This window comes from Azolla caroliniana, unplaced genomic scaffold, assembly GCF_043228905.1.
Source record: "Azolla caroliniana isolate FFs.n. ecotype wild unplaced genomic scaffold, voAzoCaro1.0.p SCAF_21, whole genome shotgun sequence".
In the NCBI taxonomy this organism is placed as follows: domain Eukaryota; kingdom Viridiplantae; phylum Streptophyta; class Polypodiopsida; order Salviniales; family Salviniaceae; genus Azolla; species Azolla caroliniana.
In genome coordinates, this window is record NW_028230456.1 from 176,179 (window position 1) to 247,940 (window position 71,762).

The 71,762-nt window shown below is 38.4% G+C and overlaps 5 protein-coding genes, 1 non-coding gene and 1 pseudogene across 19 annotated transcripts; 4 read left to right on the forward strand and 3 right to left on the reverse strand.

The window, feature by feature from the left end:
- Window positions 1-17,794: 17,794 nt before the first annotated feature.
- On the forward strand, window positions 17,795-22,064 carry LOC147850118 (uncharacterized). The gene has a single exon (XM_087336194.1). It carries the CDS (start codon window positions 17,866-17,868, stop codon window positions 21,784-21,786), a length of 3,921 nt encoding a protein of 1,306 aa, XP_087192320.1. The 5' UTR covers window positions 17,795-17,865; the 3' UTR covers window positions 21,787-22,064.
- Window positions 22,065-27,815: 5,751 nt separating this feature from the next.
- On the forward strand, window positions 27,816-34,136 carry LOC147850119 (uncharacterized). 3 transcript variants are annotated; one of them, XM_087336354.1, is made up of 6 exons: window positions 27,816-28,183; window positions 30,212-30,315; window positions 30,832-31,005; window positions 31,103-33,318; window positions 33,431-33,693; window positions 33,969-34,136. In XM_087336354.1, the coding sequence occupies exons 1-6, from the start codon at window positions 27,831-27,833 to the stop codon at window positions 34,009-34,011; spliced, it is 3,153 nt and encodes a 1,050-aa protein (XP_087192480.1). In that variant the 5' UTR covers window positions 27,816-27,830; the 3' UTR covers window positions 34,012-34,136. The 3 variants fall into 3 exon arrangements, with proteins under 3 accessions (XP_087192480.1, XP_087192481.1, XP_087192482.1); XM_087336355.1 differs by having other exon boundaries at window positions 30,832-30,966; XM_087336356.1 differs by having other exon boundaries at window positions 27,928-28,183; window positions 30,229-30,315.
- A 1,274-nt stretch (window positions 34,137-35,410) lies between these two features.
- Window positions 35,411-36,307, forward strand: LOC147850120 (uncharacterized). The gene is made up of 2 exons (XM_087336577.1): window positions 35,411-35,964; window positions 36,040-36,307. The coding sequence occupies exons 1-2, from the start codon at window positions 35,659-35,661 to the stop codon at window positions 36,295-36,297; spliced, it is 564 nt and encodes a 187-aa protein (XP_087192703.1). The 5' UTR covers window positions 35,411-35,658; the 3' UTR covers window positions 36,298-36,307.
- A 120-nt stretch (window positions 36,308-36,427) lies between these two features.
- LOC147850121 (uncharacterized) lies at window positions 36,428-40,083 on the forward strand (annotated as a pseudogene).
- A 1,414-nt stretch (window positions 40,084-41,497) lies between these two features.
- On the reverse strand, window positions 41,498-50,743 carry LOC147850122 (uncharacterized). Of its 3 annotated transcripts, none has more exons than XM_087336653.1 (7): window positions 50,249-50,743; window positions 49,135-49,199; window positions 48,986-49,050; window positions 48,822-48,911; window positions 48,603-48,736; window positions 41,996-42,098; window positions 41,498-41,831 (listed from the first exon to the last, which is right to left on the reverse strand). In XM_087336653.1, the coding sequence occupies exons 1-7, from the start codon at window positions 50,741-50,743 to the stop codon at window positions 41,653-41,655; spliced, it is 1,131 nt and encodes a 376-aa protein (XP_087192779.1). In that variant the 3' UTR covers window positions 41,498-41,652. The 3 variants fall into 3 exon arrangements, with proteins under 3 accessions (XP_087192779.1, XP_087192781.1, XP_087192780.1); XM_087336655.1 differs by having other exon boundaries at window positions 49,567-50,392; XM_087336654.1 differs by lacking the exon at window positions 48,986-49,050 and having other exon boundaries at window positions 48,822-48,925.
- Window positions 50,744-54,067: 3,324 nt separating this feature from the next.
- LOC147850123 (DUF21 domain-containing protein At2g14520-like) lies at window positions 54,068-63,120 on the reverse strand. 10 transcript variants are annotated; one of them, XR_015531656.1, is made up of 16 exons: window positions 62,722-63,120; window positions 62,020-62,216; window positions 61,542-61,618; window positions 61,378-61,461; window positions 61,177-61,290; window positions 60,872-60,958; window positions 59,689-59,828; window positions 59,524-59,611; window positions 58,802-58,878; window positions 58,534-58,709; window positions 57,985-58,253; window positions 56,926-56,972; window positions 56,752-56,836; window positions 56,577-56,663; window positions 54,528-54,570; window positions 54,276-54,428 (listed from the first exon to the last, which is right to left on the reverse strand). XR_015531656.1 is itself a non-coding variant. In XM_087336199.1 (15 exons), exons 2-15 carry the CDS (start codon window positions 62,189-62,191, stop codon window positions 54,296-54,298), a joined length of 1,767 nt encoding a protein of 588 aa, XP_087192325.1. In that variant the 5' UTR covers window positions 62,192-62,216; window positions 62,722-63,120; the 3' UTR covers window positions 54,068-54,295. The 10 variants fall into 10 exon arrangements, 5 of the variants coding, with proteins under 5 accessions (XP_087192325.1, XP_087192324.1, XP_087192328.1 ...); XR_015531655.1 differs by having other exon boundaries at window positions 54,528-54,573; XM_087336199.1 differs by having other exon boundaries at window positions 54,068-54,428; window positions 56,577-56,836.
- Window positions 63,121-65,823: 2,703 nt separating this feature from the next.
- Window positions 65,824-65,895, reverse strand: TRNAT-CGU (transfer RNA threonine (anticodon CGU)). Its single transcript has one exon. It is a non-coding gene; the product is annotated as a tRNA-Thr (tRNA).
- Between the last annotated feature and the right edge of the window lie 5,867 nt (window positions 65,896-71,762).

Sequence of the window (71,762 nt, forward strand, 5' to 3'; positions counted from 1 at the left end):
TATTTGGCAATTCCATATCATAGATTGCTTCCTTATCTTCAATTCGATTGTTTGAAGGAAAATTCCAACCTCACACAAGCTAGCTATGAAAAATTTCATTTACTCGCGCGCTCTTGTGTACGTCGTCCTCAAGTGTGGCACAACCATTCTGTTGTCTTCATATCCCTCGCCCTGAGTTTCAAAATAATGGTTTCTCAATGCCATATCATAGATTGCTTCGTAAGCTTCCATTCGCATGTTTGAACACAAAAACTCCGATATCACAAGAGCCACCTATGAACATTTTCATTTACTCACGCGCTCTTATCTACGCCCTCCTCAAGTGTACCACAACTTTGCCTTTTTCTTCATGTCTCTTGACATGAGTTTCAAAATCGTGACTTTTCAATGCCATATCATAGACTGCTTCATTAGCTTCGATTTACATGTTTGAACAGAAAAATCTAATATCACACGACCCAGGTATGAACATTTTCATTTACTCGCGTGCTCTTGTCTACACCCTCCTCAAGTGTGGCACAACTTTGCCTTTTTCTTCATGTCTCTCTCGATGAGTTTCAAAACCATGATTTTTCAATGCCATATCATAGAATGCTTCGTTACCTATGATTCGCATGTTTGAACACAACATTCCGATATCACATGAGCCAGGTATGAACATTTTCATTTACTCACGTGCTCGTGTCTACGCCCTCCTCAAGTGTGGCACAACTTTGCTTTTTTCTTCATGTCTCTCGCCCTGAGATTTAACATTATGTTTTTTCAATTTCGCATCATAGACTTCTTCGTTATCTTGAATCTGCATTTTTGAACACAAAAATCCGATATCATACGAGACAACTATGAACATTTTCATTTACTCATGCGCTCTTGTCTACGCCCTGCTATAGTGTGGCACGACTTTACTTTTTTCTTCACCTAAATTTTAAAATCGTGGTTTTTCAATTCCATCTCATAAACATCTTCCTTAGGTTCGATTCGATTGTTTGAACACAAAAATCCAATATCACACGAGCCAGTTATGAACATTCTCATTTACTCGCACGGTCTTCTCTACGCCCTCCTCAAGTGTGGCATAACTTTGCTTTTTTCTTCATGTCTCTCGCCCTAAGTTTCAAAATCATGATTTTTCAATGCCATATCATAGTCAGCTTCATTAGCTTCGATTCGCATGTTTGAACACAAAAATCTGATATCACAAGGGCCAGCTATGAACATTTTCATTTACTCACGTGCTCTTGTCTATGCCCTCCTCAAGTGTGGCACAAGTTTTCTTTTTTCTTCATGTCTCTCACCCTGAGATTCAAAATCATGATTTTTCACTTTTGTATCATAGACTATTTCATTATCTTCAATCTACATGTTTGAATACAAACATCTGATATCACAGGAGCCAACTATGAACATTTTTATTTACTCACGCTCTCTTGCCTACGCCCTCCTCAAGTGTGGCACAACTTTTCTTTTTTCTTCACCTGAATTTTAAAATAGTCGTTTTTCAATTCCATATCATAGACTGCTTCCTTAGCTTCGATTCGATTGTTTGAACACAAAAATCCAATATCACACGAGCCAAGTATGAACATTCTCATTTACTCACGCGCTCTTGTCTACGCCCCGCTCAAGTGTGGCACAACTATGCTTTATTCTTCATGTCTCGCCGTAAGTTTCAAAATCATGATTTTTCAATGCCATTCGTTCGCTTCGATTCACGTGTTTGAACACAAAAATGTAATAGCATAGATCACCAAGGAATACAATGACACATACATTTGAGAATGATAAGTACTGAACCAACAAAAAAGGGATTTGAGGGCACAACACTGAACCATTTGGACATGTAGTCGATATTGCAAAATAGTGATTCTTCAATTCCATATCATAGACTACTTCGTTAGCTTCCATTCGCATGTTTGAACACAAAAATCCGATATCACAAGAGCTAGCTATGAACATTTTCATTTACTCACGCATTCTGGTCTACGCCCTCCTTAAGTGTGGCACAACTTTCCTTTTTTCTTCACCTGAATTTTAAAATCATGTTTTTTTCAAATCCATATTATAGACTGCTTCTTTAGCTTCGATTCTCATGTTTGAACACAAAATTCTGATATCACACAAGCCAGCTATGAACATTTTCATTTACTCACGCGCTCTTGTTTACGCCCTCCTTAAGTGTGGCACAACTTTGCTTTTTTCTTCATGTCTCTCGCCCTGAGTTTCAAAATCGTGATTTTTGAATGTCATATCATAGACTTCTTCGTTAGCTTCGATTTGCATGTTTGAACACAAAAATCCGATATCACATGAGCCAGGTATGAACATTTTCTTTTAGTCACGTGCTCTTGTCTACACCCTCCTCAAGTGTGGCACAACTTTGCTTTTTTCTTCATGTCTCTCGCCCTGAGATTTAAAATCATGATTTTCCAATTCTATATCATAGACTGCTTTGTTGTCTTCGATTCGCATGTTTGAACACAAAAATCTGATGTCACACGAGCCAGGTATGAACATTTTCATTTACTCACGCGCTCGTGTCTACGCCCTCCTCAAGTGTGGCACAACTTTGCTTTTTTCTTCACTTGAATTTCAAAATCGTGGTTTTTCAATTTTATATCATAGATTGCTTCCTTAGCTTCAAATCGATTGTTTGAACACAAAAATCCAACATCATACGAGCCAGCTATGAACATTTTCATTTACTCACACGCTCTTGTCTACGCCCTTCTCAAGTGTGCCACAACTTTGCTTTTTTCTTCATGTCTCTCACCTTGAGTTTCAAAATGATGATTTTTCAATGCTATATCATAGTCAGCTTCGTTAGCTTCGATTCGCATGTTTGAACACAAAAATATGATATCACAAGTGCCAGCTATGGACATTTTCATTTACTCACGCGCTCTTGTCTACGCCCTCCTCAAGTCTTGGACAACTTTGCTATTTTCTTCATGTCTCTTGCTCTGAGTTGAACAATCTTGATTTTTCAATACCATATCATAAACTGCTTTATTCTCAAAATGATATGTGTGCAATCATAACAAATGGTACTTAGCACATAACAAATTATATGTGTGCAAGCATGGTGTAATGTTAGCATCCATAACCTCAAGCTTGAATCCAAGGCCACAGAATACACACCTTCAGTAACGAGATACATCATACACTATATGAACACTGATGATATTTTATACCATAGAAGGTCAAAAAGGAAAATTATAAAGCATTACTGTGATATAGTAATACTTGTAATTGTACTTTCCATGCAAGCGGGGTGCTCAACTACCTCTGGACACAGAGTATCTAAACCTTTCTCTTTTAGACCATTCATCAAACATGTTAGGTTCTCAAAATGTAGCTTTAAGGCTAATAAATTATCATCAATTTCAGAACGAGAAGCCCTCCATGTCTCTAGATCTTTCTTCTGTGTTCCCAGTTGAGTACCCATATTTGTGAGCTCCTTCTTCAACTCCTCTTTCAACACATCGCTTTCAGAATTTTGGATTGTTGATGCAATCCATTCATATGTATTTGATATAGATGTGAATTGTTTTTCTACCGCCATCTCACCAAATGAAACTTCTTCCAAATCGGCATGCAGTGCTTGCATTCTTGTTTGCATGGAAGCTATACAACACGACAATCACTCTTCATGCTTTTCTGTCAATGTGGTTCTTTGTTTTGCAATATGTTGAGTCAACACAGATGTCCTAGATGGGATTTCAATAGGAGAGGTACCCTCAGACTTCATGGTAGTGTTGGTACTTGAGGACCCTCTATAATATGATGATCGATGATGAGAAAAATCTTCCCAATCAACTTCAATGCCACCATGGAGTTCACATGCAAATGCACATGCAAAAATAGTTCCTACCTCATTGTTTAGGATGTGTTTCGTATCATAAACTTGTTCATATCGTGACTTTAGTTCAGTGAGATAATCCTTCTTCAATTGAGTAAGGTGGAAACCTCTCCTTGTCTCGGGTTGTGATGAGCCCCAAGTTTTCATCATCCACATGTCTAGGTCTTCATAAGGGTCAGGTCATGCATGAAGGAAATAACCCCATCCTAATTTTGTACCTCGAAGGATGTTTGTGTAAATCTTCTTGCCTCGAGTTGTTGAAAACTTCGACCTCCCTCTGGTGGGGGTCATCCTACTTTCTTTGATGGGGGTCCTTTTTCTTTCCTTGCATGGTGTGTTGACATTTTCTTCTTCGTGGGCGTCTTCCTTGTCATGTGAGTCTTGTCTCTCTTCTTCGCCTCACATGCACAACAATAATAAATAACAATAAATCACAATAACATTTAACGCCAGGACAACCAGACAACGCACCCTCTTTCCATATGTCAACATGTACAAAATTCAAGGAAATGCCGAACATGAAACATAATGTTAACTCCCAATACAGTACATATACATGCATCATAATAGTACTAAATCAGGTAGGAAAACAAGAACAATAAGGATGACAAGAACAACAAAAAGGACAACCACAGATAGACAAGAACAATATCATTTAACAAGAACCCGCTTTCAATATGTCAACATGTACAAAATTCAAGCGAATGCAGAACATGACATATGCATGTACAAGACTCTCAAATTCAAGCATGTGCATGTACAAGGTTCTCAAATGATCAAGGGAGAACAACACAAACAACAAGAACAACAAAAAGGACAACCATAGATAGACAAGGACAAGGACAAGGACAAGATTATTTAACAAAACCCACAAGAACATTGCATTTTACCATCATAGAACCCTCTTTCAATATGTCAACGTGTACAAAATTCAAGCACCTACAAAAAATGGCATATATGCATGTACAAGACTCTCAAATTCAAGCATATGCATGTACAAGGTTCTCAAATGGTCAAGGGAGAACAACACAAACAACAACAACAAAACCCTAAACGACAATAACACATAGAATCAAACATGTAGCAGAACATGCACCAGATGTCGTTATGGTTGTAGATGTCATTGCAGAAGTTTTTACAGAGGAGACACATTTGAAGCACGGGAAGGAAAGAGTAACAAAGAGAGGAGGTACGAACCTAGGGAATCACCGAGTAGAAGGGGGAAGGAGAGAGGGGAGAGTCTAACTGACTAACTTTCAGTTCGAGGTTAACCTTTGAACCGAGAGAGAGAGAGAGAGAGAGAGAGAGAGAGAGAGAGACTAACTTACTATCTTCATGATTGACTGACTACCCGAGATCTTGTACAGTTAAGATCTCTGTACAATATTACCTAGGATTGTGAACCGACAACCTTAATTGCAATTGGCTACAAGAGGAATGTTTGGACATAGACATAATAGTGGAAGGATGTGTAATGTTTTTTCATATTTGAAATCCATTTTCATTGAATATGACTTTTAATTTTAACACAAGTGATGATCAACTTTTTAAACCCAAATATTGGATTATTTTTACATTTTTTGTTTTTCCCTCATAGAATTAGTACTAAAATTTTGGCCAAAAGTTGGTACACCATAGCGTGCTCTGGCCCTGGGGGGAGGAGGTTTTGTGCATTACCACTAGAGCTTGTCGAGGCCAAGTCTAGTGATAGTGTCCTAGTTGGTATAGGGGGGTTTTTTGTGGGTGGGGAAAGGGTATGTGTGGGGTGTTCACTATTTAAGCACACTTCGTATCTAGATACTCAATATGACGTGGGACGTTATTATTTACCATTTGACAAGAAAGAGAGGGGAGAGAAGGAGCTTCCCTGTTTATAGTGGCCATTGGAGGATCGGAGGCGCAGGCGCCGGTATTGGTGGTCGTTGTTGGTGGATCGGCTTGCGCATTGGTGTTGATGGTAGTTGCGGGTGGATTGGCGGGTGTGTTGGTTTTGGGTGTGTGTCGTTGAGTGGGTCGTGTTTTTTATCCTCCCTTTGGGATGCTTGTCGCCATTTATTTGTATGCTCGAACATAGAGAAAAGTAAGAAAGAAAAAGACTTGAAAAGGAATGGGATATAGGGGTGTGAGTAGGGGTGAAGTGTATGTTTTGTTGGGGCCAAGATATATAGTATGGAGGGGTAAAGATATAGAGTTTGTAAAAGTGAGATTACTAGCGGGAGGGTGATGAGCGGCAAACACTATACCTAAACACTAAACACTAAACACTAAACAATAAACACAAAACACAAACCCAAACCCTAAACCCTATATACAATTGAAGAATTACCATGGGATTCCCCCATAATTCACATAAAAATAATAAGCATTTGGTCAAAAGCAAGCCATTTTAAATGTCATATCATTTTTAATTACTGCTATAAGCACTTTATAATTGGTTTTCACACTCATAGTAGATTTTTGTCATAACAAGGTCGGCATATCTTAATAGGATTCCCCCATAAGCATTTGGTCAAAAGCAAGCCATTTTAAATGTCATATCATTTTTAATTACTCCTATAAGCACTTTATAAATGGTTTTCACACTCATAGTAGATTTTTGTCATATAACGAGGTTAGCATATCTTAACCTAACTAGGAATTAGATTCATATTATGGTGCTTGCACAAGACACCATTCGCATCATTATGTCCCTACATGTTTTATTAACTTTCATGTTGATTATGGTTTCTTTTCCTTATGTGGATATCTACAACACACCCGTTTGAATGAACTAGTTTTGGTAGATGTAAATTTTAGTTGTTCACTGAATCGGAAGAATCTAGTGCTTTGAAGTTTTTCATAAGCCTCTTAAGTATATTGCTAGAAAATATTTGAGATATTACGCCAATATGATCTAACATGCAATACAAAAGTGTGACATAAGGGTATTCTAGCAATATGTTTTAACTCATGTTTTGCACATATTATTATGCATGCAATGGCAGAGAGGACACAAGATTGATTCGATTTGACAATTATGTGTTTTTTTTAATACAAAAAGTCCAATTATGTGGAGCTTTATCTACACATGATATAGATCCTTTACGTGTAGACACCAAGCAACGAGATCATTGACGATATGGTCATTGTCTAGTAGAGGGGCGAGTTTGTAGTTGAAAGACGGATGTAGCACAATGGCTGGGTATTTTTAGAACATGTTCATGAGCTTTGAAGTCATTCTTGTATTGGGTCTCGCCGATGAATTTTGAATCACGAGAATTATTATCATCAATGTTCCTTACTATGCTTATGCTGTGAGGATCAACCATTGTCGATTTCTTAAAATTTTGATCATATGTGGTCTTGTTGTCCAACACAGCTCCTTTGGCAATGTCGAGATGGGTTGAAGAATGAGCCCCAAGCCCAATGCGCCTACACATGGGCAATCGCCGAAAGTGAAAGTGATGTGTCGTGTCACTACAGAAAGACGAGTCATTGAAGTTGCCCAAAGTGACAATGGGGGGACTTTGAATTCGAGCAAACATTCGAGGTAACTCCTTGGAATTGTTCCAGAATCTCACCTTGTACATGGTCCGATGGTCAAGAACGGAATTTGGGGCTCCGTCGCCCATAAAAGTAGTAGACGGAGAAGGGGCAGTTGGCGGGAGGCTGCGTGTGGAGGAGGACCCCCGAGTCGTGAAGTCAAGCTGCTGCTTGTAGAACGTGGCTGCTGCTGCTGCTGCTGCATCCGTCCCACGTGGCTCCACGTATTGCACCTTCTCATACGGATAATGACGCTGGTACGCCTGCTTGTACACAGATCGCAGATTGCTGGGGTAACGGGAGCCCAATGCCTGCAACGGATGGGCCCAATATGCACGCATATGTTTTAGAGGTTTGGAAGGTATGTGAAAGCGAAGGCAAAAGAATTCACTGATTCAAATCAATCAATCATCATCATCATCATAAAAAGAAATCTGTAACTTATTTTCTTACGTCATTGTCTGCATGCCCGCTCGCCATTTTCCTCACTCACGCGCGTGATTCTACACAGATTAAACCACACCAAACTAATCTCTTAATTAATTGGTTCAATTAGAACATCTTGTTTTGTTTTGTTTTGTTTCCCCTCATGGTTAATAATCATCGTTCGCGTGGGATTAATTACATACAACTAATCTTGTTTGAATCATGAGCGCATTAATCTAATTGAGCCTGCCTTCTCTCCCCCCCCCCCCCAATCCCCAATGGACGCAGCCTTTCATGGGTTTCGTTCATTTAATTTGGTTTCACACTTGGGCCTTGAAGACATGCCGTATGTATGTATGTATGTATGTATGTATGTATGTATGTATGTATGCAGCCGTGTTTGGTTATATGTATCGCACATACGAATATGCATACCCATCATTACATGAACAAAGAAGATTGTATTTACGTAAATGACAAATAACCATCCTTATAAGATGGTTACTTTTACACATACATCCCATGCACTAGATTCAAAGACACATGCTTAAAAGTTCAATATATACATTATATAAGCCTATGTTGCCAAGCTCCATAACAGACAGAAATTTATACCAGTGAAAGAATATGATCTAGTACTATAGATGTGCCCAGCCCCATTACAAGGATCAAACTTGGAATCGGGATGATACCATGTTCAAACATCACTATGATGGATTGATTGTTGGATTCACATCAAAACTACCACATTAATCAACTTCCAGATCTAGTTCCAAAATGGGGGGGGGGGGGGGGGGGGGGGTTGAAGATTGACTAGATGACATCCAGAAATTTAAGCGAGACTATCAAGGTTCATCAGACACTACCACATTTGTTTTGGAGATCTCTAAGTTCCCAAACCATTATTATTGATTCAAATAATAATAACCGTCTACATTGTATCTCTTATTTCTGTAAATGTTATGTCAAAATATGATGGATTTCGAAATACCTTTTATCCAATTGACTTGATTAACTATTTAAGTGAGACATCATATTTCCGAGGAACCCAATTGTTTCGAGAAAACTATGGGATGCCCTTAAAGACATTCTTTATTTCTCCAAATTCACCATAACTCTCTGTTATTTCCAAAAATACCTCACCAATCAATAGTCAAAATATGTATATGTTAGAAAATTATGAATCCATTAAATAGGTGTCCGGGTTTGGGGAACCTTCTCCATCACAAGTTGCCAAGTGATACTACTACCTCCATGACAACTGAATGTCATCTCTAAAGCTTTTTGTGATTCCCATGACATTGAGATTGGACATTATTAACAACCACTTCCATTGCATACATAATCAGAACATACACTAGAAAATTGTGATTCCATTAAAATGGGTGTTCAGGTTTGGGCAACCTTGTCCATCACTAGTTGTCCCCATGGTACAACCTTCACAACAACTTAAGTAGGTCATCAAAAAAGGTTCTAATGATTCCAATAGTCAAGGATAGAACATGTGATGTCATGATAACCAAGGATATCATAGCCTCTTTTGTGTTTTCCTCCTTGCAAATAACACTATGGCACCAATGTGGCAAGAGTGTGCTACCAAATAACACAAACAAACATTATAACATCTAGTTGTCCAAGTTAATGTTCAACACAATTATGGGTTGTGCATGACAGATGACAATCAATTAGGACCATTGTAGATTGGCCCTTGTAAGGATGTTGTTAATTGATCACTCTGATAATTGAAATCTAGTCATCTCTTAGAAAGAATATTTTTCATATATAGATTAATAGTCCTATTGTCAATGGTCATTGTTACTTTCCTTATCTCTCTCTACAAAAATATTTGAGTATAGCCCTAGGCCTCATCATTTTCAACCTATTGCTAGATAACGTAATTTTAGTTTTGAACAATAAGTTCTAATAATTGTATGATGTATCATACTAAAGCTAAGTGTTACTTTGATTGTAGACCTGTCTTTTCAATTAGTGCTCAATAATGTAGGTATTGGACTTGCAACATACATTGATACTAGAATACCAAATCAAAAAACATTTAGGCACAAAGTTTTTTCTAGCAAGGTGAACTCTTTTGATTCATTATTAGTTATGAGTTTATAAGTGTATGTTTCAATTCTTTCCCAGGTTCCAACTTGCTGTTTTGCATGCATTTCTAAATTCATTTTATCTCCTCCCTCTCCAGCATAAGCCTATATACACTTTATTTTACCTCAAAAGATAGGTGAAAGCCTATAAATAATGGATCTAAGATAGGGACATAACAAAGGCCTTGTATTTTGACAAATTGAATGCATTAAATAAAAAAAACTACCCCCACATATAATAAATACTCCAAACAAACAACGCCTCAAAACACATGTTCCTCGAGCACTAATAAACACATCCATTGCACTTTAAAATTGTTTTCCACCAATCAATGGTTTTTGCATAATCCATATGGCCTCACAATGTACATCCATCCATGATTCAATCGGTATGATGCCATATATTTTACTCGTTGAAATGGGCAAGCAAGTGTTGCCAATCTTGAAAGCATCGTCTTGTTGATGTAAAGGTGACACATAACATTATCTAGGAGTTTCTTAATATATTGGCACATAGAATATTATGCAATGCCCAAGCCATACATTCTCTAGATTCCGATAAAGGAAATACATCTCTTAACTTAAACAATGGATATACCGTATGCAATAGGGAGTTGGCTTCTCGTGAACGAGATATCAATAGTAATTCTGGAAATATAACACTCATATGTATGTTTTCCAATTGCATAGAGTTCCCTTATTGAATCTTCGTGCCTTGCAAATTGAGGTTCTCCATCATTTCTTCTGGCTAATTATTAAACTAGCACTCAAGGGCAATCCATAATAGGTCCTCTTGAATGAGCAAAGCTACACCCAAGTGAGATTCCAAAAGTCATTTCTAGTGTCCACAGAAATCAATGGAATCTACATCCAACCACTTCATGCCATGGCCCATAAGGTTCATTAGCAAGGTTCCATAAGTTAATTCTATTGTCCATGGAGATAAATCGAATCTACTTCCAGCACCTCATTCCATTCCTTAAGGGCATGATTAACCAAAATAGAATTTTGAAATTGGTTCAGTGGGAGAGGACCCAATATGCTTGAGAACTGTGAACCCTCTTTTTGGTCATATTTAAATTGATTGACCCTACTTTTGACATTCTATAAGTAATATGGTGTGCGTGCAACCAATCTATATTCAACAACAAATCTACAATCGGAAGTTCACTTCTAGACTAAATTGATCTCTTCGTAAAATTGCATGCCTAGAGCTTCTTTTTATCTTGTTTGTTGAGGCTACATGCATCCATTGAATACAAGTATCAAATAGACGGGGCACAAGCTAATACAATTTTTGCTTCCATCCAACATGAATATAAAGCATCTCATTAATATCTATTTGTATGCAAAAAGAAAACACCCATCTTATTATGATCACGTGGAGCATAATAGATATGGATTTTTGCATTTATTGTTTATCAAAAGATAAAATGAATATAATGGAAATATGTCACTGGTGCAAAAACAATATTTTCTAGGAAATACTAGTTAAATATATTCATTTGTTGTAAACTAAATATTGATTGGTCAAATGGGACTACCAATGCATGAACCATATGTTTATGTGGATTGTTCATTAATTCAAATAATCTCGACATTGTAGGTGTGTTGACATTGTAGGTGTGCATGTATTTATGTGAAGGTTATAAAAGAAGGCATCACATTTAAAAGTCATATGATACACCATTTAGTGATATCATCATTAAAAGTTTTGCTCAATCTAGTACATGGCATGGGGTTCGACTGAGATGTATTGACAAACTCCGTCAGTTCTTGAAGTGAAGTTTTCTTTAAATCAAGTAAAGCGTACACTTTGGAGGTTGTAACTTATTGTTAAGAACCTTACTATTCATTGTATTGTGTAGAATTTTATGAAACTAAAGTATTCCAATAAAAAAGCAAAGTGACAAACGTGCAATTAATGACACTATGGATGTAGAACTATCAACACTTACAATATACATCATGCGACCCAAGAGAATCACATGGCTCAAGTGTAGAAAAATGTTATGCATAAACAGGTTGAGTTCCATTAAATTTACTTTCTTCACATGCTTTGAGATTAAAGGATCTACAACTCTCCATGAAGACCATCTTTTTTAGTGTGGACGCTTAATCTAAGCATGCTTGCCATGATTTCTTGTAGGTCTTTTAGATTTCATAAAATCCCTTTCTTGCATCAACCAATGCGTGGTTTGGAAAGCTAGATGGACCCATGTATTATTGTCTTAAGCTAACTCAATAGGGCTACAAGTTGTCAGATAATGGTTGCCGCAATTTTACGCATTTGATAGAGAGAGTCGAACCCTTGTCCACCATAGCATGTATTACAAACGACTCTTTGATTTCATATTCCAGGTGAGTAACTACAAATGCATATATTTGTAGCTTGGTTAGAGTTGATCCACAATCTTTCAATTTTGATTGGGATGCCTCAACACAGAATAATTGTTTGATTATATAAGTCGAAAATAGAATGTTGTATCTTAAATAATGGCCATTTGAACTAGGACAATAAACTTACCCACTCTCACCAGTTCATTCTCATATTAAATAGTTGATCAAATTTTGCATATAGAACTCTTCATGTTAAGCAATCAACATTTGAATCGTAATAGCAATAACATATTAAAGCTTCTGAGTCCATTTTCATATCATGTGATTCATCCAAATTATAATAACACTTGCTTATTGGCACTAATCATAATGGAATTCCGCGTAAAGTACATTGTTAATCCCTCTAATCATGAAAAATGCGTCATTACAAAGTACAACATTAAGCATATTGTATGTAAATATGGAATATTTTAATTCACATCAAGTAAGTAATTTACTTATTAATTACCAATCATTAGATGTACAAGTTCCCTAATTCCACCATAGTGATGGATTAATTTTATGTGACTCATATGTTACATATACATATTACAATATCGCGAGGGTACATTATGTTTGGGCAAGATTTAGAAGTAACCAAAATACCCGTAAGTGTTATTGTTTCAGAAGTAACCCAAATAATACAATTGTAATCTTTGAGGTTCAAAGCTTGTTGTCTTGTCCATTCCCGTTGTCGTAAAGATTGTGGTTGTGTGTCGCAACCGTCGGGGTTCTGTGACTCGGGGATGATCGTGTGGATGGTGTGATGATAAGAAGCCGAGAAGGCAAGATAGATGCAAATTTGTCGCGAAAATAATTTTATTTGTAAAACCCACTTACAAGATTTATTTGCCGAAAGGTACTTGGCAAGACTCAAACTCACAAATTCTATTTGAGAAGAAGCATTTAAGATAGACCACTTCAACCTCTTTGTTCTTTCTATTAATATAATTCTCTCTCTATTTATATATACTAACTTTATCTTACAAAATTTGTTTACAAAAAAACTTTGTTTTCAAAGGACTTGAAGTCATAACCTTTTGTTGGCAAATAAGTATTTGACATGCACCACTTCAACTTCTTCCTTGTCTTATATTTCTCTTCTTTTCTTTAACTTTTGTCTTGAATTATGCAGGCCACCATCTTCTTTGGTGAGCTCCTCATCCCACACCCACACGAGCTTCTTCACTCGCTTCTTCTTCTTCGTCGTCTCCTCCTCATACAGGCGGTTTATTTTATATTTTTATTTTTATCTATTTATTTTATTTATAAATACTACAAATTCGATTTTGTAGTTGTACATTTGAGACATTATAAAAATGGCCCTTATTTAATTTCGACTCCCCCTTTTAACATAGTTACATTTGCGTCCCAAGTTGCATTAATCCTTCTTAAGCTTGTATCTTGGGCTTCTGAACTCCGATTCACAAACCGGAAATTCCTACATGCTCCTCGTCATAAGATCTAGATGGGAAATGTACTTCTATAGATTTTTGACATCGTGAAGCATCAACTTCACGACATTGTGTTATGAACTCTGAAGTCTTCTTTGCTTGCTCGCTCTTCTGGACGATCGACAAGATTAGATTGTCAGTTAAAGGCAAGGTGGTGCTATTGGTGTCCTCAAGAGTCATGTTTTGGACAACTCTTCAATCCTAGACCAAAAGCTCATTCATTCTTTGTTCCTCTCACCAAAATGGAGGCCCATGAGGGGGATGCCAATAGTATCCACAATATGAGGGGATGCACACTTGCTAATGACAATAGTATCCACAATATGAGGGGATGCCTCCAATGTTCCACTTGTTAATGACGAGGATGGAGCACTTTGAAGGGATGCCTCAAACCTCCATCAATTTCAAGTCTCTTCCTCCCTCCCCCCCCCTAACACGCATTAGAGGAATGATATGAATCACACCATCTACTAATATGCTAATATTGTATGCGTAGCCTCTAACAATGCTTACATTCATTACAAATGGAAATTATACCTGTTAACATATACAACTTTTCATTAATCTTTGTGGTATCTAGGTGAACATGGATTGCCAATTATGGCTGCCTTTGTTTTCTTGTTCTCTTTCTGCTTGTTGTGTTGGGTTTACATGTAATGAATGGGCTCTCTTGGTTGAGATGAATATAGTGTGTCAATGGGATCTAGATGCTTCTCGGAGCAACTCGTATCCCCTTCATTCTTATTCCATGGATTCATTGATTCATGCATTGCAAGTTGTTGATCTACATGTTGCTTCCACACTTGGTTACGATGTCTCTAAGAGAAATGAGTTTACGATAGTCCCTATTGATGAGAAAAGAGAGAACAAGTGGTTTATCCAACACCTCTGTGTTCATGCACTCAACATCATCTTCACAAGTATGGAGAAAGTGGTTGTCCTTCTTGCTTTGTACGCCATGGAGACGATAAGGTATGGTTATGTGCATCTCGTCACTGTCCTATGGTGGGTTTATGTCAATGCAATACCATTGCAACTTTTCTTGTCATCCTCGTTCCATTTGGATGTGAGTGCCTCTACAAAGCATGAACCTAAGTCCATCATCAATGTAGCACCAATGGTAGCTAATGTAATGTGTCTGCATGCAATCTATCAAAACCATTATTGATTGTCGGGCATGACACCTAGAGAGGGAGGGAGACATACTGTTTTTTTTCTTTTTCCAAAAACATATCCTCCATTGGTATTAATGAAGTCAATATACAAAACAGTCCACTATTACAATCAATATTGCAACATATTTAAGTAAAAACTTCTTGAACAGTCATGTAGTCTCAGCAATCCAGCCACCTTTTTTGTCGATGAATTCCAATGGTTGGTGTCGATGAATTGTTGCCACCGAAATCATAAGACCACTAAAGAGAGGGGAGAGAGACATAATGTTAGGAGTTTATTGTTGCAGTTATCCGTTCATAATTTGAAAAACCTTATTGATCCACCTAATCAAGCATGTTCCATTTTTTTGTTTGATTGTCATAGGTCATCTAACAAAATAGGTGGGTTTCGACCTAAGACTTGCGAGATGGCCTGCCAATAATGTGTTCATGTTTAGGAAATAAAGAATATCTAACCTCTTTTGATGCCCAAATGGACCTTTGACGCAAATCATGCACAATGGAATGCATGTTGGAGTAGCATCAAGAACTTGGAAGTTGGTTGTGCTATGTCTCCCCATGACGACATAAATAATATTCCCACAAGTTCATAGTCTACCGTTGGCTCATTAAGCAATGATTGTTGATAGAACACTACCGATGACTAATGATAAAGGTCTTGTCAATCCAGCCCTTGAGGTAAATCAATCCCCAAAAGAGACGTGGCAAGTTGCAACTCATTTGCCAAATTGTATGATTTTCCACAAACTAAATTTGGACCCATTTTTTGTTGAAGAAGTGTAACTTGACCATTGCACTTGTCATAAAACATTTTACTTCCAAATTTCGAGCAAAAAATTAAGTCATGAAGTGTCATCAATATTTATTTGATTTAGAACATTTATACTTGGAGCTCAAATTGTAATCAATGTTCCAAAAGAAATGCCCCCAATGTAAACAATTGATCCTATGACTAGGGAACAAAAATGTACTTATATACAATACAATACAATACATTATCATACACCAACAATGTATTTTCATGTGAACTTGACCCAACACATTGATTCAACAATATTACATAACTATTAGGATGAGTTGTCATGGTTGACATCAACGACTTGTGGGCTTGGGTAAAGACTGTCAATGTATTATCAAGGGGATGCACTTGCTCAACGATTTTTGCAATTCTACTTTGTTACCATAACAACAAGCTATCATGGCATTATTACGATGTAGTTATGTTGGCCCCAAACTTGAAATATAGTATAGACCCTAAAAGTGCCATTTTCATGTGAACTTGATCAATAATATATTGCTCTTTGTGGTATTGTGTGGTCATCAAAACATTATGTCATAGTATCTAGGCAAATATGCAAAGTGCACCAAAAACCTAATCAATATAATTAATTTCGTCACCATGTACATTACGTAACATCGGGTCTGAATTCACAACATGGTCAAATACAAAAAGGGTCTATTGACTACCCATATGCTCAATCTACAAATTCCCCTTGTTGGCAAGACAATTGTGCCATGATATTTTGTAAGATCAGAAGTGTGTAGCAGGTCATAACATTGGTAGGAGATATAAATTGTGCAGGCTTCAATTCGTCGTAGTACAGGGTCTTCTTGGCTGTGGGTGCTCGATCTACAAACATGTGATAGCATGTTACATAGGAAGCAACCGTAACATTCTACAAGGCCTACTGAATGAATGGATTGATGGATACATACCCACATCATATACACAAATTATTCAAATCATAATGAAGAGACATTGTAGCGGGACCTACTCTTGCTTCAACTCACTTTCCATGCATGCCACATTCATAAGGGATATCTATAATAACAACTACCCATTCTTTGGCTGGAGTCATCATCATCATCCTTCCTTCACCTTCCCTTCCAACAGCAACGAAAATCTGATTCACATACATACATACATACTTTCCAGAAGAAAAATCACTTGTTTTTTTTTTTCTTTTTTTTGCGATTTTGGCAGTTAAAAAGAAGCCGAGAGAGAGAGAGAGAGAGAGACAACGCTGTAGCCTGTATCTGTTGTCTAGATGGAACAGAGTAGAGAGTGAGAGAAAGGAGAGAAGAGAGGAGAGAGACTTAGGAGAGAATAGAGAGAGACAGAGAGACCTACGAGTATATATGTATTGTATATGTATACATATACCCAGAGTGTGTGTGTAGTACATATTTGTGATGTTATTTGTTATCTAGGGAACAGAGAAATCGCCATTAAAGCTTTGAAGTGAGTGAGTGAGAGAGAGAGAGTAGTGCTGATTAGGGAGTCTTTCTGTGTGTGAGCAGAAACAACAGTCATAACAGGCTCTTTCTCTCTCTCTCTCTCTCTCTCTCTCTCTCTCTTTAATGCTGCCTACTGAGCTAGAGAAAGAAATTGAGGTCTTTGTGTTTGAAGGGAACAAAAGAGAGAGAATTTGAACCTTCACTGTTATTACTTATTGAACGGCCCTCTTCAGCTTCTCTATTTTCCTCTAAGCTTTCTATACGTAGATCCTAATCCTTGCCCTAGCCCTACCCTAGTCCCTAACCTAATGTCTTTCTGTAAAAAAAGGAAATCAGAGGGCAGAATGTAGAAGTCCATCCTTCCTTGGGCTTAATCAACTACATATTTTCATTCTTCTGCTTTGTCTTAAGACTTCTTAGGAACCCTCTCACACCTCTTCTCTGCTATGCCCTAACTTTACTTCTAACCCTAAAAAACATGCGAGTGAAGGAATCAGCAGAAAGCGGCATACTCAAAACTCAATCCCCCTACTTAGCTCTCAGGCTCTAACTCAAAATCGAACCCTAATACTAACATCGACCATTACACAAACCTGAATCCAAAGCCAAACTCTGGTACTAACTAACAGTGACCATAACACAAAGCCAGCGAGCGCTGCTGCGCTTAATCCTAACCCTAGCCTCATTCCTAATTAAAAACCCTAACCATGACAACTTCTCTGTTTTTGCATCATCTCCTAATTATAATGATCACATCCTTCATATATTGTCCTACTCACACAACATCTTCTCACAGCCCAGATGTGGATGCTCTTCTTGATTTCAAACGGGGGCTCGTCCATCCTGATATGCTTTCAGACTGGGAGGATGCAGCATTGTCATGGCCGGCTCCGCTGTCTCCGTGCGTGAAGTGGCGTGGCGTAGCTTGTGACCCCCGAGGTCGTGTGTCACAACTCAGCCTTCGAGGATTATCCTTAGAAGGGCCCATCACTCCTCTCTTCTCTCTCACTGAGCTTGAATACATTGACATTAGCACTAATAAGCTCTCAGGCTCAATCCCACCCGAAATTGCTAAGGTCAGAAGCCTGAAAGAAGCTATATTAACCAGTAATTTGATCCAAGGTCGGATACCACCGGAGATTGGTTCTCTCCCTTTGCTTCAAAAGCTCGACTTGGGCGCGAATCAATTGTCAGGACCAATCCCCAGTGAGATTGGGAATCTTTCTATGAGTTTGCGGTACCTTGACTTGAGCTCGAATGAATTAAGTGGGACCATTCCCGCATCTTTAGGTAAGCTTGGATTGTTGACTAATCTGGACTTGAGCTTGAATGGGCTAGTAGGGTCAGTACCTGAGGAGATTGGCGGCTTATCTTTGCTTCGAACCATTGACCTAAGCAACAACTCTTTGGGTGGGAATTTACCGGAGAGCATATCAAATATGTCTAGCTTGACCCACCTATGGCTCGACGACAATGCATTCACGGGTCCTATTCCAACCCGCATTTTTGATCTCACAAGCCTACAAGAATTTGCTGCTCGAACCAATCGTCTCTCGGGTTTGATACCGCCGAATCTCGGGAATCTTCAGTCTCTAGTGTCTCTAGACCTCTCCGACAACTCTCTCTCATCTTCACTCCCTCCCTCGATAGGAAACCTTGTATACCTCGGGTTCCTCATTCTTCACAAAAACTCCCTTTCAGGCCCTATACCGTCAGAGCTCGGGAATTGCTCTTCTCTACAAGTAGTAGAGCTCTCATTCAACGACTTCACAGGTCCACTACCTCTGGAGCTCGGATTTCTTTCTTCCCTGGCCACTCTCTCTGTTGAGAAGAATGCCATCTCAGGTCCCATCCCTCCTTCTTTCGGAAGCCTCCTTCAACTCTCCACCCTCAATCTTGGCTACAATGATCTCTCAGGTGAGATACCAAAAGAGCTCGGAAATTGTTCCTCACTCATGGAACTTTATATGGGTAGTAATAATCTGTCAGGGTCTATACCACGAGAGCTTTGCAACGCTGAGAGGCTAGCCACTATTTCCATGAACCAAAACCGTCTCTCGGGTTCGTTGGACTTTACATTCGAAGCTTGTTTTTGGCTCAACACCTTGGAGCTAGAAGGGAATGAGCTTTCTGGTAGTATTCCGGGATATTTCTCAAGGCTTCCTTTGCTTAGCTTGATGCTAGCCAATAACAATCTAAGTGGAACTATACCGGAAAGCTTTTGGAACATTAGTACCCTGCTTGGTTTCTACGCGGCTAGCAATGCTATAGAGGGTACTCTTCCACCTCTCATATCCCAAATGCATGCACTTCAAGATCTTATACTTGACAATAACCTCTTCGAAGGTTCTATTCCTCTTGAAATCAGTAGGATGTCCAAATTGTCGGTTCTCTCTTTGAATGGGAACCACCTCTCAGGGCTGATTCCTATGGAGCTTTTCAAATGCACAAAGATTACTACTCTCAACTTAGGTGGAAATAACTTCAGTGGGCCGATCCCAGCAGAGATAGGAGAGCTTCAACTCTTAGGTAATTTGGTTTTGTCTAAAAATAGGCTATCCGGACCTATCCCACCAGACCTATGCCGAGCTTTCCAAATCAGAACTATCCCAGATAGTATTTTTATTCAGCATTTTGGCCTTTTTGATCTCTCTCAGAATGAACTCTCTGGACCTATACCTAGCCAGATTGGACAATGTGTTTTTGTGGTTGATCTCCGATTAAGTCAAAACAAGCTCACAGGGTCTATACCTTCAACTATAGCTCGACTCAATGATCTTATCAAGATGGATCTCTCCGAGAATAGTCTATCAGGTGGGATTCCTCCTGAACTCGGCGAGCTCTCAAAGCTTCAAGGTCTCTCATTGGGTCATAACCAGCTTACTGGAAAGATTCCAATGGAGCTGGGCAGCATAACTAGTCTAGTTTTGTTAAATCTAACTTGGAACCAGCTATCTGGTTCGATTCCTGATGCTCTTGGAGAGATAAATGGGCTCACTCAGTTAGACCTTAGTTACAATAATCTCGAAGGTGAGCTTCCAGTTTCATTGCAGAATCTTATTTCTATTATGGGTCTTCATCTTGAAAATAATATGCTTACTGGCGGTATTGGGAACATGCTTTCGGAGAGTTCAGTGTGGCATGAGATGCAGATTCTTAACCTTGGAAAGAATCTCTTTAATGGCCCTTTACCTACAAGCTTAGGGAATCTTTCGGGGCTCTCAGTTTTGGATCTTCATAGCAATGAGTTTGTCGGAGAGATTCCAGCTTGTCTAGGAACACTATCTCAGCTAACATATCTAGATTTATCCGATAACCACTTAGTAGGAGGAGTTCCTTTGGGTTTCTGTGAGCTTCCTGATTTAATGTACTTAAACGTCTCGCGGAATGAGCTTTTTGGAGCGTTATCAAATGCAGGTACTTGTGGTGTTGAGCTCGACCGAGGATCCAAACCTTGTCAGATTCTTGGTCATAGTAGTTGTTCCTATGGCTACCAACCATCTTCTTTGAGTAAGGGCGCTGTATGTGGTATCATTCTGGCATTGCTAACCACCAGTGCATGCGCTTTCTATGTGCTTATCAAATGGAAGAGAAAGCGGCATTATATTCTTTCGGGGAAATTCTCTGAGACTACGAAGCTATATGGGTCTCAAGAATCATCCAGTTGTTATGAATCTAGCAAGTCCAAGGAACCACTTAGCATCAATGTGGCCATGTTTGCACAACCTCTCATTAAGTTAACACTGGCAGATCTTCTCCTTGCAACTGACAACTTCAGCAAAACCAACATAATAGGGGATGGTGGGTTTGGGACAGTTTACAAAGCAAACCTGCCTGACGGCCGGTTTGTAGCAATAAAGAAGCTTGGTTATGGGAGCACTCAACAAGGAAATCGAGAGTTCCTTGCTGAGATGGAAACGCTGGGAAAATTAAGGCATCGGAACTTGGTCCACTTGCTTGGTTATTGCTCATTCGGAGAGGAGAAGCTCCTGGTGTATGAGTATATGGAAAATGGTAGCTTGGACCTATGGCTTCGCAACAAAGCTGATGCTCAAAAAATCCTGGATTGGCCAAAAAGATTGAGAATCGCAATGGGTGCTGCCCGTGGGCTAGCTTTTCTTCACCATGGCTTCATCCCACATGTGATACATAGAGATATGAAGTCAAGCAACATTTTGCTAGATGCTTCATTTGAGCCGAGAGTGGCTGATTTTGGGTTGGCTAGGCTTATAAGTGCTAGTGATTCTCATGTGACCACACACATAGCTGGAACATTTGGGTATATCCCACCAGAGTATGGACAAAGTTGGAGGGCAACAAGAAGAGGAGACGTGTTTAGCTTTGGAGTTGTTTTGATGGAGCTTTTAACTGGAAAAGAGCCGACTGGATCCGAGTACAAAGACTTTGAGAGTGGTAATCTTGCAGATTGGGTGAAATATATGGTTCGAATTGGTCCTGGTCATGATGTGTTGGACCCTGTTATTGTTATGTCTAATGATGGGATATGGAAGACTCAGATGCTTCAAGTTCTTAACATTGCTATCTCATGCACATCTGAAGATCCTTTCAGAAGACCTACCATGCTACAAGTGGTTAATGATCTCAAAGACTTGCATGGCTCGATTTGAAGGATGTGGGTATAGGTTGTGTATGGACATGATTGGAAACATTTGATTTGAAGGATGTGGGTATAGGTTGTGTATGGACATGATTGGAACAAAATGTTTCGGCAATTTGAAGGTTGAATGCATGCCACTATTGCATGTTGTATGTATATGGAACTCAAAAAACCCTGTTCTGCTTGGTTTGTTGCATTGCATGCTACACATTACATGTTGTACATAAAGTAAGAAATGTTTGTTTCATATGAGGCTAGCTAGCGAGGGTCGGTCTGGTCTGTCTTTGAAGTTCAATCCTTCATTGATTGGTGAGGTGATGTCCTCTTTCGGTATGGACATGCGTCTGTGGTTAGGTGCCTAACTGGTGATTGGCTTGATCCAACCGAGTAGCTGAATGAATGAAATATTGATTTGGTTGGACATGGATAAAGAGTATTCTTCTTAGGGTTTGGTGCGTTGATGTCTCATTTATGAAGAGTAGTCACTCTATTTGAGAATGTTCAGAAGAAGACAATTATTGATTTCTTTTAGTCCTCTGTTTTTTGTGATTCATTTGTTCAACGGGTATATCTGTTGAATTTGCCTTGGTACTCTGGATCTTTCATGTGTTTGGTTTCGTGGTCAGATATAGCCGATAAAAGAGCTTTGGTCCATTCCTGTTGGAAGCCGTTGAGGGCTAGTCGTATGTATGGCCCTAGTAAGTAATTCCTGAAAATCATGCGTAATAATAATAATAATAATGTCTTCATATTCCAACTTCCTTCTGTAATGAGAGCTTAGACTACTACTACTAGTCTTTGCTGCGGGTTCTTTGACAGCATAATTGAAAGCTTGTAAGTAAAGGGTACTAACTACATACATTGTAACGTTTCCACCACCCTAAAATATTACACTCCATATTTCCTTTATCTGAGAGCCAAGGTGATGAAAACGTGGAATGATGATACAGTATATTCCTTGTGACATGTAGCAAGCAGCACCAATCCACTCAAGGAGTAATATATGTTGGGATCAATAAAGATACACGAGTAAATTGTGCTCTCCAAATTTTCCCAAATAAGCCTAGAATTTGGGGGAACACATAAATTGGACCAGCATGCAGAGCCCCTTTTTCAACCTTGACCCCATGTGACCTTACTTGAAGTGAAATTGAGTAATATTGTCTTGGACATGTGTGCCACGATAGTAGTAACGTTAAGTTAATTGCTTTGAGTTAGCTCCATATGCATTTCCTTCCTTTAGGGCCATGTTCATAATAGTCAAGTAGTGGGTCTCATCAATGCACATAAACAATCAATTGCAAGGTGATGGAAGAAATGGAATGCATGCAAAATAAGCAATTACAATTGTATTGTTCCAACATTTGAATATATCCTATTGTTTCTACCATTGTATATTATAAAACAATGCTAAGGTGTTACATTAACTTATGTGAACTCATTGGTTAATGGATGATTCTTAATGTACAATAAGATGAAGGAAGCAATTACATCTTGGTTGAAAGCTCCATGAATCCTTCACTATTGTATCTACATAAGTATGAAAGCTATCAAGCTTTTCCAGTAATAATGGGTTAGGTCAACTCTATGGAGGTCAAGTGGATGTTACTTCCCTACATTGATGTGGCATATAACTTAAGAAAATATAATGCATAGTGTAGCAAATATGTGCAAAGGTAAGGATTTGAACTCAACATCATTAAGTTGGATAACATACTGCTAGGGTAAGCACATACGAACAAGGCAAATGAAAAGTAAGCATTGTATGCAGCATACATTCAAACGTCAAAGTAATTACGAAAGCAAATGTAAAGGCTAACTTTGTCGCCAAGGTGGAACACACAAACAAATTGCGAAATAATTCTCCAATAGCCATAAAAAAATAACTTGCATAGGGCTAGAGTTATTGTGCCATGGAGAGCAATAACAAATTTACAATACAATACAAAAAAATAGAGTGGGTGATGTTGACCAATTGAAGGGTAGGTAAGAAATGTAACCCACAAAACCTTCCTACTACCATGATATATGTGGCAAAACCAGCAAAAATAAATCGTAAACGGTGGCTAACTATAGATTGCAACTTGGTGTACATCTTCTCTAGCTACTCGCGTTTTGAGTTGAAGTTGTGATGTATTGATTAGCTTGGCTTCTTTGGGTTTTAAGCAGATGATGGTTGGCAGGTGAGGATGTATAGAAATCCTTTAGCTACATATAGAGAGACCTTGCAATTGTGGGGTATTGTTATGAGATTAATATATATGAGTGTTATTTTGTGAAACAACTTGAACCCCACTTTATTTACATGCTTTAACTATTTACTCTTGAGGGAATTCCTATTTGCCTCAACACTAAACATTATGTAGAGATTATTAGAGAGCTGTAGAAAAGCTATTCAACCTCTTGACGAAACCTATTCAAAGTTTATAGTGGGTTAAATTAAACAATTGTGATAATAAATCTATAGTGAGAAATTATTACTTTAAACTAGGTGTCATTACCATGGAGAATTAGAATACAAGCATGTCCGCCAAAGACGCCCACTCTATGAACATGAGTTTGTCAATGTGTAGTCAATCATTAACGAATGGATTGATAACAATATGAAAAGTGATCAAGGTACAAAATGTAAATTCATAGTAGTTTAAATTAAACAATTGTTACAAACACTTACATATGGATATATTGTTAATTTTAAACTTTGACATGCCATGACTATGGGTTTTAACTAATAATCACACAAACATTTGTCATTGTCGTTCTCTCTCTCTCTATCTCTCTCTCTCTCTCTCTCTCTCTATATATATATATATATATATATATATATATATCATACAATATATACCATCATGATGAGGCCTTTCTGTTCACACAAGATTGTGATTCCAATTTACTTTCAAACCACAATATTTCTGTTACTCGTAATGTATTGAAAATGTGGCCATGCTTTAGAAAATCTCCCTAATTTTTTTTAAGTGCAGTGCTGTACATTTTTCAAGTATACATGAGTGTAATATATCTCTTGGGTTTCAAGAATGGGGGTATCGTGCTTCCACGATGGTACTTTAAAACACCTTGAGCCCAAGAGTTAATTTGGGCTCACTACGCTTGTTTGTATCCGCTACTAAATATTAAATAGGGGAGGAGAGGTAATGTCGACAATGGATGGTTTAGGGATGTTCGATAAACGTGTGAAATCTGCACCATCAGTTCATTATCTAGTGAAACTGTGTGAATCATTGCCGTATTATTTCTAACACAGCTACTATTTGGTAAGCCGACATGCATTATAACCCTACCGACTATGTGCATTTAATCCGACCATAAATAAATTCTAATCCGGTGGTCTAACCTGGTAAATAAATCCTAACATAGTGATCTAACCCAGTAAAAAATTTTAAAACCTGTGAGTCGTGACAATAGTACCATCTAATCTGCCATAATGATCCAACCCGGTAAATAGCAACATCTAACCCTGTAAAAAATCGAAATATCTTTCTTCGGTATGTATGTAGTTGAATGTCCTGGAGTAACAAAAAGAGCCCTCCTGTAGTACTAGCAAGGTGATCCGTTCAGGAATCAGAGCCCAGTTTCCCGTCAGGTCGCAAAGCTCCCGCATCGTTTCTCCCTGCAGATTCTTCGTACCAGGTATCAGATAAACAAAACGATCGCTCAACTTTATTCAGAAATCAAAGATGCCTGTATCTTCAGAAGCTTTCCTTGTGTTGAAGTCCCGCGTACTTGGTCTTTAGTTTTCGTTGAGAAAATTCAGATCCGTAAAGAAACAGACAGAGTTAGGCTTATCCTTTCACAAAGAATATACAATTACCGTGTTTAGGGTTTAGGATTCATTCAGCATTTAGTTGCATAGGTTGCTCTAAAGTTCTGTAGTTGGTTTGAACTAGAGATGTTTTATCACTCCAAAATGATGATCCTCGGCATTCTTTTGTTTTTCGTTCTTGCTAATGATGTTCTGAATACATGGATGATGGTGTCAACCTGTGCTTATCGGCTGGAGCAATGAAATACATTTTTTTGTTTATCATATCTGGAATAGAATTCCTGGGCCAAAATGAGTTTCTCAGGAGATGAGAGAACACAAGGATTCTTTCCTCTCATTCTTTCACATATCTGGGCTACCTACCGTGTTGAATGATAACCATGTTGTTAGTGGGCAATGAAGAGAGTTGTGACCCTAAGTCTCAACCATGTTGCTAGTAGGCAATGAAGAGAGTTGTGAGTCTAAGTCTCAACCATGTTGTTAGTAGGCAATGAGGGAGTTGTGACCATAAGTCTCAAACATGTTGTTGCTTTATTGAATGTCTGTAATCCATTTTTCTATTTGGCTTGAACCCGTGTGTAGCTTATGCAAGATGTAATATATTACAACAAGATGTACCTCTATCGGATCCATAATACGTAATATACTTGAATGCATTTGCAAACATTCTTTTTCATACATTTGCAAACGAATGCATATGTTATGACAACATACTTATGTTTTTTTTAAAGATTATTTACTTTTAACTTTCTTACTTTTAAAAAAAGTTTTACATTATAATAAATAATGAATACAAAAGTATGGTATTTACCATACTCGAATGCGAATGCACGGATGGTACATATGGTTCATACTATGAGATTCGGATCTCTTCAAACCCATTAAGACTGAATCCAAGGATACTTCAAATGTTCTCTAGAATCTAATTTTCAAATGAAGTTGGTGTCAAAGTGGATCAGACTTCAAGAAACATTCGTGTACAAGAAAATCCATTGAAAATTCCATATGTATAATATACTAAACACAAATTGTGTATAGACCGTTGGAAAGAACAACACATGAATGCTGGGTACAACTTGGTATTTGGAGCAGATTTTTTTTTGAGGTTTCTCAAACTTGAACAAAAAATTGAGTACAAGAAATCCCATCGAGAACTTCATATGTATGAACAAGGTCATATATTTTACACAATTTCTGCAGGAGCGTTGGAAAGAGAAGTTCTTCCCCACTTTGTATGAAGGTTGGAATAATATTTGCCTCGAGAATGATCCACATGCAATGCGATCAATGGTCGCTCTCATTGTTGTGGTAACATAGGAGACACTATGATCCAAGAACTTTGTAGAGATGGAAATCAGCTACAACAGCCTCCCTTTGATCATCGATCAAAGAACTCTACCCCGCCCCCCCCCATTTGGCCTTTGGGACCCAGAATACCCATAAATTAGCACGAATGCATGTAGACACAAATATTTACAAACATATACTTAATACTTAGAAACATAAACACATAGGAACCAATTGAAACATAAGCACATGCACGAAAGGTCCCGTCCACACAAGAATACTGAGAGAAAGGTTAACTCTTAACAACTACGAGCAACTCTAACATCGACAACGTCCACTCACATTTCACACACATCGTTTGTTTTCGAGATTTTACCTCCCCTCCCCTTTTTAATGTCCGATATAAACAAGCGGGCAACAAGTAGTAAGTAATGAGCGGGTAGCTATGGATGGATGGGTTCATCGGATATGTAATTCGAATGGTGTGCTATTTAACAAGTGCAATATTCGTCACTCACTAGAGAAGCAAGCCAATAATGAAGAGTAGTAAGTATGTATGCCAATAATGAAGAGTGACTAATACTACTTACTTACGCATACTTACTACTCTTCATTATTGCCTTACTTCTCTAGTGATAAGTATTACTTAGTAGGAAAGGATATATTGATATGTATATAGCATTTATTTCTTACTAATTAATGAATCAATTCTTCATCTTCATCTTCTGATTGGGAAGGAATGAGATCCAACAAAAAAATAAAATAAAATGAAATGAAATATATATATATATATGTATCAATGTATGTAATAAAAATAGTACATAGTGATGAGTTAATAATGATGATGGAAAGGATCAACGGTAAAGGCGGCATTCGAATTCATCATCGTCATCTTCTTCTTCTCTTTCCTGCGGAGAACAAGAAGTAGTAGAAGAAATAGAACCCATCCCGCCATAGCCTGTCCAACTCCTGCAACGCCTAGAGAGATGAGCTCTCACCTCCCCCCCGTAACAAAGGAAGATCTACGTACGTACTCACAGAAGAAAGGTAGAGATCTAAAGAAACAACCATCTCCTTCGTCCTCCTCTTCTTTACTTTCGTCTGCTACAGGTGCGAAGCTTCAGAATGAGAAGGAATATCTGCAGAAGCGGAGGCAGGAGCTGCGCCCTTTGTTGAATTCCATTCGCTTAGCAGAGTCGAATAGCTCAAGAAATGGCGACACGTCTGTCTTCAACGGTAGCAACAGTATCGGCCCTCTTCATATCTCTCGTCAGTATCACAATGATGCGTGGAAACAAGCTCCTACTTTCGCTTCAGCCAGTTCTTGGTCTCGCTGCAGGTATTCTGCGTTCCCGTAGATTTTCTTTTCTTCATTTCCACCTCTTTCTTTCTCTCCTGTTCTATTTAGCGCCCCTGTCTTTCTCCTTCAAGTGTATGAAGGAACGGATGAACTTATATGAAAGTTAACGAATGACGGACTTCGACTTCACATCATCTGTTTAGTCTCGTACCTTTACAAAATGAAGACAGAAGAATATCCTGTTAGTTCCCTCGCTTTCTCTCGACCAAGCATGAAGAAATTTCCTTCGTCACTTCACCTTTTTATTTTCTTTACTTTCTCTCTTTGTCAATGATGAAGAAGTTCTTTACATCATGGCATTCTTGATGAAGGATGGACAACTTCTTTCTCCTTATATATTCAAATTTTCTTGCTTTCTCAATCTGGAATAAAGAAGATCTTAGCATCATGCCATTTTTAATCAAGAACGAAGGAATTCTTCATATAGTCAGTTTCTTTACTCTCTTGATGAGGAGTGTAGTAAAATCTCCGAATTCATCCGTTTGGTTCTTATCTTTGTGGATAGAAAATGAAGAAGCTCGTCAGTTCATACCTGTAATATCTTACCTTTATCAATCGGTAATGAAGAACCTCTTCATTTGCTTCATCTGTTTAGTGTACTTTATCAATCAGGAATAAAGAACGTCATATCATAAGCCTGCTTTATTCAAGAAGGAAATACATCTTCAACGCATTGATATTCTCACTCAAGAATTGCAAATGCCTCCAATTCATCCGTTAGCTTCTCCTTAACTTTTTCTATCCAGAAGCCCAAGGTAGACTAAATAGCTTTTTCACATTGTTCACCTAGTTTCTCAATTTTGTAAATGAAAAAGACACAATAATGGCAAACCTCGTCACTGCTCTCGTTTAGGTTCCTAATTGTTTTATTATCAGGAATGCATAAAATATCCTGAGATTCTTGAAAGATAGATAGATAGATGTTTTTTACTCTCCATATATAGAGACCAATATTAACCCATGGGAACTTTGAGTTGCACATTAAAAAAGGAAGTGGTATTCATCCTCCACTAACCTTTCCTCGCATACCTTACATGACTCTATATTTGATTTATTTTAATGCTGTAAGGTAACTTCCATGCCTAGCTTGTGTGAATGAGTTTGAGGGTTCTACAAAAGTTTATACTCATGTTGGTAATGAGAAGGTTGAATATGGTCAATAATCATTTGTGCCTTGTGATGAACCCAAAATTTAGGGTTGATGCTTGCAATATAATATTCTAATTATATCCCCACTTCTTCCTTAGTGGTTCCATTAACCTGTCCTCGATAACTACATATTACCTAGAATAATTTGAAAGTTCGAAGAGATCTTCCATACCCAATCTAATCTCTGTAGTGCCTATAGCTCTATGGGGTGAACACATGTTTCCAAGAGCATAACCTGATAGGAGGTGGTGGATTCAATTCCCAGTCATCTCTTTAAACATCTTTGGAATCTTCCCAATATCATTCAGGGCATTTATCAGGGTAGTACCTCCCCACACTTCCCAATCTCTGTAGTGCCTATAGCTCTATGGGGTGAACACATGTTTCCAAGAGCATAACCTGATAGGAGGTGGTGGATTCAATTCCCAGTCATCTCTTTAAACATCTTTGGAATCTTCCCAATATCATTCAGGGCAATTATCAGGGTAGTACCTCCCCACACTTCCCAATCTCTGTAGTGCCTATAGCTCTATGGGTTGAACACATGTTTCCAAGAGCATAACCTGATAGGAGGTGGTGGATTCAATTCCCAATCATCTCTTTAAAACATCTTTGGGATCTTCCCAATATCATTCAGGGCATTTATCAGGGTAGTACCTCCCCACACTTCCCATCCACGGCTATCTTGGTTGCATTAATTCTCCAACCTGCTTAAAGCCTATGCTCAAAATGTGCACTCCTTTTATTTGCGGAGGATACATCAATACCAAGACATTTAAAGCTTTGCACAAATTGTACATGTTCTACTTATATGCAATCATGAGAGAGAGAGAGTGTGTGTGTGTGTGTGTTTTCCAGGGACCTAAACCATGCAGAGAACACTGTCATCGCTTACTGGCTTAAATATTGTCCTGAAGCTGTAGAGAGGCATGATTTTGAGGTTTTGACAAGAGTACACAATGGTAAGTGAAAAGATATTTAATTCTGTATTTACTCACATGAAATAGATAACACAGTGGCCTATTTCTTATTCGTGTAATTCTCTATGTTATTTGACAAGAATGCCTAGTGGTAAGCAAAAGTTTCTTTAAATCGGATGATAAGAAGTTCTGACAAGAAAAACATGCCATGATATGCAAAACGTTCTTGAATTCTGCTTAGATTCTCAGTTGTAGGTGTCAATGAATGCCGAAAGATCTAATTTTCATTGAAAATAGAAATACGAATACCTCTAACCACAATAAGTTATAATAACCAAAAACATCTTGAATGTGTGCTTGTAATTGAAAGAATAGACAGCGTAACCTGCTGCCTATACTTATCTACTGATGTGTATATTCCATAAACCTCTCTTGTTATTCTATTGGGCGCTTCTTTCTCTTCTCTGAGAAAAATCTCTGTACCAACATCGATTCTGTCTCATTCCTGGAGATTGGAATGGTAATCATCCCTTATATTTCTTTTATTTATGCAAACAGGTGGACCCCAGAACTTTCAAGGAGAGAAAACTGAAACTTACTGGAGTGAGGTCAGCAAGCACCTGAAGCAGGAGGAAATGAGGAAAATGAAAGAAAAAGTGTTGCATGAACGATCACCTTTGAGCAGCAAGCATTGTAAAGTTGAGCTTTCAAGATCACCTTCAGAGAAAAATTGTAAAGTGTCAAGCTTTCAGCTTAACTTTACATTTTGACTTTAAATTTTGACTTTTTAGAACACGCTCATACTGATCATTTGAATTCTATGCTGTAGCAAAACAGAATGAATCAAGGAAAACCTGTACACGGTTTCCGTCTCCACTGTCATCTATTATCACCAACACTGTATCTATGCATAGAACTCTGAGACATGGCTATAACAAGCTAAGTGGGGCCACTGGTACCAACAAATTGATCCAAAATATGAAGCCAAAGTTTTTCCATCAAACTTCTCAACATGAAACTGTGAAGCTTAAAGAAAATGTGTCACCTAAAGGAGAAATCAGGAGTAACTTACAGAAATGCTCCCCTCTTGGAGTTGATAAGGGAAGTGACAAATCAACACAGAAAAGACTCAATCATGTCAAGTATTTACATTCCAAATCTAAAATTGAACGTGTGCCTACTGTGGGACATGTTCTTGCTAATAATGAGAATTCCAACTTGTCAGAGAATTCTAGAAAAAGGAAAGAAATTGATGAAAACAGAAAGAAGGAAAAAGCTGCTCTGAAGATACAGGCATTTTGGCGTATGCGATATGTCAGGAGCCAGTATAGAATATCATACGCTGCAACTCTATTGATACAAAAGAAGTGGAGAAGCCATTCTAATGCTCTTTCAAGGTCAAAAAACAATAGTCCACATACACTCCAAGAAGGTAGCAAAACAGAAGACACTGATATAACGAGAGTGAAGTGCATTCCAGCAGAAATGTCTGCATGTCAGTTGTTGTATCGGGATGACATATCTCCAGTTCAAGAAGATGAACTGCTGACAGAGCTTGTTAAATTGTTTGACTGGGATACAGAGAGTACCAGAAGAGAATCATGCCATGGTTTTCAGTTTCCTCAACCAGAACAAAACAATATGGATGAAGTTTGCACCCCGAAAATGAAGCTCAATTGGCAATTTTCAGCAACAACTTGCACCGAGGGTACACCCCTGATAATCAAGGAAGCCCTTCCATCACCGTTCATGGAAAAGGAAATAATAAATGAGCTTGCCAAGCTCTTTCCACGCCGTTTGCATTTAACACCTCACAAAGATATGACTCCAGAAAGCTCTGTTTGCTTTCAAGATGCTCTTGCAGCTATTACAGAAAAGGGAATGGATGTTTCTCATGGGGAGGATGGCAGCAGTAGAAAAGGTATTATGGATTGTTCCAGGGGAGATGAGCATTCTTATGGAGGTAAAATGATGAGTATCTTGGATTTGCATGTGGAATCAAACCACCTTAGCAGTGTCATTACTGAAAGCTGTTGTCCTGATGTTTGGGGTGGCAATGAAGAGGAAGAGTTGAATCCCAATGCCACTGCTTTGTTCCAAGATAAGTCACCTGATTGGCAAGTGGAATCTGAAAATATAGACAATGCTGTTACTGGAAGCTGTTCTGAGTTTTGTAATGGCAACAAGAAAGACGAGCTGAGTCCAATTGTTGCGATTTCATTACAGTATCAATCACCTCAATGCCATATGGAATCCAACAACAGAAGCAATGTTAGCGGAAGTATTTCTGATGTGAGCTGTGACAATGCGGACGAGAACTTGAGGCAGATTGCCAATCCTTCATTACAAGATCGATTATCTGAATGGCACGTGGAACCAAAACAGATTGTAAGTGTCTTTAAAGGAAGCACTTGTTCTTCTGTGGATCCCAGTGTTGACGAAGAAGACTTGAGTCAGATTGCTATTCCGTTATTGCAAGATCAGTCACCTGTTGTGAAGTCTAAAGCCAGCCGGATGAGGATTCGCCCCAACCCTTGCACCAGGAAGGTAGAGAAGGCTCTGGTCTCATCTTTGAGTTCTTGGCAAGAGTCAAAACTAGACATGAGCATGGATAAGGTGTCATCAGAAGGACATCAAGGATTAAACGTATCAAATGTGTCCTCTGTGTGCTCAACGAGAAATTCTCTCAAGTTCCAATCCATTAGGTCACCACAGTCAGAGAATGGTCGATCAACCAAACCTCTGGATGATTGGAATCCCCATTTTGTGCTGGAAACCGATGACCGAAATTCTACAATATATGCGAAAGCAATCTTTCAGTGCATGAGCATTTCTATTGATGACGCACCTTGGCTAAGTTGTGAAAAGAGTTTGAGAACAATTAGTGAAAGGAGAGAATCTGAGAGACCTATAGTACCTATGAGACAAATAAATTCTTCTTCATTACAACATTTATGCATGCTATGGGAGAAGCATAATATCAATTTGCTCATTCGATCACTCAAGTATAAGAGCCTTCAAACAATGGATGGGAGCGATCATTCTGTGAGTAGCTCTCATTGTAAAGAATTGTTGAGCAGGTTTGATATGCTAGCAAAAGCATTCTAATAATGTGCATTCATTGAGTTTTTAGATGTTCGTCTTACCTTGATGACAGGTTTCACGTACAGAGAATGTGCCACCTTTAGAGGAAGTTTCAGACATAAATGCAGAAATACTGAAACTGGAAGAATTAGGTGAAAAATCAGGGGGAGGGGGAGATTTCATTCTTCATCAACGCAACATGATATATTCCAATATTGCTGGTTACTGTGACATGGACGAAAAGCATAAACTGTATACTAGATGGGGAATGGAGAAGCTCTTCTCAGGCTGCCTTATGAAGATTGTTTATGAGCTACTTTGGAAAGATCCACAAAGGTATTACCATTGGGAGTTAGATTAATCAGAGTGCTTTGATGGCTGCATGATTGGGAGAGTAGAAATGATCTTGTTTATGTTGTATAATTGGCAGAATAGAATTAATCAATGCTCTTTTATGGTAATGTAAGTGGTAGGTTGGATTAATTAGGGTCGTTTTATGCTTTTACAATTGAACACCAGAACTAATTGATATTGTAGTTTTATGATAGTGTAAATTTTTAGACAAATGATTCAGGCATTTTCTTGTTTGTTTGTTTGTTTGTTTGTGTCAGATACGAAGAAAGTGCAGAGCTAGTTCTCCAATATCTCCGGTGATAACTCTTTTCTTCTTGTTGATTGCATCGCAGAGCTGCTTCAAATCATCATGCACACACCGTGTGCCATCTCAATATACAAGTCTAATAAATGTGTATTGCTAAATAAACGAACACTTTTGCCTTTTTTTTGTTCTTGACCTTGTTGGTTGCACAGAGTTGTTGTTTACTATATATAATCAATCAATAAAGCTGGCAATTCAAAAATCCTTAGTCTTCTCTCTACATGTGACTTGGAATCCTATTACACAATTATACATGTGCTAGGTAATATTATTCATGTTGAAGTGTAGAAAGGGTTTGAAAATTTGGGCTTCTTTGAAGAAAGATAGGAACACTCATCTCATAAGTTACAAAGATTAATTCCCTCTTATCCAAATTTCAATATTGAAAAGCCAAAGTTCTGGAAAACATTTTACGGTAGTATGTTTGACGATGCATTATTTCATGTGGCCCATTCATAGATTGGGTACACAAGCTTGAGTGCTATAGCCTACTTGGTTGAGAGAAGCAATAATGAAGCAAAGAGTGATAGCGCCTTACTGCATTGTGTTGGAGGGAGGAAAACTTATGACGAGCCAAATTTTGCAATTAAAACCAATGCAATATACAACATTGGTTACCTGTGCACATTTTCTAATAAAGGGATAATTGATGAAGCGTGACATTGAAATGCAAGACTACAGTATAGAGGACCACAATAAGCAACACACCCTACAATATCCTGTCTTTATACAGCGAGATGGAGTTTTTTTAATATGCATACGTATGTATATGTATATATATATACAATATATGTATGTATACACATATATATTATACATACATAAATATAAAAATAAATGTAGGCAGTCTGAGTCAACTACCAATAAAGAGGCAAACTCAGTACTTATGGTTGGACAAAATCAAACCAATACTTGTTTCAGGTGATCCGCACAGGAAAAAGGAATATGTAGCTATAGACTATAGTATCTAAGATTCTAATAAGAAATAGCCCGCTGGTATGATTGCCCAAGGCAAACAGAGAGCTATATAGACATACATACATACATATATACGTCTTCCAATCGAGCAAGAGATTGATTACTATTCATCTTAAAAGTTTTTGTCATCTTTGAGATCGACAAGCAAAAAAAATAAAGTTTGTCGGAGCGGCCCAATAGTAGAGAGAGAGAGAGAGAGAGAGAGATCTTATGGGTTCTCATCTCTTCTCCAACCAATCAATCCTAACTCCTCGTTCTGTTTCTGTTGTATGCTCAAAATAAACCCCACCTTTCCTGCTTGTTCCTGCTAAAATCTTGTGGCCATGCTCAGAACCCATCTTCTCTCTCACCTCTCCTATTACCTCTCTCTCCTCCTTTCACAACTCTTCCCTTCTTCTTCTTCTTCTTCTTCTTCTTCTTCTCTTCATCCACATTTCTCTGCTCTCTCACTTTGATTTGATGGCCTCCTCGTCACTGCTCCTCATCTCCCAGGAGCTTCTTCTTCTTCCTGCAAAATTAATCCTAACCCTGATACAACCCCAAACCCAGATCCTACTTTAAACCTAAACCTTAATCCAAACCCTGAACTTGAAGTATACTCTGTCCCTAATCCTAATGCTCTTATACGGCTTGAAGTGCTGAATTGGCTCGTTGTCGTTACACACATGCTTATCGCTATCCTCTCTAAGATTGATCCTGATCTTGACGCGTCTGCAAGAGGGCTCCTACAAGCTTCTAGAAACATAAGAAGAGAAGAACTAGCGCTTCTAGAAGCTTCCGAGGTTTCCAGTTGTGATGACATTGTTCACCATGGATGCGAATCCAGTCATGATTATCGTTGTATGGACCACCTATTTCTTTTTCTTTGTATTGGGCTACCAGAGAGGTCTAAATTGGTAGAGAGATTAAAGAATCTGGCCATCCTGATGAGAAGATCAGGAAAGGATGAAAATGGAGGGAGAATGAATAAGGTAGCCCTTTCAATGCACAAATCTAAACTGAATGAAACTAGAGGGACATAAAAAAACATGGTGATTTCAATGCAGACACCTGAAATCGTTGAAACTCGAGATTTCTTGAAGAAATGTGAGGAGACTGCTGTTGCACTGAAGAGATTTTCAGCCCATTTGGGAAGAATATTTAATGATCTAGAAACCAACCTCCAGACATCAGTTGACGTTATTAAGAGAATTCTGGCCCAATCGCATGAACTTCTTGCAAAAAACAGTTTAGCCAGACAAATATGGACATCGGTTCACATCTTTCTGAATACCATTAGCAAAGGTATGCTCCTAACTATATAATTAGACGTATTTTATGATAGCACATGGAGTCCTACCTCAATCCAAACATACACTTCTATTAGGATAATCCTGTGGCCATTCTACTATGCTTCTGACACATTCTTAATTACGGATTTAGCCTAAAACAAGCATGTTTACAGGTAGGCCTAATTTATACGAGATCATTAAAGGGGTATGAAAAGTGTCTCTTCATCCAGAAATCTAGCATTTTTCAGAAGCCCCATTAACTTCTTCCTTGTTAAATAGGGTTTGTTGTGCTCAATAGATATGTCCAAGCCCTAGAGTACCACAAATTATTCCACAAAAGATTAGAGAATATCATGATTCATAATAATAACAAAGAAAATATAATAGATATGTCCAAGTTATCACGAATACAAATAACAAAGAAAATATTCCACAAAAGATGCAAGAATGTGATTTTGGCCCCGTAGGTACTAAGCTCTTTAAGAGGTAAGTCTTGTAACAATGGTCATGTTTATTCTACTAGGTTACTAACAATCACTAGTTTTGTAACTAATGATAGGCGTATCATTGCAAATTTTCCTGGAGGTGCATTTTATCTAGAGCTCGGGAAGCAGCCCAATCAATCTTCTTTGCAAGCATACCTATGGAAGAAAATGTGTAGGAGAAGATCCACTTATAGATTTTCCCATTTCAAAGGTAGTTTTGCATCCCAGGAGGAAGGAATTTCTTCTCTTTCGCACCAAGCCCAAGAAGGGCTTCCTAGCCTCTTTGTACTGGATGATGTACACAAACCTTCAGATTTGAGGCCTTTTATGTGCTTTGATGGCAAGGACAAGGGGAGGATCCTTGTTATCTCTAGTGATGTTAGAAATGTAATTTCTGAATGGGAAAATGATGCTTTTGTGGCAGTTTTAAGTCCTTTAAGCAGTGAAGAAGCTCTTGAACTTTTTAAGTCCACTGTGGGTGCATTCTGGGTTCAGATTGGGCATCCACCTTTATAGATCTGGTTGATAGATGCTCAGGACTGCCACGATTGCTTCAAGCTACTGCAAGTTTCGTCAGCTATGTGCAAGGGTTAGGGATGCTTTCACATCCTCATATTGAGAATCTCCTCAGCAAGGATTGTTGGCCAAGAATCAATGGAATGACTGAGGATAATATGCGCCCTGATATGTCCTTGTCGGATCAAGTCTTAGAGCTTTTATTCAATGCCCTCGGGGAAGTGCATCCATACTTCTATGCTAGTAGATATCTGGGGGATAGGAGACCGAATCGACAAGAAAAGAGTTCTTTTTGCACTGGGTTTGCTAGCTGGTTGGTTTTTTGTAAAATGGAGGGTAATAGAAGAAGACGACAAACCAGATCTGTTGGATCCATTTGATAATGATTGTCCTTTACAGTGGAGGCTAGCAGGTAGATTCTACGAGCTTGCCCAGACGAATAATTAATAGGAGATCAAAGGAATCCTCTGGATTTAGTCCATTAGCTGATGAATATGCACTGTGCAAATATGGACAGGGCACAAAAACTCTATTTTTGTTCTCGTTGATGAAAACTGCCAGTGAGGCAATCAATAATTTTATTGGACTTTGCATGAATAGCGAGAATTTAGCCCATCACTCTGATACCCTTGTGGAGGAGATGAACTTCTTCCATTCTGTCAGAGATACTGCAAAATCAACTGTGATTGAAAGCGACTGCCGATATTTTTCTCCAGTTTGGAGTTCTGATGAGTGGCCCCTAACTTGGATTCAGGGAGATTTACTGAATCAAGCCACAAAACTTTCACTTATTTCTGGAGGCATAGTCAAGCTTTCTTCAGGATCCAGTTTCCCCAAACTGAAAGTTGCTCTCTTGTGTGATAACAGAAAAATGAGATGCATTTCAGCAAATATCATCAGTAGCATGGAGAAACTTCGTGTTCTAGATCTAAACAAATGTGTTTCATTAACTGGGATTCCAGATACAATCGGTAACCTGGGATCTCTAGAGCTTTTGGATTTGTCAAGGTGCATCAATCTCATATCAGTGCCATGGTCTATCGGTAGGTTGATGAATCTGAAGTGCTTCCGAATGTCAGGCTGTTCAACCCTAATACATCTTCCTGAATCACTTGGGAAGGTTTCTCAACTCGAAACACTTCCGAAGTATCTGGGGCATTGCCTCAATCCATTGGTTTCCTATCTTCTCTCTGACATTTGAACCTCTTTTCATGCTGTTCCTTGGACCACCTTCTAGGCATCGGCAACGGTTTGGTTTAGGCTTAGCCCATATGGCCTTACCCAAGCAAAACCGTTTTGGGGTTCTCAAACCTGAACCGAACCCTAAACCGGTTTGTGAACCGGCTTAGAAACTGGTTTGGAAACCTCCCTCTCTCTCTCTACTACGATCCACTATGTACTATACAAGCTCCCTCCCTCCCTCCCTCTCTCTCCTTTGTGTAGTCTCTCTCTCTCTCTCTCTCTCGTCGTCTGTGTAGTCTTCCTCACATACACACTCTCTGTCTCTCCTCTGTGTAGTCTCCCTCTCTCTCTCTCTCTCTTTCTCTCTCGTCGTCTGTGTAGTCTCCCTCACACACACTCTCCGTCTCTCTCCTCTGTGTAGTCTCTCTCTCTCTCCTCGTCTGTGTAGTCTACCACACACACACACACACACTCTCTCTCTCTCTCTCTCAAGTTTCTAAACGGCCTAACCGGTTTAGACGGTTTGGCAAGGTTCAAGCCAAGCCGAACCGAGCTCAAACCTAGCCGAACCGAGCCGCTAAGCCGTTTAAAACGGGTTTAGGCTTGACCCGAGCCGTTCCCGATCCCTACCATCTTCCCACTTCCATAGCTTCATTAAGGAAGCTTACCTTTTTGGTATTAAGTGGATGTATAAATTTATCATGTCCTCTTCCTTGGATTGATCGAATGGATGGAAGGAAGCTAGAACCATGGCGATACCAATAAATTGTTGGCAGCTAGGACAGTTGGAATTCCTTCATCTATGCTCCATGAAGAAGCTAACTTACCTTCCTCAATTGGTGGGGAAGCTTCAGCATTTGCGTCATTTGAACCTTTCGAATTGTCGGTCATTAGAAATTTTACCTAATGATATAGGCTCACTATTTCTACTGGAAAAGGTTGACCTAAGCCATACTGCAATTAGGAAGGTGTCTAATACCTTGTGCACCTAAACAGCCTGATTACCTTGTGCCTACTAGGATGCTCGAGATTGGTTTGCAAGCCATATCCGTTTTGGCTTCGAATGGCGGATACCTGCTCGGTTCGACCAATGGGGTCAATTCAACACCTAGACCTTACCCTTGGTGGCCACATCCTCCTTCTGTCTGCACACTCGAGAGCCTTCAATTATTAGACATGGCTGAATGTTGGGATGTTGTTATTCTCCCAGACGAGTTAGGAAAAGAAGGGGGGGCATTGCCCGAGCTGTTAGAATTAGAATTAGACTTGTCGGGCTGTAGCATCAAGCAACTACCATGCTTATTGCTGGGTTCTCTTCAAAAGCTCCAAAAACTTAATCTGGCTGATTGTCAACATCTGCTCTCTCTTCCAGAAACTTTCGGTAATCTTACTTCTCATTGGAGAGGTTTGACCTTGAGGGTTGCAAATCCCTAGTGTCGTTGAAGGAAGTTGGGTTCTTGGAGTTGAAGAAACTTGAGTGGCTAAGTCTACGCAATTGTTTCTCTCTCGGAAGCTTGCCTGTTTCAGACTTTCTATGTCTTCGGTCCTTGAAATTCCTAGATGTTTGTGGCTGTCACCCTTCCGAGAGCCTCTCCTACAGGTAGCTAGGGAGCAACGTTTTACGCTGGTTCGTTAGGGGGGCAGTTTGGCACTAACACATCTTTATTACGGTACTCAACTCACCTCCACTCTGACGTTTTGGATTCTGTTTGGTCTGGTTCTACTGTACATTCTACTTAGGGTTTGGCGTTGTCTTACGAGTCTTTGTACATTCTATAGATTGTCACTCTACTTAGCGTATAGGGTTTTCTTATAAGAGCCAAGTTTGCATTCTATCCATCCAATGATTATACATTATCAAACTACTTGGTATTTGGATTTTTCTTACAAGAATGAAGCGTACAATCCAAACAATAATGACCATGCAGGTCTGGGTAGATTGCTTTCGAGCGGTTTATAAAGCCAAAAGCCAATGTTTGGTCACAGTTGCCAAACTTGCTTTCAATGTGAAAAATGGTGTTTGTGTCAATGGAAATTGACAAGTCAACCTAAAATATGGTCTAAAATAAAAATAGATGATAATATTCGGTCATGAATGAAGTGATTATTTAGAATAAAACAATATGCTCAACAGAAGTTAACATCTCTTAGAACATGAGTACCCTTGATTGCTCACAGTCAACAGAAGTTAGCACTTGCAGATATGCTGATCAGGTTTGAAAAATACATGTAATTTGTGTGCATTTTCTTTGCTAGTTGATCACCTGGCCAGAATGATTTGATAAATTTCTTTGCTCTGTGACCAGAATGATTTGATAAATTTAGGGTTTAGTGTTGATGCTTTCTTATTGAGAACAAAACCAGGTCGTACATCTATAGATCTCAGGTGCAGAACGTCCAGATGTAAATTATATTTCTTTGACCTTTTCCTCAGTGCTAAATTATGTTTACTATATTTTGTACGGACTAGATAAATTTGGTGGAAGTGAAGTGATTAGATTTGTAAAGACTACAGTTACATTATATTTATAAACGAGGACATGAATGTTGTAATGGATTCACTTCACTGGTTGACTGCATTACTGAGATGAAATGTAAAACTTGTAGCATGTAGCAAACAAGATAAAAAGACACTTCTACATCAAAATGATCTATGCAGCTATAGTGAATACACATCTCACTGAAATATGACTGTTGCAATTACTTTGTAGATTCTACTTGTAATGAAATAAGGGTTTGTTAATATCTGGCATTCATATCGTTATGAAGAAAGTAAAAGAGAAGATTGTTGGATATCATGCCAAGTTTGTTAATATCATGCATACATACCGTTGCCAAGAAATACAAAGATGTGAGCTTAAGATGCAGAAAGAAATACTGTATGGAAAAAACTGCCAAATTTTGATGCAGAAAGAAGTGAATTTAACTGAAGAAAGTAAAAAAGAAGATTGTTGGATATTATGCCAAGTTTGTTAATATCGTACATGTATGCTTATTTCATACATGCAAAGATTTAATTTAAGCTTTATTTATCATCTGTATCAATCTTGAATTTCATACATGCAAAGATTTATAATTTAAGCTTTATTTATCATCTGTATCAATCTTGGTAATTCAATGTCCCTTAAATGCTATATCTTATGTATCTAAATATCTGGCTAAGCTTATGCAAGCTTTCAATCTATTTTATTAGAGTTTAACTATGCTATCTAAAAATTGATGCTCTCCATATAAGATCGGCAAACTCTGGGTAGTCCACAAAAGGATTTCTATTATGCTGATACATGGTGCATACTCGCCAGTTTCTTATCTTCTCCTCACTTGAAGGAAGATCTGTTGCATTCCAATGAAGCAGCACTGACAAAAGCCCCATGCGATGAAGTTCTGGAAATCCACAAAAGTGGACATTCAGAATGTATATCATTCACGTATAACATATAAATTTAAACCACCTAGCATGCCTGTATTTATTGCTACCTTGAATCAAATGCATGGTTTTTCATGAGAGGATATTCATGCTGCAAAAAGTAAATTTTATGATTGCAAACCAGCATTAGGGGAATCTGATAGCTGGAAATGCCCTCCATCTGCCTCACTGGTTCCATAACGAACAGCCATATACATCAGAGATCGAGCTATATCCCCTCTTACCTGCCATGATAAGATACAAAAAGGTGTACTGGCATCTCATAGACTTGTTATGTCTTAAAATTCCTTTATATATCAGGGAAATTGTTAAAAATATTGAGAATCGATTAGATAGACATATAGAGTACCAATCATAGAGATGTATATATGAAAACGGTGTAACATTAAATGTGCAAGTCAATTGATGGTAGTGGAGATATTCCTTTTCTGTCAACTAACTTGTCATTTAATATGACCCAACTCCCTAGATACAACTGGTGCTAGCTAGTACTTATCTTAGAGTCAATGGCACATACTTCAAGACTAAGTACATTGTAACTTGCCCACAGAATATTCTTCAAGTTGACTTGATTAGTCAATCCTATTAGCCTACTTCGCTCTTTCCTAAATACATTGTCTCCTACTCATCTATGGATTCTTAGATTAACACCTTATCGACCCATATGGTCAAGTTGCACAATAGTGATAGTGAATATCTTGGCAATGGTCATGCAACTATGATTGTCACACCTCAATACCGTTGGCGTCCTCATTGGAACCGCCACATCTATAAGGATTCTTCTTAGGCAAACTACCTCGCATGTCGCTATGCATGCCGCTTAGTATTCCGCCTCCATTGAAGATAGTGCCACTGTTGGTTGCATTTACTGCTCCATGAAACAACTCCAGAACCCATTGACAAGCAATATCCAGAAACTGATTTTTTGGAATCACTATCTCCAGCCCAGTCGAAGTCGCAATACCCACTAAGTTCGTCAACTGTTGGCTTGTAGAAGATTCTATAATTTAAAGTACCCACAATGTACTTAACACACATGCTGCAACTTGCCAATGCGTCTCCTTTGGCTTGTTGCTGAATCACCTCACCACATCGACTGCAAAGCAAATATCAAGCCTAGTGTTGCATTGGAAAATTAGACTCCCTACTAGCTGTCTATACTTTCTTATGTCAACCATTAGTGAAGGGTCTTCTTGGGATAGCTTGCAGTTTGGCTTCATTGGAGTCGACTTCGACTTATCGTCCATCATCCCAAAGGTCTTCACGATCTCTGTTGTGTACTTTCTTTGTGACATGAAGATGCCAACCCAGGTTTGCAAAATCTCAATCCAAGGAAGTAGTGTAGAATTCCCAAGTCCATCATTTCAAACTTAGTTTTCAAACACGTGTTTGGCCAATACACTCGTCATGGTCACCAGTAAGTACTAGATCATCCACGTAATGATGATGATGACTTGTTTCCCATCCTTCATTCTGACATACATACTTGCATCAGAAGCACATTGCTTAAAGTCGATTGATCGTAAGAAGCTGTCTATCCTCATGATGTTGTCGTATTTTGATATCCTCACCTCTTTCCACTTTGGGTCGAACATGGCTTCCTCCACTGAGGTCGGCTCACTCATTGAGCCTATGATGTCCACCATTAGAGCCATGTTGAGAATGTGGTCGAAGGTTCTCCCTTGCTCTTGTATTCTTCTTGATCTTTGTAATATCTCACTAAACCTATGATGTCCACCATTAGAGCCATGTTGACAATGCGGTTGAAGGTTCTCCCTTGCTCTTGTATTCTTCTTGCGCCTTACCCCTATTCCTACAACCTTGCCAGCAAAATCTGTTATTTCTGCACCTGACTTCTTGAATCGAACATCAAGACCCTTGTCAGTCAATGCAGAAATGGACAATAGATTCTTCTTGAGATCTGGCACGTACAACACTTGAGAGAGATGCACCAGTCGTTGCTTTGAGGGAGACGGTTCCGGTTCCTTTGGCTGGACATCGAGCATTGTTCCTGACCACAACATTGATGGGCTCTTGTAGAGGTGTCCAAGAGTTGTACTAGTCACGATTACTGGTCATATGTCAGGACGCTCCACTATTGAGAATCCAAGAGTCGTCGACAACTTGAGTGTCAACTGAAGAACACACTTCTTCAGTTGCGACCCATAACTCAAGCTCATCTACGACATTGTTGGCGAACTCGGGATCTCTCCAAGAAGTCTTACTAGAACCATTCTTCTCATCCGCCATCTTCTTTCGACAATCCTTGATTGTGTGACCCTTCTTGTCACAGTAGAAACACGATCTATTGAACTTCTTCTTCTCTGGTATCTTATTCACATTGTTTGAATTGGATGCCCCTTTACCCTTAGTCCTAGAGACAAATGCCGAATCTTCCCTTCCTTCTCTTGTCTTCAGCCGAAGCTCCTCTTCGAGCAGCATTGCACTTAGTTCATCAAAATTTAAAGGTGTGGGTCGAACCTGAGTGTTCAATGCTCTCACAATGCCATCATATTCGGAAGGAAGTACTCGAATACACCGACGAGCCATATCCTCTGGAGAGACGACTACTCCAACAGCAGCCAGCTGATCTTGAATATCCTTAATCCTTTTTACGAAGGATTCCACTTACTCTCCATCAACGAGCTTCTTTGCAGTAAGCTGATTTTCGAGGTTTTGTATCCTTTTATAGTTTTTGGTCTTATATTGGCTGGCCAATATGCTCCAAGCTTCATGTGCCCTAGTCGTATGTTGCACTAATGTTGGTACAGAGTCACATACACTAGTGACTATGGTACACAGGCCTGTCGCAAAGTTTCGTGTGTGTGTGTGTGTGTGTGTGTTACTTGGGCGGGACCATGGGGGTCTCGGACTAGGGAGTAAGAAGGGTTAGAGAAGACCCATGGTTTGCTTGTTGATGAAGACTTCTTGCCGGGCAAGAGCTCGTTGCCCCCTTTGTGGAGCCAGCTTTCGTTGACCACGACTCGTCGAGCATGTGGGCTCGTCGAGCATTGGCTCTCATCGAGCTTTCGGGCTCACCGCACGAGTGAACGAACGAGTACAAAAGGAAAGACGAGCACACAAGGCGAACATACAAGGAACGGGGGAACACACATTCACGAATGCCCAGATGCCTTCATGTGCATGGGCACGCCTGAAACGCTCCCTTGTCACAAGACGACTGAACGCATAAGTCCGAACGCCTTGATGAGGAGAGGTGCTTCGGCACACCTGTTAAGCGCTTGGACCCGAATTGCTCCCTCATCACAAGACGCACGAATGCACAACAAGAAGGGGACAAGAACACAATCACGAAAGTCCGAACGCCTTGAGGAGGAGCAGTGTTTCAGAACACCTATCAAGCGTTTAGACCCGAATTGCTCCTTCGTCACAAGACACGGGAACCCACAACAAGAAGGTTTACACGAACACAAATACGAAAGTCTAAATGCCTTGAGGACAAGAGGTGCTTCGGAACGCCTATCAAGCGCTCGGACCTGAATTGCTCCCTCATCATATTGCGCGTGAACGCACAACAAGAAGGGGACATGAACACAAACACGAAAGTACGAACGCCTTGAGGAGGAGAGGTGCTTTGGAACGCCTATTAAGCGCTTGAACCCGAATTGCTCCCTCATCCCAAGATGCGCGAACCCACAACAAAAAGGGGATGTGAACACAAGCACGAAAGTCCGAACGCCTTGAGGACAAGAGGTGCTTCAGAACGCCTATTAAGCGCTTAGACCCGAATTGCTCCCTCATCATAAGGCACGCGAACGCACAACAAGAAGGGGACATGAACACAAACACGAAAGTCCAAGCGCATTGACGAGGAGTGGTGCTTCGGAAGGGAGGGGGAGGGGCACCACATTTGTATTTAATGCATATTCCCTCATTTTTTTAAAAAGGAGGAAAAGGAATAAGTTTCCTTGATCCATACTTCACTGTTAGAGATTAGATTCAAACTCTACACCTCTAGTTGTAAGTCAATGCCTCTAACCACTAGGCCATTCACTCCTTATCTTATATTTAATTCTATAACTAAAAGTGCAAAGTCTGCCTCTTTCTCTCTCCTTTTCACATGTGCTTTCATCTCTCCTCTCTCTTACTTTTCCACTCCATACATTCATCTCTTTACCTTTTCTCCCCTCATGCACCCTTCCCCTGTCCATTTCTTTATGCATTGTCCAAGCCAATTGCCCCACATTTGTGTGCACATTGCACATCCGCACTTCAACCCTTGATTGTCTCCAACAACTCGTAGGAGTCCAAAATGGCGAACATTTTGAACTTCCATAGAATGTAGTTGGTTTCATCTAGCTTTCCATCGGAAAATGGAGGTGGACGACTGCGCAGTGGAGCAGCTGCAACATTCATGGACAAGGCCATTGGTACTCTCTCTCTCTCTCTCATGCACAACAACGAGACACTTGAATGTGTGAAAAGCTTCAAATATCTTGGCCTTGAAGTTCCTTCAAACCATAGATGGAATGAATGTGCTACACACCGTTTAGAGGCGGGTAAGCGAGCATACTATGCATTTGGGAACACATGCAATCTTGGAGATATTAAGTGTTGGGTCCTCAAGAAATATCTTTTCGACACTTTGGTGACACCGGTTCTTCTCTATGGGGTGGAGGTATAGGACGATAGCATCCCTAAATCTATGGAAAGAGTTTGAAAATGTCCAAAAACATTTTCTTACAAAGTTTCTACAAGTTAAGAAACAAACGCCCTATACCCTCCTCCTTGAGACGGGATCACTTCCCATTAAGATCATGGCCATGGAAAGGGTTGTTAAATACATGCTTAAGGTTCAAAAAAGTCCCTCACATCGGCTTCCTAGAATTGCATGGGAAGCAAGCAAAAAGATCCAAAAGACACACAAAAGCAAAATTTTGTGTTCCGGTTGGATGCAAGATATAGAAAAATGGTTTGGTAGATGGGATGCGAGACACTTGCTTCATGATGTATCATTAGATTCCTCTGTAAATGAGGCCTTTTTGCAACGCCAATGTATCATGACATGGGACAAATGTGGAGGTTCACGCTTCACACATTATACTACACATGTTGCACCTAACTACAAAACCATAGTCTTTGCGGAACGGGGAAATCATACACATCGATACATGTTAGAGCCCATACCGTTATCTGCCATTCGAACCATTGCTTCCATGCGACTTAGCTCACATGCATTGCGATGTGAGACAGGGCGTTGGGGCACAAGTGATGAGAGTGGTCGGCTATGCACATTTTGCCCTAAACAAGTTCGGGAGTCTGAGTATCACACTTTGATACAATGCTCTGCCTTTGATCATATCAACCATGCTTTCCACATATCTTCGACCGGGCCCAATCCTTGCATGAATTCCTCTCACAACCACAATGTGCACTCTCGATTGCAACATTCATTGGTAAAGTTCTTGAACATCGAGAATCACTACTCACTTTCACACGTATTACATGAAATGTAATATGTTTGGTCTCATAGGTCATATTTGACCTCCAAAGACGATAATATAATCTATCTATCTATCTGCTGCTAGACAACAACTACCCGTATGTACCTAATCTAGATCAACCTCTCAGCTCTGATACCATGTTAGAAATATTGAGAATAGATTAGATAAGACACATAGAGTTACAATCACAGAGATGGATATATGAAAACAAACTTTCTATTACTTATGAGAGTAGCTCACAATGGTAGTTCGCTTATGTGCTCACACCTTAGAGCTTAGATGGGAATTGGACCAGCTCACTACTAGATACAACTAGTGCTAGATAGTACTTATCTTAAAGTCAATGGCACATACTTCAAGACTAAGTACATCGTAACTGATTAGTTGACCAAGTCAAATATTCTTCTAGTTGACTTGATTAGTCAATCCTATTAGCCTACTTTGCTCTATTGTACATACATTGTGTCCTCATCTACGGTTTCCTAGATTGACACCTCATCGGCCCATATGGTCGGGTTGCACAATAGCTACTCCTCATTTGGGGGGCTATCACAAAATGTGCATTCTAAGAGTACATATAGGGATAAATTGACAACTTAGGGTTGAAGTCAATCCTATTAGCCTACTTTGCTCTTTCGTACATACATTGTGTCCTCATCTATGGTTTCCTAGATTGACACCTTATCAACCCATATGGTCGGGTTGCACAATAGCTACTCCTCATTTGGGGGGCTATCACAAAATGTGCACTGTAAGAGTACATATAGGGATAAATTGACAACTTAGGGTTGATCATTGATTATATCTAACAAAAATGAGGAACAAGTTCAAGTCCATTATGGATCTCAAAAAGACTGTTGTTATGTCTTGTTATCAACCCAAAACAAAGATTAAGCAATGTTTTCCTTTCACTGTGCATTTTTTTCATGATGAATTCTGAAGAATAAACTACATTTAGCTATAGCTCCTAGTCTACCCAAATTTAAGAGATTACTTTCACTTTATAGGAAGTGTTAAAGTAGTGTATCACAAATGCCCACTCATAAGCGTCATCCTCTTGGTCAAGCGAATATTAGAAACTTCAACCGATATATTTATGCTGATAAAATTCATCCAGTTTGGATTTCAATCCTGATGGCTCCAAACTATCCATGCTTAACCAATCAAATTTATTTGAACACTGGTATTCTTAACAATTTGGACACTGCCGTTGCAGTAATTATGCTGGAACAATATAATAATTCACTTTCCAGAAAAGTTTACCTTAAAAGGAGGCATCCAAATTTTTTTATTTGTTGCTGTGTCAAGGGCAGCCTCACGATTTGCAGGCACTAAACATGATTTATCAGTATTCAGCATACATTCCCCATAGTACTTTCTTCCTCGTGCAAAATTAACTAGTCAATAACACAAAAAGGAAGGTTTCATACACCATATCATCGTAAGCAAACTTTACTGGTGAGCATGTTTGAAAATAATTACCATTTGCATCAGATGGACGTAAATTGTGTAGATCGCTAAATTCTGCTTGCCCTCGTCTGATACCATATGAACGAGGCCACAAATGTTCTCCTACATCAGAAAATCTAAGCATAACACAAAAGGATAAGAAAACCATCCAAAAGTCATATTCAAACATATCTTACTGTTCCAGCCATCTGATTTTCCAGCCAGTGCTTTCGAGACAGCCTTCTGACTATAGATTTCAATGCTATCAGGCCCAATGTATATTATCTGATTAGTCATTCACTTTTTTAAAGGATATCTTTCATTCTCTTTGAAAATTCATACTCACATGTCAATTGATGCTTCAGGGTTGAATGGATCTGCTGCATCAAGAATTTTCAATGCATCCCAAACCTGAAAATAAGAGTAGTACAAGTGTAACATGCAGCACACGTTCTGTTCTCATTCAAAGGTATTACAAAGTTATATATCATTATGTGTATGTATATGTATAGAAGAAGCTTCATCTTGACAAAGGAAAAATATGTCACCTACACTAGCCAATGTGATTTCATTGACAAAATTAGTGATGGATACAAGTAAAAATAACTCTCTCTCAAACGATTAGGTTTATACTTTTTTGACTTAGCTACTCTCTTTGATGACACCACTTTGGTGATTGTAATCTTTAACTACGTCTCATAGACCATTATGGTATCTTAGTGTCCTTGGGGAAGCATAATGAAACCCATTAAGAGTAAAATAATAAACAATGATCTACCTCTATCTGCATCTGAAGCATCATATATCTGCCACTCTCATCTCACTGAACCACCCAAAACAACGATATGCAACTCCCTTTTGAATACCATTGACATGCTTCATGACGATATCTGTTCATGATGAGCATCCTATCTGCAACCATTCACCATTCTGATACTCTTCTCTAAAATCACCGCTTTGATTCTTGTATAGAAAGCCAACTTCCACTTCTCCCTTGTATCAAAGATTTCTGCCATGGCTCCCTTTTCTGTGCTAAATAAGGCACATGGAGATCATCCACTAGTAGAAAACAATTTATGTCCAAAGTATGTGCATAATGTCTCAGCGTCTCCATCTAGTGCCAGAAGAAAACTACACGAGCACAGCAAGCCTCATAAATTATCTCTCGAAGAAGATTATACTTCAACTTTGTTGAAATGCTGCTCATTTGTACATGTATCTAATTCCAGTATGAAATACCATTTGATTCTCTTGGACAATTTCCTAACCTTCATGTATCTTAAATTTGACAGAAATGTATTTACAATAAATTCAACAGAAATATATAAAATGTGACAAACGTCCTATAAAATTGTAGACTTCCTCCCATAGTTTAATGTCATTTCATGCACGGAAAAATACTTGAGCTGATTGGCAAACAATGCTTTTCCCAAAACAAAGACATAAATAATTGGCCATACCTGGTCATAGGACACAACATGATGATTCTTGATGATGTTGAAGAGCTTCTTTCTCAATTTTGCACCTTTGAGGTCATCAAGACCTTGATAGTAGTGAACAACGTCATCACACTTGTGCTGTAAAGGCATAGCAGCCATGGATGGATCACCAAAAGCGCATAATAAGACCGAAAGTACGACCATAAGAAGACATTGAACAACATCCACCCTCCGCCAATGAGGAACAAGACCATCCACAGCATCAGTGGAAGGTGAAGCAGAAGAAACAGTTGGAAGTACACAAACAGGAAAGAGGACCTCTGCTAGAAAAGCTTCTTTTTTGTGATCATGATTTACACCATATATTGAAGATGGCTTGATCCTTCTTATTTTCATTCGTCTGAAGTTACAACCTGAGGTTTGCATGGGTTCAGTGAATGAAGAAGAATGTTGCTTCACCATATCCTGCCTAAGGCAACGCTCTAGACAGTGGAGAGGGAGAGCAGTACTAACCATTGCCGCCAGGTTTGTTGGAGAGCGTCTGTCTGTCTGTCTGTCTGTATGGAGACCCAAATTTCATGAGAATGACTCCTTAGATATTTGCCGCTGGGCTTGGGCTTGGGCTTGGGCTTTACAAATTTTACTGCGATCGCCCGCAGATAACCCCCCTGCAGATAACCCCCCTCCCCCTCTCATTCATATTCATATGATGATGTAACATCACCGTTAAAGAAAAAACAGAAAGAAGTGGCCCATCAAGTTGCCAGTCGCTCTGCATTGCAGACAAAATCAGTAGCCTTTCCTCTCTCCAGAATTCATGCTTTTATGGTTTAAGAAAATCTACTTTGACACCATTCATTCTATGTCCTAGTATAAATCCAATGATTGAGATTTATACTAGGACTCGTATCTAGCACAAATGTTATTACATATATACTTCTTACATTTGCTCCTATCCTTTTGGCTTTGTTATTGCTTGTTCCGGAGGGGCCTCTTTCTCTCACTAACGTTTTTCTTCTTTTTGTCCAAAAAAAAACTCCTTCCATTAGTTATAAAATTTTACAAATGAGACGATTATGTACAAATCCTTGTAGGGACGTGATAGTTCCATCTAATGTGGAAGCCCACTGACTCAAGAAAGGGAGAGGACGACCATTGTTGGATGAAGGCTATGCATTGTCTTTCAACTCCCTCGGAGCCACCTTTAAGGCCATAATATTGGCTCTTCAAAGTGGCTACAATTTCACTCCATATCTCTTGCAGTAACCTTGTTCGATGGGTGGTTTGGTTGGAGAAGACTCGCCTACATCGTTGTTTCCATAGAATCCAAAGGGTTATTGGGCTGACCAATTCCAACACCTCTTAAGATTTGTCATTAAGAGGAATATAGTGGACATTGCCGCTGGAGGAGAAAAGAACCTCTTGTGCTTTTATCACCAAAGTCATCCCCTCCTCCTGATGCTCGTATCGGCCAATTGCAGCCTGCCATGATAGCCAACATATATTTCCCCACTTGATTGAACCTTGCACCTGGCAAATTTGCAACAAGCGGCCAACCCCCCGCCATATTCTATGGGATGTTGGGCAGTCCCACAGAGCGTGTCGTATGGATTCTACTGCATGTGGGCAATCTACACAATTAGGAGAGCTAAGGTTCCCACGTTGCCATGCTCCCACCGGTAGGGACTTATGTATTAACAGCCATTGGAAAGTGGTAATTCGCCTCGCGTGTTGTTGCTTCCAGATTTTCTGCCAAAACTTGGTGATTATTGCGGAGGGAACTTGAAATGTGTACCAGACCTTCGCAGTAGCCGGCTCTCGGGCGGCTTGAGTAGTTAGAATGTGGCGACCCAATCTAGTTGTGAATTGGAAGAAAGGGATGGGTTTGCTTCCATGCCCCGCTTAGGGATCACACCATGTCCATTGCAAAGGGTCCCAATTGACCTTACGTAGCCATGTGTTTTCATGAGTACATATATGCCAATCGGGTTGTACTTTGATCGGATCAGGATCTACAATCCATTTATGACCAGTGTACGCGAGTACTCGAATGGCGTTATTCTGTGTGGGTGTCTCAGTGTCTCGCAATTCATGGCCTTCGAGCCTGTCTGGTGATCCCCTACCTCTCGGGATCAGAGAGCCCTCCTCCTCGTGGCCTATCCATTTCTCCATTGTCGTCCTTTGAGTAGCGGATTCCCTAATTAGTGGCACGTTAATGATTTCCGATCTCATAGTCCATCCACCCCTGATTCCATGGAGTATGTTCGCTTGATCTTGTAGTGGCATTGACATAAACCGTAGCCAACATTCTATACTTTTGCCTGGACCTTCAGCAATGTATCCCCATGACAACCCCTTACGTGATCCCAGTAGTTGATTATATTCATCCTTGAGACATGGGTTCCATAGGATACGTTGACTGAGCCAGGCAGGTTTGGATCTCGGTTGATCACACTGGAGCCCTCGATGAATGTCACACTCACTAACGTTTTTCAAGCATTATGTAGTGAAAGTCCATAAATGTTTTATACTCAAGACTTGTATACCTCACTCTTCAGAATTTAAATTTGCATTTTGTATTTGTAATCCACTCATTGTGAAACTTTCATCCACACCATGAATCTATCTTACATTGAACAACCTATCCTATCAACAATGTAATCCTATTTCATGAATTTTGTATTGTGTTTATAATGTGGCAAATGCAGTCTAGCAAATTTATCACCAACATCTAAGAACTTATTTGAGATTTATTGCAAACTAGGTCCAAACGAATGGCCAAATTACATATCACCAGGAGTCCTAAATTCCTTAAATCCAAGAGTCCTGATGTGCATCAAATGTTTCTAACATTCAGCCATTAAATGCAAAATTAAATAAGCAAAAGAGCTAACATATTCCAATACCACTTTAATGGTCCAACTTCAACTTCCATATAATACTCTTTTGGTCCAAGACAACTATGAAACATACAATTAACATCACAATCATAGTTCTAGCCATACGTCCCATTCGTGTCATACTCAAACGCCAATATTCGTATCATACTCATACGTGAAAAGGCTCCAAGTATGATTGAAATCCATACGCGGTACATAGATATATTATATATACATATGGTGTATATGGTGTACATAGTGTGTGTGAGCGAGAGAGAGAGAGAGAGAGAGAGAGAGAGAGAGAGAGAGCGTGTGTGGTCTAGAGAGAGAAGCCCTGTTTTGCATGTGTGAGGAGACAGTGATTGAGTGTATATCTAGACTCTAGAGAGAGAGAGAGAGAGAGAGGAGCTATGGGTTTTGTCTGTGTGAGGGAGTATGTAATATGTATATTAGATATCTAGATTTTGTAGAGAGAGAAAATCTGTCAGTTCTCATGTGAGAGAGAGAGAGAGAGTGTGTGTGTATGTGTGTCAGATGTCACTTCTATTCACAAAATATTATGAATATCAAAAAAAAAAAAAACCCAAAAAAAGTCAAAAAAAAAAAAAGAAGCCAAACGAATATCGCGTATCATACGCGTACGTTTGCAAACGTTCGCGTACGTCCAGTAAATTGGACGTACGCGAATATTAGGAACTATGATCACAATTGTGTTTTAATAAAAATTGGTATGCAAAGATAACATTTATTTTTTCGAGCAATATCAAATGGTACAAAAACTTCAACTCAAATGGTAATTTGATAAAGAAAATGCTTCAAATATATATATATATATATATGGATGGGTGTCAATATGGTAGCATAACATGTCCAATTCTTTCACGACATGGAACCTTAGCAAAAGGTAGCGGCTTTGTTACGTATGCACATTTCATGATGTGACTGATGATTGTGCAACAAGTGTCAATTGGATCAATCATCTATTCACCTCCAAAATTTAAATGCCTGGAAAAAACGTAATAGCTACATGTAGCATATACTCAATAGTGATACAGTGGGAGATCTACATACACAAAAGTTCAATGCATGACTATTGTTGCACAACAAACATGGCGGGGATACTTGTAATGTTTTACTCAATATATCGAAGGGTAATTTTCCTACATAGAAAAAGTTCAAATATAAATTACTATTGGATTAGTTGGAACATATAGTTAGGTCGGCCTGCCCGTGCATCACTTTCAACATACATGGTGGTCAGAGTGAGCTTTTTTGTTGTCATTTCTACAGTTGTTAAACGTGTTCCCATGGTGTCAGTAAACCTGTAACTCAAAAAGGATAAAGTGCATGCAGATGTGAAAGGATTGGGACTCTACCCAGTAATGGGAAAACTCCAGCACACCTTGTACAATTTCTGTTACCTTAATCTGTCTCCATCATCTTCTTGACTGCAACCAGATATCCCTACTGTTCACATTCAAGAACTGTCAAAGGATGACTAATACTAAAGAACATGGCGATTGTATAAACAAAATGCTAACCAGGTTTTTGGATCCTTCTCATGCAACATGATCCAGATGTTAATGTAATTTTATGCAATTTATTTACAGGATATGACTTTTGTTAGTTCCAGACAGCGGATCACTAGCACTCTTCTATACATTGCCAATATCAGCTCAAATGAATGGGTTTTTCCTCCGAACTTGATCAAACACAAGCTTAACATTATTTATGAGATTCTGTTGTTTTAACAGACCAAAAATTAAGAGAACCAAAAAGAAATATGAAGAATTAAATACTCAATTTTGTGTAAGGAGGGCAATGCTCATTCAAGAAAACAAAATCTGGGCTCGTATGGCAAGTGACTCAACAGGTATCTATGCAATTCCTTTCCCTTTCCCATATACACCATGAGGATAATTTCAGATGGATTCCAAGAATTATATAAAGATTGTTCTGAAAAAGATCATGCATGGTTTAATACATTCGGCAAGAAGGTGTCGGTGGTGTTAGAGTGGTAAAGAGATAAAACTATCACACCTAAAAGTCTTTGGTTTTGTAGCATATGTTCATATCAGTGATCAAGGCAGGAATATGCTTGATCCCAAATCTAAGAAATGCACCTTCATCAGCTATGGCAAGGATGAGTTTGGTTACCACATTTGGGATGCAAAAAAGGAAGATGATCCGGAGCAAAGATGTACAAGGATAGGCATTAAACTGACATCAACGACTCAGAGCAGAGTGGGCCAATATTTGCAGTGCAGATAATGTTCGTCCCATGACAGAGCTAATTGTAGCCAGTCTTGAGCTAGAAGAACTTGTTAGACAGAGCAGTGCACAACGGTCCCACGCATTGCATCCTCTTATTCCAGGTCCTATATTGAGAAGGTCTTCTCCACCTCATGTGTCTAATAGGAGATATATGAACTATTTCATGCTGACTGATGAAGGGGAGCCTGAATGCTATGATGAATCCTGTCAGACTGGTGATGTTAAAAAATGGGAGATTGCCATGAAAAATGAGATGGAGTCTCTGATCTCCAACCAGACATGGGAACTAGCTGAGTTACCTGTGGGGAAGAAGGCACTTCATAACAAATGGGTGTACAGCTGAAAGATGAGTGTGATGGTTCAAAGAGACACAAAGCCCGACTAGTTGTTAAAAGGATTCTAACAGAAGGAAGGAATTGACTACACTGAAATTTTCGCTCACATTGTGAAACTCAATATTATTGGATTAATGTTAATTGTTGTTGCCATTGAAGATCTTTATCTTGAACAGTTCGACGTGAAGACTGCATTTCTGCACCATAGAGAGGTGTTTGTACTTTGGTAAGGGCGAGTTAAAGTGGATTTTGAGGTATCAACAAGGCACCACAGAGAAGTGGTTGTACTTTGGTATCTACAAGGCTATGTACATGTAGAGTTTGGAGGTGAAGTCAGTCACGGGAAAAGCACCACCGATGATATATTCACAGTTTGAATTATCATTGTTAGCTGGGACTCTGGGAGTCACAGTTACATAAGATTGTCAGTCTATCCACTACAGAAGCTGAGTATGTAGCAATGAGTGAAGCTAGTAAAGAGACAATATGGCTTCAGGTTTGTTAACTGAGTTGGGATTCAAACAAGAGAAGAATGTTCTGCACAATGATAGTCAGAGTGCAATACACTTGGCAAGAATTCGGCATTTCATTCTAGATCTAAGCATATTGGACTTCATTATCACTTCGTCATTATTTCGTGCTCTCACTAATCTGGTTTATAAGAAAATTTGTTTAATTTCCTCAACAGAAGGTTGGTCAACAAAAACAAAATTACTAAGTGGCATGCATATGTGCATTATGTATAAGCTAGGTTAGTCAGGTTAACTATCTTTCACTTCAAAAGTGGAGGGAGAATGTTACTTCACAGTAAATGCAATCACACAGGTTACCATCGCTCACACAGGTTATCTGGATACTTACTCTTCATATCCTCGGCTATTTGTAGATCTGAGTTCAGAGTAATTGCTGGTGGGGACTGTCGAACTGATACATTTGGAGATGCTTCATCTGTAGGCGTTAGTAATGGTCCTTGTAAGAACACAGGTGATTCCACCACCGGAGTGGTTTGAAATGAAGCTATGGATGAAGACAATACAGAAGTATGCTGAAAAGATGATAGAGGTGCTGGTGATGGTGGTGGTGTTGGTTTTCCTCCAGGTGGTAGCATGTTCAATTTTATCCTGAGTAGGGTAAATCTTGTAAGAAGATAAAATAGTAAGTTCGAATCTCAGAAACCCGATAAAGGATTAAAGGTATATGTTGAAATTACTTGTTCTGCACATCTATATATTCGTCAGTCTCATCCAAAATTTCTTCCTGCAGTCATTTAAATTACCATCACTAAACCATTAAACACAGACAACTAATGTCCTAAAATACCAGGCTCCAGCTATATAGATTGCATAATTTGCAGGTAAGTAGTTTCTGATAGGCATTTATCTGACTGAAGAAAAAATTGTTTCGATCCTGGAAACTCCCATTGATTTCATCAAAGCAAACACATTCTTATGGAAGGGATCACAATTCCATTGCCTCTAATGGAACGACTCGAGTTTTACCTGTATGTTGCTACATAAACCTACTTTGTCTGCTATGAATTAATTTTTCCACAAAAAACCACCATGTTACACCAATTCGCTCATTAAATCTACCTTCTGTGCAGAAGTTCAGAAACTGTTTTGTGCTATTTGCCACCAAACTTGGGAGCTTTGTAACACACATTTCAGCATGGGTCAGATTTAAGTATAGAAATCTCTACGCCAATGACAGTAGAGTCAACATGTTTACAATTTATATTACTCATGCAGATGTTACATTATGGCAGCCTTTACATGCATATCATGTTTCTATGACATTAAGGAATCAGATATGTTTCTATTCTAAAGACAGATATAGTGAATCGCATTAAGATTTCCAGTTAAATAATGTATTCACAAAAAATGGAGAATGATAACTACGTAGTAAGAGAGAGCGCCTCTTCCGTTATTATTGCCCATGGTTGTAAACATGGTTATTATTAGGACGCCTTACTTCCTATCAATCTAAAATAGAATGATAAATTACCACTTTCTAGTCATGGTGCTGGTAATCAGTAATAAACTTTAATTTTCAGCAGCCAGAGAGGTATTATTGAATGTTACCATAGGAATCCAAAAAGGTGTTAAAGCTAGCCAAATAATTTAGCACGAGTAGAAAGTTTTATTTCCCATGTTAGAACAGACATCCTAGAAATATTCTGTGGATTCAAACAGGCCACCTTAAAATGAGGAAAATCATACCAACTTGCATATGGAATTTAGCATACAGCAATAATGCATAATATGGATACCTGTAGCAGTTCCTCGATTACATCCTCCATTGTAATGATTCCAATAACCTCCTCATCCAAAGGGAAACTCGGGATAAATCGTTCACTGATCTCCAAAAGATCATCATCCCACTTCCTACTTCTCTGACTTAGATTTTCTGTTCTGCCTTCATCTTTTCTAGAAATTGACAAGCCAGATCCATGCAATGGATTTTGTTTGCAACATAAATTTCTGGAATCTGCCACATTCTCAACTTCAGGAACATCCAATTTTATCGCAATGAATGAGCCTGTCAAATCATGCAACTATGGTCACATCCTACTGTTCCAGACTCTAAACTGACGCCACAATTTGCAGTAAGTCATAAACGTTTCTCAAATTGCTTCTAAGGGATGGAGTTTTACTTTGGGAGGCTGCAAAAAATCCACTGAAGTGTTTGCAATCAAGCATTCAGAGAGGACATTACTTTTACTGTGTGATAGGTGTAATAACGTAGACATTGACAAACATTCACATGAAACATTGAATTATATAGAAAAAACAGACAACTATGTTACACCTTGCACAACCTTGTGCTCCATTGCTATTGTATCTCGAGCTGCCCATTCTTCTATCTACATGACCTCTTATCTCCTTGCGCTTGCTATCCATCTTCTCTTCACTGTATCTTACAACTGCTGCCATATGGCTGTGTCCCTTCTGAAATTCATTGAGAATGTCATATAATGGCATGTTTGCATCAACCCTGTTTGAATAGGTATTTAAATCATTCAGAAAGTTTCAATTGCATTCAAATCTTTCCATTAGATAGCAGATGGCATTGAATATATGACGCACCTCGGAATTTTGCGTATTGTTGCATGTTGTCTCACTAGCATCTTATCTTCAGGTCGTGTTGTTAGCAAGTTCTTTACCTAAAAATAAACCAATATAGAAAATGCCAAAAGATTTTCATGCAAGAACACTTATATAAAGGAGGTCTCCATACTCAGTTTCTCCGCTTTTGGCATAAATAGCTATTTTTACTGGTTTTCTCCTCAGAAACTTCAAATTCATCTCTCATGAGCTAATGAAAGAAAGTCATTAGCCTCTTTACTAGGATACCATCGTTATAACTTATAGCTTTAAACCATTGACCTTTGATACATTTTGAAGTATCACAGGCTGTTTTGCTGAAAATGTTTCGTTTTATTAAATCATCTGAACATGCAGAGTCTATTCGTTTATTATGGGCCCAGTTTGTGGGGTCCTAAATAAAACATTTGTATATAGCACATGTTGCTCTTTCAATTTCTATATTGATTTGAAAATATTCAGGCTTAAACTGAAAGCATCTTCAAGATGCCTAAATGGTATGCACTATGACGCAAATTGCTGAGTAGCAACTAAACTTTGTATATCATCAGCAAGATAATAAAATTGGAATTTAAGTTTTAGGATGATCAGATAACATAATTCGCATTGTATGTGATTAAGTGCCCCGGGTATGAATCTTTCCGGGTACCAAACAACAAATTCATGATGGTTACCTGATTATTTTCCAAAGAAAAAACACTCACCAAAACTAGACCAATTATATTGGTCAGTGAGCCTGAATATACAGGAATCCGACTATGCCCTTTTGTCATTATCAAGTTCATCATATTCCTGCAGCCGAAGAGAAACTCACACACCGGTTATCATTTTCCACCAACCATTTCAAATTGATTCAACAACAGCCATACATGTCAAGCATCGCATTGACATCAATAGAAAAAGTTGTATGAATAGGCATCATTGCATCTTTCGCTGTCTTCTGAGACATTTCCAATGCACCAGTAATTATTGTCGTCTCATCATGTGTTAATTCGCCTCCTTTCCCAGCCTATCAGAAAGAAACATCCAAATATTAATTATTCTGATTCAAACATAAACAAGCAAAGAGAGATTACAAGCTATTGAGTGAATCAATCATAAATCAATCTACAATCAATGAGAAGAAACGCTACAATAAAGGCAAGTTGAAGCATGCTTGCATACCAACTCAATTACCTATCTCATCCGTATGATAGATAAAGTTCAATTCTACGAATACGCACATGCTGTTGATTCTACTTTACAACCAATATATCCAGAATATAAACATGGAGAACATGCTGGGAAATCCAGGATAAAAGGCAAAACTTCTAACTGAATCTCATCCATGTGCTTTTACTCGTGCATTCCCAATAGTTCTCAAGCATCAGATTCAACAAATAGCTTAACTATTTTTACTGATTTAGAGCTCGTAATGGAACAGCAAATCATGTGAGACAAGTCAATGTAAAACCATTCAAATGAAAATTTCAAATGAGATCCTGATATGAAAACAAAAACGTTACAGAAGAAGTCAAAGTGTGCATGCGTGCATTATTTTCATTTAGATAGTTTATACTACAAAATAGTAGCTACCCTTCTTAGGCAGGAGCTTAAATGAAAGCTTCAAATGAGATCTTGCTAGGAAAACAAAAAAGTTAGAGAAGTCACCATGTGTGCATGTGTGCATTATTTTGACATAGATAGTTTATACTACAAATTTATAGTAGCTCCCCTTCTGAGGAAGGAGTCATACAAGATGATACGTTTATTTAATTCCATAGGTCAAATTTGTCCTCTTCATGGACGATAAAATTTCTATTCTATTCACTTAACTGTACAACAAGGAAAAACGATTTTGCTTTTACTTTCTTTGGGTACTATTTGCGTTAAGCACCATTGCTATAGATTCAGGTCTATAACAGCATCTTAAATAATACATAAGTAAAAGAAAACATTTGCAGGAAAGCTAGATCAACGTTTTGAATATCCAAAATCATTACGGAACCTGGTAGAATAACGCAATCACAATCATAGCGCACATTATTAGGTCATTATATTTAACATATATACCTCATTCCCATGCATGTTAACCAGAGTCATCAATTCTGCCCTCCGAAATAAAGCTAAGTGACTTTTCCCAAGCATGAAATCCAGCAGCTGCATGTACATTTAGAAGAAAACGTATCTTGATTCAGATGCTTTCAAAGCTCAACTGATAGAATCCCCCCCCCCCCCCACACACACACACAGAATAGTATAATAAGACAGATATTGTTGGAACGGAAAATATACACAGATTACCATACATTAAATTCAAAAACCTCCTACGAAGTTGGATGTTCAGTTTCACATGACAAATATAGATGACATGATACCTTGCTAATAGGAAATGTTACAGGGAAAAACAGAATGACCAGCAGGCGTACAACAGGTGTCATTGCTGCACCTACAGCTAAGCCATACCTTGAGCAGACAGCTTGAGGGAGAATCTGTAAAACGAAAAATCAGCAGCAGCAGAAACCATACTATTAACCAGAAAAGTAGGCTTCATGGGTAAACCAGATTAAGAAATAAACCTCGCCAAACATCAGAATCAGTGTCACTGAGATCAGGACAGCACCCCAAGCATTTACTAATTCATCAAGAAATATTGGTAAAGCCTGCAAGCAAGATAGAAAAAGTTAAAACTGTACCTCTTCACAATTGGAATAATTGAAAAGAGAATAAGGTTATAGCATACCTCCATGGCAAGGGCATTACCTATCAAAAGGGTACACAGCAATAAATGTCGATTCTTCACAACAGGATGGATTTTAGCTGGTCAGATCATCAAATTTGAAAATGAACAGATAAAATACAGGAGATATTTTATTATACGTTTCCACTAATTCTATAATTGGAGAGCACAAGTGCACAGATTTCCTGGAAGCACTCAAATGGTGTATGGCTAATAGAGTTTATATAATGCAGTAGCTTCTCCAGACTACTTGAACGAATGTACAGAATTCTCCGAATCACTTAAAGCAGTGTGTCAATTGTGAATACTATTTTGCATGCTCTAATTGTAAATCCTTGGAAGCACTTAAAATCACGTGCAGCTAATTCAGGAGCATAAATGCTGTAAATTCACATGCACTTAAGTATAGTAGTAAATCAAATAGAAAATGTTTTGGGGTTCCAATAATCTGAACTGATTTTAGATCATTGAAAACGCTAACCTGCATGTCTCCGATCCTTTGCTGTACCAGATTTAATCAACACTTCCAAATCGACAAGACCGAGGGACATCAGTCCTAGGGTGAGCCCTGACATCATCCCAGCAAAGAGCACAAGACCTGCGCTGCTGAGGATGTAGATCCAAAAGGAGGAATCACAGCAATGTTTTGTCATATTACTCGGAAGTTACAAGTAAAATCTGCAAGAATAATTTTCTTTTAACCCATATTGTCAATCAGATGGAAGTGATTTCTTCAGTAGAAATAAAAAATGCAGAAATATTATTGAATATCATATTCAATTTTTGAATTTTATCATACACATATACCATTAGATTGTGGAGAGTTTACAAATTTAACAGCAAATAGGTTCACAATTTAAGATATTTGTTAAAATTTTCAACAAACATGGTGATGAAGTTTTATAGCTAGTGTTTACTGTTTTGCCAAACACTTCGTATTAGAATCTCAATCACACAGAGTTGTATTTGGTTCCTAGACCTAGTTAAAGAAAATAGCTGCCCATGAAGAATATCTGGAATAATGAGGGCTGATTAATGCAACTAGAAGAACTTCTTGCTGTAGAAAAATGATAAAGATTGAGACAGAAAGAGCTTGAAATAAAACTAATCAATTCAGATTAAAAACTGATTATAGTATTTGTTAAACCAAATGTTCAATTAATCTCAATTACTTTTTACGAACCTGATTTTCTTCTTCGTGATGTTCTTCTTCTTTGAGGAAAGTTTGTTAAACTGATCAATCCAGATCAAAAGCTTCATAGAAAAGAAGGAATAGACATTAAAACTGAATTTTCTAATTGCGTTAAAAGGCAGGTTTTGTCATTTTAGATGAACGAATGCTTTGCACAAATATGATATTATTGATGTCTTTGTTACGTTCTGCTCAAGGGGAGAAAAACTGTCAAATTGATCTTTGCATATCAAAGTCGAGAAGAAGAAACAAAAGTGAAGGAAATATTAAGTGAAAACTGAAGAGCTAAGACATTAATGTCAATGGAAGCCTTTGGCTCTTTAAATAAAATGATGGTTTGCACAGACCAGATTCTGCTTTCTATTTATTAGACTTCTTTATTCCTCTTCTTCTTCTCAGTAAAATAAGTGGAAAGACGATGAGATTTGGCGTTTTAGATGAATGAATGAACTTTGCGAATGCCTGAAATTTTCTACTGCTACTGCTTCTTTTTCTTTATTTACTTTATTCTTCCTCCTCCTTCTCGTCTTTCCTGATCAGAGGATATACATACTTGTGAACGTTGTCCTTTTGTATGAATGAATTGATTTTTTTGCACAAAACCTGATCCTTTAGAGCTGGTGCTTCTTTTTCTTATTATTAGCTTGTATTTATGCCTCTTTGGACCTACATGTTTATGTTATTGAATGCTTTTATTATATTTGTTAGGCTTTGTAAGCCTTTTGTTTTCAGACAATATTCGTTGTGAAAACTTAAAAGCGATTAATTATGTTGACAAGGTTGTGGGTTCAAGGTTAGATTTGGCATTTCAACTTAGTACGATCTTTACCTTTTAATATAGTCTTCTTTTTTTCCCAAAAGAACTCCTTCCATTAGTTATAAAAAATTACAAATGAGATCATTATGTACAAATCCTTGTAGGGACGCGATAGTTCCATCTTATGTGGATGCCCACTGACTCAAGAAAGGGAGAGGAGGACCATTGTTGGATGAAGGCTATTCGTTGTCTTTCAACTCCATTGGAGCCGCCATTGAGGCCATCATATTAGAGTGGCTACAATTTCACACCATATCTCTTGCAGTAACATTGTTGGATGTGTGGTTTGGTTGGAGAAGCCTCATCTACACCGTTGTTTCCATAGAATCTAGAGAGTTATTGGGTTGACCAATTCCAATACAACTTGAGATTTGTCATTAAGAGGACTTGAGTGGACATTGCTCCTAGTGGAGAAAAAAACCTCTTGTGCTTTTATCACCAAAGTCATCCCCTCCTCCTGATGCTCGTATCTACCAATTGGGGTCTACAAGGATAACCAACATATATTACCCCACTTGATTGAGCCTTGCACCTGGCATAATTGCAACAAGCGGCCAACCCCCCACCATATTCTATGGGACACTGGGCAGTCCCACAGAGCGTGTCGTATTGAACTTGCACTTAAAAAAAGAGAGTATAAAGATAATTCAATATTTTGGTAAGTAGTATCACAAATTGGTACATTCGGAAGGCCAAGTGCTTGAAGGTATTCCAAAATGTGACAGAAATACTTGCTCAAACAATTATTGGGCTTTGGAGAGAGATTGTCCATGATCTAAAAGGTTATTTGGAAAAGAAATAATGATTCGATAATGTGAAGATTCTAGCCCCAAAACTAAACCGATATGTCAAGGTTCCAAGTCAACACATTCAATGATGGGTCTAACCAGTAACATCGCGGTTATGACATCAAGTCTATGTGACTCATGTGAAATTTTGATTTTCTTTTTACTTTTAAAGCGTGTACAATAACTCACTTTCGAGTGGCCCAAGGGTTGAAAACTACAACAATTCCTCAAAGAGGATGATGTTATTTATAAGAATGTAATTTGTTGTAGCTAATCAATTCTCAAGTCTAACATCACAACAGTTTTTTGGTAACATTTTTGTTAGCAATTGTCTTGACAATATTTTCATGCCACTCATAATGGTGCACTCATAACCACCTCAACATTGGTAATCAATGACCAATTGAACCCTGTAATATCAAACCAATTGTTGAGGTCATTTTATTTTATTGCTCATTTGACATTTTTCGGCCATCAATCCACTTCGGTTTAAATGATAATTGAAAGCCCCCTCATCTATCAAGGAAACCTATTTTTCAACTTCCAAATGATGATCGTAGGTTTTTTATTAGTCATGTACTTCAATTAAACCTGTTCATATCAGCCTTTGTTGAAATGTCATTGTTTCCTTGACTTTTATATTCCATTGCATAAAATTCCCATGATTGGGTAAATGTAAATTTGCATCAAAATATTGCTCCAGTAAATCACACGTCATTTTTTAATATCATCTTTAACAAACAATGAAGAGATTACATCAACATGTTCAAGCAATATGCCAAAGACATTGTCATTAAACACCAAATGAAACAAGTATGGACATTTCCATAAATTATTGCTCATGAAGCTCTTTAATGAGACATGAATGTTGTAGTGGAAAAGCTTTATGCCTCACAAAACGAAGCTTCTAGGATCATATTCTCAAGCAAGAGGTTTGATGTTGTATACATTATGTATATCAATTATTGATATGTTTAGTTTGAGACCCTACACACTAACAATTGCTCCTAAAAACAATAAACAAAAGTGATATTTACTATCGCTTGCAAAACAAGTAAGAAAATATAGTTGTCGAACTCATGTGCAGATATGTCTTGTATTGCATTTGAATGAAAACATTTTGCAGTATACCCTTATTTCGAATTGAAGACACCATTCTTCATACATATGAGGAATTTATTCAACTAAGACTTAAGATCCTAAATTTGAATGTCGAGTTTAGGATCTTAAGTTTGAGTTGAATAAAACCCACTATCCATATCAGCCTTCGTAGTATTTTTCCCAACGATTCACCACTTGTTTTTTTTTTCCCAAAAAAGAGCTATTTTCCCATTAGTTATGAGAGATTTTTATAGAAAGACTATAGTAATATATAAATCAAGGAAACACCCCTAGCCGAGTTCAAGAATATAAGACTACCTACATATCCTCTCCTACTTTCTCCTTAATGCAAGTACCTAGATAAAGACAAGGAATGGCACTCTACATAGCTTCCAACGAGGATTGAACTCGTGACCTTTCGCTTACGAAGCGAATGCAATACCACCATGCTATGGAAGCAAGATAAAAATTCAATATATTTCAATACAAGAGCTTACAAAGCAATATAATGTGATACACCATGTATTTTTTTCAAAAATCGGTGTTTGTGCTCAATGGCATAGATGTATGCTTATTATGTATGATTATTAACATTTTCTTTATGCATAATTATAATATGGTTTTCCAAAGATGAAAAATATGGTATTTATTGCTTTGGAATTTCTAGGTCTTTTAAGTGAGTTAGACACCATCATTTTAAAGTTGGGTGTTTGTTCACGGTCATGATACCGAGGAGGTAAGTGCCAAGTCGTTATCCCTATATAGAGATCTCAAATTGGACTCCCAAAACCAAATCAAGTTAAACACGATTGATTGCCAATTTGTGTCTTTTTGAGGTTGGCTAGGCAAACATCTTTTAATTCACATCAAGCTTGGAAAACCAAGACTAGTCTATAATGTTCAGATGGAGGACAATAAAGCAATATGGAAAAAGAGTGCAAATCTCAGCAAACATTTTTCTAAGGTGTAATACTTGCTTGTTTTTGCAACCTATCAGAGTGCTTGTTCCTTCAATCTATTGCTAAACGAATTTCGGATTTTCAACATTCAACAAAAAAGTAGATTGATGTGCTTTTTGCTTCCTTTTCATCATTTTTTCCCTAGTTTTCAATTTATCTATACAAAATATTTTAAGCCAACCTCTCTCGAAACATATGTTTAGATCTTAATGCAACAATGTAGTTCGAAAGATGTAGTAGAGAAAAAATCATGGGCCTCATACATGAGCATCAGTCAATGATCATGTGGATATTGCAAGTTACATGACCATAAATGTATACCCTTGTCAAGGGTTTTTCAAAAACATGCCTTGATAATTGAACAATGTATGTATATGTCATATGAGGCGTCATGGGTTTATACGAGAATGTTAAGTATGTATTTCCTTTTCAGTAGTTCTTAATATCAAGACAACCACAATAGAAATAATAATAAAATGCAACCATCAACAAATATTCTCTAAAAGTTAAGATATCTTTTGAATATCAAACAATACACAACTTGTGGGATATCAAAACATGAGAGTGTTTTTGACAAAATCAATGTAGTATCAATGTGGGAGGAGGGAAATACAAGACATCATCACATTTGTCACTTGACCTCGTTATAAAAGCATAGGCTACATCAATATTATTAATATTATAGAAATATATCATTCTAAGGAAATCACATAGGGATGTTGTGTATTAAAAAAAAAAAGTTTAAAGATGTAATTTCTTGTGATTCTAATTTTATTTCCGAAATTTGAAGGAAACAAAAGGAAACATTGAAGAATATTTCCACGAGGAGAGGTAATTTTTTTTGGTGATAATCGGAGAGAGTATTTTCTCGATGGTCGTGGAGATGAATATGGTCAGTTTCGACATGGGAGTCAACAATTGTGGGCTAATCAAGGTGTCCTGTCGCGTTTTATTACAAGGTGGAGAATGAGTTAAAGGAAAACAAAGGAAAATTGTTCTCATTAGGGAACCGGAGGGCATGCTCACATTCGAACGGAGGAGAAACTACTATGTTCATTACATGGATTTGGAGGTAACTGCGAGATGGTTGATATGGAAAGATGAAGCATACTTCTTGAGTTTTTGATAAGGGTGAGTGTTGCCTGCTCAAAGATGGGTAATTGGGACAAAGGTCAAGGAGATTGCTAAAGATGGGTACAAAAGAGATCGATCTCTTGGTAATGCTTTGATAGACATGTACGCAAAATGTGCCTCGCTTATGCTATCATGACTTGTATTGAGGATCTACAAAGTCAAGATGAGATATTTATGTATGTGTCCTTCAAATATACTTATAATAGGGTATGTGAACATTGACCTACTTTCTGGATATCCTGAGTATGGTATGTTGGTATGGTTATGTTGAAGATCTTCAGTACCATGCTAAACCAGATGCAAATAGAGGGTGTATCCCCAAGTTCTGCCATCTTTGTCTACAACATGAAGAAGATGGGTTCCAGAGGCTCCTAACTATAGAAACATGGATGTTTTGATGAAACACTAATGGTTTTGAGATGATGGAGCTTGATGGCGTCCATGAATTTGCAACTATTGTTGGTTATCTAAACCATATTTTTGTAGAGGGAGAGTGATTGCATTTCATCGATTGGGACTTCCAAAAGTTTACAAAAAGAAAGTCACAAAGTTTTAGCAGTGCTTGGGAGAGCTCCAAGTCAAGCACTCGATCTAACTAGGTATTAGTATACCGGCAGAACTTCAGTTGTGAAGACTAGCACTCATCATTCTAATGTGCATTTAAACTCAAATGTTCTTACAGACAGAGATGTTTGGATGCCAAAAGTTTTGATGACCGCAAAAGATTTGAGAGAATCTTTGACTGACTTAACTGAATTGCCAAAGTTAACAAAGATTGAACCAAAGAGCACTAAACATATTGAATTGTACAAAAGGAGGGTCAAAATGATGGTAAGGATAGAAAGGAACCAAAATATCACAGTGGGGTTTTGAGAAAAATCTGTATTGATAGCTTCAATCGGAAAAATGTTGCTCAATATGGTTATGGCTTGGCTATCTTAGGTCATCCGTTATTCTCCTTGGGCCTGTCAGATATTCCCAAGGTTGATCCACACAGAAGTATAACAGATGCTCTGATGGATATGTATCAAAATATGGGAGATGCATTGGCATTACAATATGGTGGATCTACTGCTCTTAATGTTGTTTTTCTTGAGAGGTATGGAAGGGAAACCCTCACTTTGCGAGTTGGATTCTAATTATTCCTTACATGTTGGGAGTAATGGTGATGATTCACATGAATACGATGCTTGGTATAAGAAGTTGCTTTCAAGTGTGGACTTAACTAAGGACTTCGTTTTAGTTGCACATAACCAATTATGTAAAGCTTACAAAGGAATATGCTTGTTGATGAGGCTGAGAGGATTCCATATGAAAACATGTTTGTTTGGAATTGTTTTGTATGTTGTAGCTAATATGCCTTTTTAAAAACTAATGGAAGTATATTTTGTTTTGAAATAAAATAAAATAAAACTGTAAGCTTTTGGGCAGATAAGCTCAAGTTGTAGCCTTCGAGTGTTTTTCCTTTATACTATTGAAGAAAATCTTTGAAGGAAAAAAGAAGACGAAGGAAACATTGAGAACGATGAAGGATATAATCATAACTAAAGGATATATCTTACAAAGGTTCATTATATGCAAACTTTCTTTTAACTTATTATATTTGACACCCACTTCATGGAGTTTTGGCATTAGAAGTGGCTTATCTCAAACCTAAAGAATAATATTGTACAACCTATATGCAAACTTTCTTTTATCTTATTATATTTGACACTTGTTGGGAAATCGGTCCCTCCGGATGGGATCCAGTGTTGAATGAAGAGGACCCGGTGAGAACCTCAAGAGTTCGTGCTGAAGAAGATCCACACGGACGAGAACAGGTCGGATATGTTGACCAAGGTGTTGACGACCAACAAGCTTGATGTGTGCCGAAAGCGGGTCGGGCTGACGAGACATCCCATGCCGGAGTGAAGGGGGAGTTTGTTGGGAAATCGGTCCCTCTGGATGGGATCCGGTGTTGAATGAAGAGGACCCGGTGAGAACCGGGAGAGATCCAGAAACCGGAGGAGACCCGGGGAGAACCGGAAGAGAAGACAGATTTGTAAATATGTCTTGAGTAAGCCTATTGAGCCTATATTTGTAAATAGCCCTAAGTTCATATAAGTATAAATAAGACTTAGGGCAATCATTGTGATGAGTGAGTGTTGTATGTGAAGATTTGTTGTAGGTTTATAACTACTCTACAAAGAGCGACAGTGAGAGAGAGAGAGAGAGAGAGAGCGAGAGAGTAGCTACGAGCACTGTCAATTGTAACCGCCGTTTGGCAAAGATAGCAAGCTCGAGGTTGTTGCCTCTGTGCCTCCACTTTGTATTTCCTCTCATATAGTGATAGTTGGAGTCTGTGGGTTCCCGTGGTTTTTCCCTATTAGGGTTTTCCACGTAAACATCATGTGCCATTTCTGTGTACTCTCTACTTCCCATTTCTGTGTTTCATTCTTAGTGAAGTGTTCGAGACTCGGTTGTGGTCGAGCGATATTCCGCACTATTTCTCAACAACACCCACTTCATGGAGTTTTGGCATAAGAAGTGGCTTACGATGAGTGATGATGGTGTGGGATTGAAGCATATTATCATGAGTAGGTGCATTCATGTCTGCTTTTGTAGGTTTAAGCTATTGGGGATACTCGATGATAGTGAGATGGATGATGTGGCCTTGAGGAAGCTGTTTTTTCTGTTTTTTTATCAGGATGAGTGATTAGAATTAGAATTTTTATCGTCCATAAAGAGGCCAATTTTGACCTATGGGACCAGAGTATGCATGTGTTCTTGATATATGTCTCCTTCCTAAGAAGGGTTATTCATATGTTCAAGCACAAAGTCTCTATGTGTTAATAAAGCATACACATATGAGCTCAACCTTCTAGGTGGTGTCTTAAGTATGGATCTTAAGTTATCACTCCCTCTTAGTATGTCAACATATCTTGAACGAATTGCACTATATGTCGAGCATGTGAAGAGCAAGTGACATTCATCCTCTACCATGCCTTCATTGCATACTTTACATGTCTTCAAATTCGTTACATTTTGATGCTATGATGCAACTTCAATACCTAACTTGTGAGATCGAGTGCGAAGTAGTGTAAGGGCTCTACGAGCATTGCTACTCATATTGGTAATGAGATAAGGTTGGATACGATCAATAGACATTCTTGCTTTATATTGAGACCAACATTCAGGGTTGACATTTGCAATGTAGTATTCTAGATTTGTCCTCTTAGCATCCTCCCACTTCATCCTTAATGATTCCACCAACCTTTCCTCAATCATTACATATTGCATAGCATTTCTTGAAAGCTCTAAAAGATCATCCACACCCCATCTTCTAAACCATTTCTTTATGTCAACAACCCAACCAGATGAGAGAATCTTACTTTTATGATTCTTTTATTGCTTACATCCAACATTCCAAGAAAGATGTGGTAATCGATGATTCGGCATATTCTTGTCTTTTGTAATGTATTTATATACTCTTTGGAGTGCTAATAGTTCTATGGGTCGAACACCAATTTCCAAGAGCATAACCTAGTAAGAGGTAGTGCTTTAACTCCTAATTGCCTCCTTAAAAACATCTTTTGAATTTTCTCAATCTCGTTCCATGCATTAAGAGAGATGGTGCCACCCCATACTTCTACTCCATAAAGCAATACTTGAGTTACCATGGCATTGAACAACATTAATTTTACTTCCCATCCACAAGTATCACTTTGGTTGCATTGGTTCTCCAAAATGTAATATGATTTCCAACCAGCTTGGAGTCTAGAATCAAAGCATGCACTCCATTTATTTGTGGTTGGTACATCAATACCAAGATATTTAAAGCTTTGAACAAATTGTATATGTTCACCTTTATATGATGGTGTGGGAGCTAAAGTAAATTTTCATGAGTATGTGAGAAACTATTTTGAAACTCAATGGCGAGATGGTCGGCAAGATGGTTGATGTGGATTGAATGAAGCAGGTTTATTTTTCATTGCGATGATTGATGATGGTACGACGACCAAAGCATATCATGAGGAGATGTGGAAATCGTTTAGACTCATTTTGTTGCTTTTTTTTATAAGCCATTGGTGGTAATCGGCGAGATGTTAATGTGAATGAGGTTGTTTTTTGTTTGGAGATAAGGATGAGTGAGAAGCATAATTTCTTGAGGAGCCGTCGTTTGAGGCATCTGATTTCTGTTTTTCATTACGATGAATGATGATGGTGTGGGAATTGAAGCATACTATCATGAGT

Excerpts from the sequence above, each read along its gene's own strand:
- LOC147850118 (XM_087336194.1), top strand. The coding sequence starts at position 17,866 with ATGACAACTTCTCTGTTTTTGCATCATCTCCTAATTATAATGATCACA.
- LOC147850119 (XM_087336354.1), top strand. The coding sequence starts at position 27,831 with ATGAGCTCTCACCTCCCCCCCGTAACAAAGGAAGATCTACGTACGTAC. Across the intron at positions 30,316-30,831 it reads TTTGACAAGAGTACACAATG|GTGGACCCCAGAACTTTCAA; the intron begins GTAAGTGAAAAG and ends TTATGCAAACAG. Across the intron at positions 33,319-33,430 it reads TGGATGGGAGCGATCATTCT|GTTTCACGTACAGAGAATGT; the intron begins GTGAGTAGCTCT and ends CCTTGATGACAG.
- LOC147850120 (XM_087336577.1), top strand. The coding sequence starts at position 35,659 with ATGCTTATCGCTATCCTCTCTAAGATTGATCCTGATCTTGACGCGTCT. Across the intron at positions 35,965-36,039 it reads ATGGAGGGAGAATGAATAAG|ACACCTGAAATCGTTGAAAC; the intron begins GTAGCCCTTTCA and ends ATTTCAATGCAG.
- LOC147850122 (XM_087336653.1), bottom strand. The coding sequence starts at position 50,743 with ATGGTTAGTACTGCTCTCCCTCTCCACTGTCTAGAGCGTTGCCTTAGG. Across the intron at positions 48,737-48,821 it reads ACGTCCATCTGATGCAAATG|TTAATTTTGCACGAGGAAGA; the intron begins GTAATTATTTTC and ends GTTATTGACTAG. Across the intron at positions 42,099-48,602 it reads TTTGGATGCCTCCTTTTAAG|GTAAGAGGGGATATAGCTCG; the intron begins GTAAACTTTTCT and ends TTATCATGGCAG.
- LOC147850123 (XM_087336198.1), bottom strand. The coding sequence starts at position 62,191 with ATGACAAAACATTGCTGTGATTCCTCCTTTTGGATCTACATCCTCAGC. Across the intron at positions 60,959-61,176 it reads TAACATTTCCTATTAGCAAG|CTGCTGGATTTCATGCTTGG; the intron begins GTATCATGTCAT and ends ATGTACATGCAG. Across the intron at positions 58,879-59,523 it reads ATATAATTGGTCTAGTTTTG|GTAAAGAACTTGCTAACAAC; the intron begins GTGAGTGTTTTT and ends GTTTATTTTTAG.